Source organism: Bombina bombina, chromosome 5 (assembly GCF_027579735.1).
Source record: "Bombina bombina isolate aBomBom1 chromosome 5, aBomBom1.pri, whole genome shotgun sequence".
NCBI classification, from domain to species: Eukaryota; Metazoa; Chordata; class Amphibia; order Anura; family Bombinatoridae; genus Bombina; species Bombina bombina.
The window spans coordinates 705,464,278-705,536,366 of NC_069503.1; positions in this window are offsets into that span (position 1 = coordinate 705,464,278).

Genomic DNA, 72,089 nt, shown 5'->3' on the forward strand with positions numbered 1-72,089 from the left:
CTGTGGAGTTTGTGTGAGGAGCAGAAGGAGGGAGAGTTGTAGGGAGTGATGATATGTTGCAAGTAAGGAGATTGTGGTCAGAAAGAGGAAAGGGGGAGTTTGTGAAGTTTGAGAGGGTGCATCGATAGCTAAAGATCAGGTCAAGGGAGTGACCATATTTGTGAGTGGGAGAATCAGTCCATTGTGACAAACCAAAAGAGGAAGTGAGTTGCAGAAGTTGTTTTGCAGAGGAGGCAGTGGGATTGTCAAGAGGAATGTTTGAAGTCACCAAGAATGAGGGAAGAGTGTCTGAGGAAAAGAAATAAGGTAGCATGCAGCCAAGTGATCTAGAAATTGAGTTGAGGAGCCCAGAAGGACGGTATATGACTGCGACACGTATAGAAAGAGGAGAGAATAGCGAATCATGTGGGTTTTGAATGAGGAAAATGTGAGGGAAGAGATGGGATGTATTTGTTGAAAGTGCAATGAGAGGAAGTAAAATACCTACATCACCTCCTTGTCTGTTACCAGACTAGGAGTGTGGCTGAAGTGGAGAGCCCCATGTGACAGAGCAGCAGTGGATGCTGTGTCTAGGGTGAGAGAGCCAGGTTTCTGTTAGGGCCAGAAGGTTGAGGGAGTGGGAGATAAAGAGGTCATGTATAGAAGTGAGTTTGTTGCAAACAGAGCGAGAGTTCCAAAGTGCACAAGTGGCTTTTGATGCAAGAGGAATGTGAGTAAGGATGTCAGAGTTTTGTTTTTTGAGTCTGTGGGATGGTATACATGGATGTGCACGGCTAGGCAGTTGTTGGGGACCAGGATTAGGGGAGATGTCACCAGCAGCTAGTAGAAGCAAGAGGGAGAGTGACATAAGATGAGATACAGATTTGCAGTAGTGAGACTGCTTTTGAGACAAGGTGCAGGGGGGAGAGAGAGTGTTTAGGAATAGGTAGAGTTCATGAGTACAAAAGTAATGCAAGTTTAAAGGACCACTGTAAGTAAATATTTTCTATGCCTGTTACTAACTAACTAACCCAAATACGCTTTTTTCAATAGCATTTCATTAACATATCTCTACCGTATATCAGAAATCTTGTCTGCAAATTTAATTGTTTTTCAAACCCACTCTGTGGGTATCCTTTGCTCTGTACCAATCCGTTTACAATACCTAGGTTTCAAAATGGCGCTTTAAACACAAAGTTATTGGTTTAAGTATTTTGAACATGCAGTGCTGAAAATAGTGGGCAGGATAACGTGACATCATCAGGGAATAAAAGATATAACTTTTAGAACGTTATGAAACTTCATTTTGGAGAAAATATAGGTCAGTAGGTTTTAATTAATGTTTATTAACTTTAATATGTTAGTTGTTTAGCTTAAAAATTATAACAGAAAGTAATCCTTTAAGAGAGATGGGCTAATGAACAGTGCAGGTGGAGAGGGAGAAGGAGTAATTGAATAAAGTTGTTTGTTAGAGAGACAAAAGGCAGCAAAAGGAATAAGAAGATATTAGGCATTTTTACAAAAGAGGGAACCAGTTAAACACATAAGACACAGTATTACAGTAGCAATTGAATTTGAAAACAGTAAGGTATATCAAACATAATATTACAAAAGTACTTGCCTTGTGTCTTGCCCCTTGCCCAATCCTTGTATAATTATATTGCTAGTGAATCACTTATAAAATGTTCACTTTGAAAATGTGAACAATGAACATATGTTGTTATAGCAATGCACAGGCCAGACTGGTGTGAAATATATGCAGGGAGGGCAGTCAGCTGAGTCCACTAAATTTAGTTGATTGCTAATCAAAGACAATTGGAAAGGCCAATTGGAAAGTTAGATTCTGGTCTGGTCAGAGTGAGATGTAAAGTAAACAGACAATACAATTTGGGGGAGGTTAATACTATGGAGTAAGACAGCTATACATTTTAGAATAATAGCAAGTATTGATAAGGATTGAACATCACATGGCAATTAAATGAACATTAGAAATAACACATTGGATAACAGTACAACAGATGTAGGACTAAATTAACAAACTAAAATCATTTGCTCTATGTAAATATTCATGTACCAGAAGAGAGTTACAGGAGAGTAAAAAACACCAGAGAGCAGTGAATAGTTCTTTTGGTATAATTTGTTGAAGGAGCAGCAATACACTACTGTTTTTTAACTGAACACACGGGTGAGCCAAAGACAATCTGTATATATATGCAGTCTCCAATAAGCAGCTAGAACCTAGGTTCTTTGCTGCTCCTGACCTTACCTAGATAAACCTTTCAGCAAAGGATAACAAGAGAAGGAAGCAAATTAAATAAGAAGTAAAAAGAAGTAAATCGGAAAGTTGTTTAAAATGGCATGTTCTGTCTAGATCATTTAAGTCTAATTATGACTTTACTGTCCCTTTAAATATGAATATTGCATAAATATGCTTTTACATGTTTTCGTCTACTTGACTGTAAAGGGCTCCAATACACTTGTATATATGTCTACATATATACACATATAAACACTTATGTACACATATAAATATATATACACATATATATATACAGGTAGCCCTCAGTTTACGCCGGGGTTAGGTTCCAGAAGGAATGGTTGTAAATCGAAACCGTTGTAAATTGAAACCCAGTTTATAATGTAAGTCAATGGGGAAGTGAGGGAGTTAGGTTCCAGGGCCCCTCTCAAAATTGTCATAAGTAACACCTAATATATTATTTTTAAAGCTTTGAAATGAAGACTTTAAATGCTAAACAGCATTATAAACCTAATAAAATAATCATACAACACAGAATATATAATTAAACTAAGTTAAATGAACAAAAACATTTGCTAAACAGCATTATAAACTTAATAAAATAATCCACACCAACACAGACTTAACTTGCATTTTTCTGCAAACAGTTTCTTTCTAGGCATTTCCAATCTGGACTGATTTATAGACAGGAAGATCTTGTTCCTTTGCAAAGCTGCTCGATAGCTCAGGTCTGGTTAAACTGATTAATTTCAGTTCGCTTGGCTTGATATCTTTGCTGCAACACAAGCGGACAGCTCCACCTACTGGCTATTTTAATAAATGCACTGCTTCTCAATGCTTTTCAATAGCAGTCCACATGACTGAATAAAAGGTTGTTATTCTGAAACGGTGTAAATTGAACCGTTGTAAAACGAGGGCCACCTGGCATATATATATATATATATATATTATATATATATATATATATAATCTGAATAGGAATAAGCACTCACTGGATTTCAAAACAACAAATATTTATTTGGCAGTGACGTTTCGGGGCATTCACCCCTTCCTCAGACAACCCAAAATGTGAAACAAACAAAGTTAAATAGTAGCTCAAGCCCCTCCCCCATCAATTTTCAGCCAATCAAAATACATCCAATGCAGTCAATAGGGGATGTATGTTAAACAACCACAATTACATTTCTGTACAAAATCAGTAAAGTGTATGCTTGTACAAAGCACATGTGTGATATAACCATATAAAGTGTATTATGTTACAGTGTCAGTGACAGTGAAGTGGACGGCTATGGAGTGTGCCAATAGATAATGAAAATACATCTGCCTTCTTATAATACATTCTATGAACAAAACATAAGGAGTATATTCGACATGCTATTACCAAGAGCCGTAACTTATTTATACCACCTATACACTACTTAGAAACATTTATTCACTTAGCTGTAAGGCAACTTACTGTGTCCCAAACAGCAAATAAGTCATCATAAGAAATGTATACTCCGCCATCGGTTAACACGCTAGCTACCGCATGGTCGGAGGGGGCGTGTCAGCATCCGGGTTAGCATCTTGACCCGCTGCTGAAGATCCAAACACTGAGCGGTGTTATGTGTTGCCATAGCAACCTGTCCTGGCGTCATCAGCCACACCAGACCGAGGCTGTATTGCGTAAGTCTATACCAGGTCACCATGGCAACCATAAACAATGCCATAATTTACACACAGCTGCTGTCATAATAGAATCGCATATCAAAAACATGTTAATGTGACAACTAGATATCTGGTTAGTTATAAACTAGCGCATTGAGGATTGTCAAGTGAAAAAATCTATAATACCAGCGGTGGTGGGGATTGAGGCTCACTGTTGTATAATATATTAAAAGAAATCTCTAAGACTATACTCGGTGTGATCAAATTCTAAGGGGTTCAGGATACACAGTGTACCCACGATTGGGAGAAATAACAGTGAATTCTGCAAAAAATGGTGTGCAGTGCTTAATAAATGTTCCTTGGATCTATTGTTGTTGGTGGTGGAAGAAGTTAGAACCCTTCTTAATAAAACCAAGGAAGAAATTGGGATATTTGATACCATGAAAGGCCCCATCTTGATACAGGACCAGAGTGACAACTGGTTGAATAAACTTACAAACCAGGTTAAAGAATATAAGGACTCCCTGATAACCTTTAAAAACAAGAAATTACAACAAGTAATTGAGGATTACAGGGAGAGACAGGTATACAAGTGGCTCTTGAGCCCTGAGGAGAGGCAGAATTATAGACCTAGGCGACCCCGCCGCCAGAGGGCATATACCAGAAGACAATTGAACACTGTCGATACAAGCTCAGGTTCCGATACAGATACTCCAGGACTACATGAATATGCAAGTCCCTCAACTTCCCAGGTGCATTTTTTAGGGGTGACTACAAGGTCAAGCCACCGAAAAAAGGAAGGAGACCACATCCAAGAAGGAGTGGGACTCACCGGAAGACCACCACGACGTGGACGATCCAGGAGAATATAGTGCTGAATCTATCTGATCGTTTGCTTAATAAAGCAGAATTAACACTCCTCAACAGAGGTTTGACATTTGTCCCTACACAGAGACCAGATGAATTTGAGACATGGTTGGACATCCAGAAGTTTAAAAGAAACCTCAAGCTTAAAGATCATTTCAAAATGATAGAACAGCAAGAAATGGGGACCATCTTCAGAAATAAGAGCACATTTGACCCCCAACATACGGCTGCCAGTATACAAACTTACACCAGATTGGTTCTACAGGAGGCTGCAACAATGCCGAAAGAACTATTCAGACACAACATCTCCAAAGAGGAACGTGTGGCAATTGAAAGTCTGGCCCGGGACCCCAACATCGTGATCCGCAATGCGGACAAAGGTGGGGCCATTGTAGTCCTGAACTATAAGGATTACAAAGAAGAGATACTCTCACAACTAAATGATGAGCAGGTATACTTACCTCTCAAAAGAGACCCTACCAAGCTCTTCCAAGAACGAATTGATAATCTACTGCTTGAAGGGATAGCAGAAGGTTGGATAGTAAAGATACATATGATTGGTTGAGGGTGGCATATCCGATTTGCCCTATTCTTTATACCCTACCCAAAGTGCACAAGAGCCTGGAGAAACCCCCAGGGCGCCGATCGTGTCTGCAAGGGGTTCCTTGTTGAGCCCGCTGGCAAAGTGGATTGATTCATTTCTCCAACCACTGGTGAGACACATGAAATCATATGTTAAAGACTCGAGTGATGTATTGGGTCATCTCTCGCAGGTTCAAGATCTTTCTATAGATGACTACTTGGTGTCTATGGATGTCACAAGCCTATATACCATCATCCCACATCAAGATGGAATGAGGGCAGTCACAAAGGCACTCTCTAGATATCCCTATGTTGGACCTAGTAGCACCTACATCATCAAGATCCTTGAAATATGTTTGACCTTAAACTTCTTCAGGTTTGAATTAAAGTACTTCCAACAGATATGGGGACCGCGATGGGGTCAAATATGGCCCCATCTTATGCGAACTTATATATGGAGGACTATGAATCTAATACCATGAAGGTCTATGGGATCCCTGAAATTATCAAGTACATGAGATACATCGATGATGTGCTACTGGTGTGGAGAGGCACAGAAGAGCATCTACAGAGGTGGATACAAGATCTCAATGACCTGCCACATCCTGTGAAGTTTAAGATGGTGGCCAGCAAAGAAGCCATTGATTTCTTAGACCTAAGAATACTCAAGGAGAATGGGCAATTAGAAACCACCATGTACCACAAACCTACAGACAGGAACTCCCTATTGCTGGCAAGCAGTTGCCACCCTAGATCTCTCATTAGAGCCATTCCACTGGCACAACTCTACCGAGTGGTGAGGCAACTCTATAAGGAACAAAGGCGAAAGACAGCTAGAAGAAATGTCAAACAAATTCCTCAGAGGGGATACTCCTATCCAACCATTCAGAAAGCCCACAAAATAGCTAAGGACACTGAAAGGAGTACCCTGCTAAACTCAGGAAGAAGGAAACCTGTTGAAAAACGGATGACTTGCACTATGACATACTCACCCAATATTGGGATTATAGCACAAGCAGTGAGGGAACACTGGGATCTACTAACCACAGACCAACAATTACCTTTCAAAGAATTCTCCCCACCAAGACTGGGATATAAAAGAGGGCGCAACCTCCAAGATATGTTGATGATCACGGATCCAAGACATGCCTACATCAAGGATACCTGGCTAAAATCTAAGAAACAGGGATGCTTCAAGTGCCTTGGATGCACAACGTGCAACTCGATGATTCAGAGCAAAACCTTCCATCATCCGCACACAAACCAGAGCTTTAAGATTCAACACCATCTAACTTGCTCTACCCCATTCGTAGTTTACCTGTTGAATTGCACATGTGGGATGTATTACGTCGGTAAGACGGATGACGACATTAAGAAGAGGATGGCTAACCATCGGAGTGCCATCAGGATTGCACTTAAAGATGGTACATCAGAACAACCGGTGGCACGCCACTTTCTACAGAAGAACCACACTGTGAAAGACTTGCGCTTCGTACTTATTGATCATGTACCACCTTTGATACGGGGTGGCAACAGAAAGAAGAAACTCCTACAAATTGAGGCCAGTGGATTCATAAACTTGGAACAGTACATCCAGGAGGATTGAACACAAATGTGACTGGCATTGTTTCCTGTAGTACCATCTTAGGGATACTACGGGCAGGATGTCTATAAACATCCCATGTATTAGTGAGAGTCCATGTACCTACCTACTATAAACCATTTATAAGACCATACTCTGGGGAGACACGAAGTTCCACTCTCAGGTAGGACTTTAATAATATATTTCCATACTATCAGACTGTTAACAATGAATGCACCAAGTTAGTTATTTGGCTTGAGACGATTTAGATTATGTTGTGATCTGGATATCTCACTAAACTATAGGCATAGACCCCCACCCAAATACTATAGTTACTACAGGATTCAGAGTATCCCTAATACACTTCATAAATGTCCATTTCGGGGTGATTCTAGACCAGTAATCTTAGACCCAGCCATGATACTGTTGACCAAGTCGATAGATCCAGAACTGGACCTTTTGCTCCCACTGGTTTTATCCATATTCTAGTCTGGGTAACATTAGAATACATGACTCTCTTAGATTTGGGTTAGAGTTTGTTTGACTTATTGATGGCTATAGTTCCCTTAATCTTTGATTCCCTTAGGAAGAAATTGATCACACCGAGTATAGTCTTAGAGATTTCTTTTATATATTATACAACAGTGAGCCTCAATCCCCACCACCGCTGGTATTATAGATTTTTTCACTTGACAATCCTCAATGGCGCTAGTTTATAACTAACCAGATATCTAGTTGTCACATTAACATGTTTTTGATATGCGATTCTATTATGACAGCAGCTGTGTGTAAATTATGGCATTGTTTATGGTTGCCATGGGTGACCTGGTATAGACTTACGCAATACAGCCTCGGTCTGGTGTGGCTGATGACGCCAGGAACAGGTTGCTATGGCAACACATAACACCGCTCAGTGTTTGGATCTTCAGCAGCGGGTCAAGATGCTAACCCGGATGCTGACACGCCCCCTCCGACCATGCGGTAGCTAGCGTGTTAACCGATGGCGGAGTATACATTTCTTATGATGACTTATTTGCTGTTTGGGACACAGTAAGTTGCCTTACAGCTAAGTGAATAAATGTTTCTAAGTAGTGTATAGGTGGTATAAATAAGTTACGGCTCTTGGTAATAGCATGTCTAATATACTCCTTATGTTTTGTTCATAGAATGTATTATAAGAAGGGCAGGATGTATTTTCATTATCTATTGGCACACTCCATAGCCGTACCACTTCACTGTCACTGACACTGTAACATAATACACTTTATATGGTTATATCACACATGTGCTTTGTACAAGCATACACTTTACTGATTTTGTACAGAAATGTAATTGTGGTTGTTTAACATACATCCCCTATTGACTGCATTGGATGTATTTTGATTGGCTGAAAATTGATGGGGGAGGGGCTTGAGCTACTATTTAACTTTGTTTGTTTCACATTTTGGGTTGTCTGAGGAAGGGGTGAATGCCCCGAAACGTCACTGCCAAATAAATATTTTGTTGTTTTGGAAATCCAGTGAGTGCTTATTCCTATTCAGATTGTTCAGTCCCGTTAAGCACCCTGGGTCTGTGTCTGGGTTGGCCAGTGAGAGTGCACTTAATCGAAGCTTCTATATATATAATATATATATATATATATATATATATATATATATACAAATTTAGACATGTATATGTAGTATCTCTATGTTAAAGCCCTTTGTAGCCTTTTTTTCTAACAACATTTTTTTTTTGTTATTATGAGTGTACTTGTACTTTTAAATATATGTTTGATGTGACACTTTTTCTGTTTTACAAAAACAGTTAACCAGAGCTTTGAGGATGCACTATCCCGATGAGCATCAACTTAATTGCGCTCAAGCAATCGCATTTACATTAAACTTGTAATATGAGCGCTGCACCTGACATCCGCAAACAACTACGATAAACCCCTTTTCATTTGCGCACCACTCGTAATCTGGCCATTTACATTTTTCATCTTCTGCTAATATTGCAACAGAAACAATTGTATTATTTATAAAAGCCATGCACATACCTTGAAGTTAAAGTGACATGAAACCCAAATATTTTTCTTTCAGGATTAAGATAAAGCAAAGTATTTTAATTGATTACTATCAAATTTGCTTCATTCCTTTAGTATCTTTTGTTGAAGGAGCAGCAATGCACTAATTGTAGCTAGCTGAATACATTGGGGTGAGCCAAAGCCAAACAGTATATATGTGCAGGCCACCAATCAGCAGCTGGCTTTGAGTAGTGCAATACTGTTCCTGACCCAACCTGGGAATGCTTTTGAACAAAGGATACCAAGAGAACAAGCACATTAAATAATATCAATAAATTGGAAAGTTGTTAACATGTCTCTATCCGAATCATGAAGCTTTAACTTTAACTGTTCCTTTAGTCAGTGCACTCACCGTGGCATACAAGCTAATCAGCTTCTCTATATATTTTAAGAGTAGCTAGGGAAATGATAAAATGCATGTTAAAAATGTAAAAAGTGATGCTGGTCAGCAGCCCTGACCGGTAAATTACAGGTGGGCACAGCCAGATGCAGTATCAGGGCACAGGCAAAGTTCGGCAACAAGTAAGCATTACAAGATGAATAATAAGTCTCACCCAGGAAGCAGGAAAGCTATATTCGGGCATCTGTCTGGAGAACAGGCTGTCTTATTAATCCAGATCAAAGTGTTGGGAAAGTGACCTCAGACGATCTATCAAGCAATCAGCACCTGCAATGTCATTGTGATATGAAGCAAGGTGGCCTCGCCCATACAGGAGTGGATCTCGGAGAGATCAGGGCAACTAAGTGACAATATGTTATTTTTAAACACAAAAATAACCTTTAGAAAATATCCTTCAATGCAAATCTCTGCTACCCTGAAACCCCATAAAAAAACTTTTTGATTCCAGATTTATTTTTTTTCCTTACTATCTATCACTTTTTGGAAAAAATAAGTAAAGTATGTATTTTTTAAAAATCACAAAAATATTATATGAATTACAAAACAAACAAATTTTATTTCTCAATCGGTGGAATTAATACATTTTTACAATCAGTGCTCTAGCTTCAACACAAGTGCTATATGGGGAGAGCGCTGATTGGACAATAATTCAAACCGCTTCCAGAAAAATTGACTTTTGAAGTGGGTGGCAGAGAAGGGAGTTATTTGAATGTCGTATCTATATTAAAAAGTAACTTATAGTGTATATTTGTGTATCTTATAGTGTATCTTCGTGTATCTACAACTGATGGATTATACTCCATCTAAAATATTACTAACATTCTGGATCTGATTTTAAAAAGAGGAGAGTTTACCATCACTTTAAGTACATGAAGGAGACGCATACATTTACAACAGGGCTTATTAAAATTGGAATTTAAAAATATCACACAAAAACATAAAATATTGAAAAAAAAATACCCAATATAAAATTCAATAGAAATTAATTAAATAAAAAAGCTGCATTATAAGAGACCTGAGGTGGGAGAAAGAGGTTTGGCAAGCTCCTTGTGAAAAACTGTGACGCTATCTAAAAAACAACATTATAAGAAAAATGTAGTAAAACTGCATTTGAAAGTTAAATACACAGTGATTTTAAAGATGAAAAAAAAAAACTACAGAGTAAAATGTTTTAGAGGTGTTAATGGACTCTATATATAGTTATATTACATACTAGTCAAATATTTTTTTTTATTTATTGGTCTCCCCTCATATTTTCCTCATTTTCTGTTTTTATTTTCTGTTTATTTAATGTAACCCTATCCTTTTTTGTGTTCTCCATATTTTCCTAAAAATCCATCCCCATACCCCATTTCACTTATCTTATCTTTTTTCCCCTTACTCTCCCTTTCTTATTTTAAAAAAATATTGTTGTTTGCTAGGATTAAAATTATTTTAGTTTAATGTTAAATATAGTGGTAGGGACTGGGCATGATGTGTTTTTTGTGAGAACAGTTTAACGAAAGAGATATGTATATGAATTGATATTTGCTGTCATGTGAAAGGTGAAATATCATTGGAAGTTATGTGCACAGATATCATATTGATTAATTAATTCATATAGGAAGCTATTGGTATCAGCTTCTTTACTCTATGATACAGCATTGTAAACAACACTGAAATGGGTGGTATCGACCCTCCTTCTTGTTGTCAAAGACATTACAAACATGACGTGTCCCAGAGAGCAAACATTTGTCCCAAACTCAAAGGAATTGCATTTAAGGACTTCCTGTCTAAGATGTATAATAAGATTTCCTATCAGATCACCACAGACCCCCCTGTGAAGACAACAGAAATACGGTGTAAAACTGACCTTTGAAGCACCAGTCTTACAGGCAAGTAAGTAATTAGCACTTGTATGATATGCAAGAGAGAATTCCTTTGAAGGTCCAATATGCATATGCTTGTCTAGCAAGACATTTACAGGCCTGTGGTAATACTGTGACTTAAAAACTCATGTGAAATGACTGATATTTTTAAGTCATATAATTAAAATAGATTATGGGGAATGTACAAAGATGTATTGGATCTGGAAAATATGTCTCAGGTTTATATAATTAATTAAATGAACATATGACTGTATTTTATAAATAATAATACATTTTATTTGTTTTTCCAGGAACCTAATAAACCACTTAGAGGAAATGGATGCAAACTAGAATAAGTTTCCCTGTTAATGTATCATAGTTAGGAGTCCATACTTTTAATTATTAAGAAGTGTGCTATGGTGAAATAAATATTAATATTGAGTGATCAATAATTATAATGCTCCATATATATATCTGTCAAGATTAAATTGCTACAGAATTCTATTGCAGGTACATATGATATATAGAAATGTATTAAATGTGGGATATGTTTATGTTAAAATGGAATGAGAATCAACAAATATGTCTATATAATGAATTACTATAGAATTAATAAGTATGCCATGTGTGGTCTTTAATTGTGGATCTCCAGTAGTATTAATAGCCACACATATGTTGACCAGATAAGTTTATTGGGCAAGGTAATATAAGTGTGTTAAATAAACAGTTTAAAATATATGTATTTTCTGTAGCAGCATTTGATAATGAAACTGCATTTCTATGTCTGCTGCCCACTATAGGGCTAAAACTAGTATTACAGCCAGAAGGGTTTGGGCTGTTAAGAGATATGCATTTCCAAGGGCCAATGAGAGACAAGCTCTGATTAAGGGTGTTCCAAATTTCACTGGGTGATTAGAAAAGAGGTGGGTTTTATCACAGAGATAAAAACTCTTGCACAAGAAGTAGAATGATCAATGCTGGTGGATCCTACTTGACTTACTGACTTAAACTGCTGCCTTGGAAATACCCAGAGTTATGTAAATTGGACCTAGCATTTACTTCAAAATGTGTGCATCCTCTCTTATATGACGGTGAAAAGATTTTATCTGGAAAATCTGAAACTCTCAAATATTAGTTGTATGGTAATGCATTAATGGTTATTTTACATTTTTAATAGATTTTAGCAAATAAATTCTTTCTAGCATAGTATAGCTGCAGCTGTGAGTTAAAATGTATCTTATTCATATATTTAATATTGATTAGACTAGGGTAGTAAGTGTACTGGTGTTAAATATTATTATTAAGAAAGGATTTATATATTTTTATGTCATAAGTTAATTGCAGTTATTGTGATATATTTTAGAATTTGTTTTATTGTGGCTAAATAAGAAATTGTTTCATGCTAGATTAATTGGCATATGTTGAATTGGTAGTATTATGTAGCAATCTCTGGGGTTAAGTTAAGTATATTAGATTATATTGGGTTGAAAATAGCTTAATTATATTTCCCTGGAAATTTTATTAGATTTATTAAGATTTGGTAAGATTTGTGTTGAAAGATTTGGTTATATTGTTAACTAAGCATTGTCCAAGTTTGTAATCCATATTTTGGCATTAGGACTAGTGTTGCTGGCTAATTACAAAATTGTTCTGGTATAATTCAGGTGTGATGTTAATAAGAGATTCATTTTGAGTAAGGTTAGTTTTTTTTTTTATAAATTCTTTATTTATATATCCAGCACTGAATTAGGGCAACAAATGATATATACAGAAAATTTGTAAAATATGATGACAATAATTGCAACCAAAGACAGCACTGTATTTTCTTCTATAATCTATTAACATAGCTACTCCAGACATTACTTGTCTTCCCTCACTTCTCATCTAACCTTCTTACATCTAGTTCCCCTATCTGGTAAGGCAACAGATAACAGTATAGCTTGCATAACATATTAGAGCCGATCAAAAGATTTCCAAGAGTCTTTAGTGTTTTGTAGTTCTTTGCAATCGGCAAGTCATTGCAGCTCTATTATGAGTGAGTCCTTCATTCGATGTTGGGTTTCATATATCAACAGCTTAATTTCCCCTCCTCCCCATCCATCTCTGCTTCCTATTTTCTCCTGACTTGACCCAGAGCGCCCCCCCAGGGTTCCATTCCTGTCATCTCATCTTTAGTCTCTCTATTGGTTCGGTACCTTGTTAATTGGAAAGTTTAGAAAATGTTCCATTTGCCTCGTAACTGGGCTTCCAGAATGACCTCTGAGTTTTTGAGTGGGTACAGTATTTGTCGCTGATGTGTTAAGTCTAGGGTGTGAATCAAGGGTTCCCATTTGTTGAGGAAATGTTTGTTCGTTTTATGATGTCACCCTGTGTGTCTACTTGTTCCCGAATCATTTGCTGTTGTAGTTCTAATTTGAGATGTGTTAGTGTTGGCGGATCAGGCTCCATCCACTTCTTGAGGATAAGCTTTCTGGCAAGCAGTATAACATTATGAACAAATGTCATGTGTTTGTTTGTGTCCGATTGTGTGTGGAGGAATATCACCACGTGGATATTTAGGTCTATACTCCCTCCCGTAACTCTCATTGCCCATTTGTGTGCCATGTTCCAGAATCTCGTGAGTTTTGGGCATTGCCAAATCATGTGGAGGATGTTGGGGTTTGGGTGCGTGCATTTTGGGCAAAGTCCCGAAGTCTCAGGACACCATTTTGTGGAACATCTTTGGTGTTATGTAAGCATTATGTAGTAGTTTTGTATGTGATTCCCTGATGTCGTTTGATAGTGATGCCTTCCTCACCTTTAAAACACTTTGTTCGATGATTTGGTCCGTAACTGGGTTTGGAGTCCAGGTGCTCCATTTATGTTGAATTTGATCTCTCGCAGCCTTATTAGTCAATGTTTGGAGTGCTTTGTATGTATGTGAGATTGAGGTCAGTCCTCCCCTTGTCAGAGTCAGTAGCTTGTATATTTCACAGTTGGTGTCCGGCATGTCACCCGTCCCCCAGAATGCTTGAACGTAGTGTCTTGTCTGTAGGAATGCGAAGTGGTGTTTGTAAGGTAGATTAAATTCTAATTGTAATTCGGCAAAACGATTTGACTGATTTTTGGTCTGGCGTCGAGGACTTGTCTGATAGTAGTCAGTCCCCTTGTTTCCCATTGTCTGAAAGGCGATGTGGGTGAAACCCCGCCTGGAAATCTGGGTTACCTCGTAGGGGTAAGTATACTGTATTTTTGCATGTTATTTTCAAGGCCCTGCAGATTTTCCGCCATGCTCTTACAGGTTGGAGGAAGATAGTATTGTGCCCTACTGTTCTTTCTAGCTGTGTGTGAGTCATGTGTGGGAGCATTTTTAGTGACCACGGAGCAATAAGTTTCTGACTCTAGTGTACCATTTGTGAAGACATTTCTGTCCAAAAGCCAATCCATTACATATTTAGCTAAGGCTGCCCAGTTGTAGTACTCTAATATTTGGGAGTGCTAGTCCCCCCATCTCTGGTGTGCACGTCATTTTTTTATGTCCTATTCTATGTCTTTTCCCCTTCCATAAAAAGTGAAGTATGTCTCTATTCAGTGTCTGTAGGTCTTGTTTGTGTAGGAGTTCGGGTAGCATTTGTAGTGCATATAGCAGTTTGGGAAACAGGATCATCTTAATTAGCCCTACTCTTCCCGACAGTGTCAGTGGTAGTGGTGTCCCAATTTAGGAGTGTGCGTCTTAGTTCCTTGATTAGTGGTCTGAAGTTAAGTCCATACCACTCTCTGGGGTCTCTAGAGAGAATAATACCTAGATATTTAAACGAGTTAGTAACAATCTTAAAATTATCTTGTAGTGGTTCTGCTGGTGACTCATTCCTTAACCATAACAGCTCTGACTTATCTTTATTTATGCAGTATCCTGAGATTTGACCGAACTCGGTGATGATGTGCATTAAAATAGGGATATTTCGCCTGGGGTCGCTGGCATATAGGATCATATCATCTGCGAAAAGGGATATGTGGAGAGTTTCTTTGCCTATAGTTAATCCTTCCGTGTTTTTCCTAATTTTGGTTGCTAGTGGTTCAAGGGCCAGGTCAAAAAGGAGCGGGGGATAGTGGACATCCCTGTCTTGTGCCTCTCATTAGCGGGAAAGTGTGTGATGGTTCGCCATTAACTAGAATTGCTGCTCGGGGGTTCGTCATACAGTGCGTAGGTGGCTGTCATAAAGTCGCCCTGAATCCCAAATTTCCCAAGGGTTGTGAAGAGATGGTCCCACAGTATCTTATCAAACGCTTTTTCGGCGTCTACCAGTAATATACAAGCGTCTCCCTCCCTCTGGTCTCCCTCCTGTTTTCCTTCCCCCCAGTAGTGTGACAGAACTAGCTGCAATTTTCTCATGTTTCTTAACTGAGGATCTCCCTCTAACAAACCCTGTCTGGTCTTCGTGTAGCAGGTCCGGTAATATCCCCGTCAGTCTGTTGGCTAGAATTTTGGTGAACAGTTTGTAGTCTGAGTTGAGTAGTGAAATTGGTCTATACGAGGACGTCAGTAGTGGGTCTCTGTCTGGTTTGGGGATGACTGTCACATTCGCTTCCGTGAATCTATTTGATAGGTCTGCCCTTCCTTTCATTATGCCATTGAACAGTAAGGTGAGTGTCTCCGCCACCTCCTCCCTGATCATTTTATAGAACTCCCCCGGTAGGGCCGTCAGGGCCGGGGGTTTTTCTAGGGCAAAGCGTCAATAGCCCTAGTGATCTCTAGGGAGTCCATTGGGCCATTTAAGGTCTGTAACTGTGCCTCAGTTATTTGAGGGAGGGCCAAGTCCCTTCCAAAAGTTTTGTTTCAGTTCCTCATCTACTCTCTGTGGGCTATACAGTTTGGAATAGTAGTCTACGAATGCTTTGTGTATATCCTCTTTTTTTGTTAGTGTTGTTCCCTGTTTCTGTATGGCTTCTATAGTGTTAGGTTTCCTGGTTAGTTTGGTGATTTTTGCTAGTAATTTACCTGTGCGATTACCATAACGATAGAATTTAGCCTGCATTCGAGGTTTGGGCTCTGCCTGCTGGTCTGAATAAGATGAGTGTCTCTGAGGGTCTTGATGTCTTTGTAATGTAATCTGTTTTGGTCTGTCGGGTGTCTAAGGTATTGATTCCTTGCATTTAGGAGTTGGTGGAGAAGTAGTTCACCTCTCTTTCTGCAAATTTTTTTTATTCTAATTGCATAAGTTGTGATCCCCCCTCTTAGCACCGCTTTTGCCGTTTCCCAAAACAGCGAGATGTCGTTTATGTGTTGTTTGTTAAGATCTTTGTAAGCTAACCACTCTCCCACCAAGTGTTTTCGCAAGTTGAGGTCGTGATACAGATGCGTAGGGAATCTCCACCCACACATCTTTCTCTGAGGGGCATCAGTAGTTAACACTAGTGTCACTGGTGAGTGGTCTGAGATGGTTATGGGATCTATCATAATGTCTCCTATCCTAGAGGATAAGTGACTTGAGACTAGGAAATAGTCTATGCGGGAAAGTGTGGTTTTCGATGGATGTGCACATGTGTAATCCCGAGCCTCAGGGTTTCTTTCTCTCCATACATCTATAAGACCTAGACTATTTTTAAAGTTTTTAAGAATCAATGTTTCTCTTATAGATCCTGTCCATGGCTGTTTGGGTTTTGTGTTGCTAGTGGGGTTACGGAATCTGTCTGCAGGTGTCTGAGGCGCTATATTGTAATCCCCACCCACTATAATGGGTAGGTCTGAAAATTGCAAGAGTTTGCTTTGGGAGGTGTATTAGAAATTCTCTCTTCTGTGTCTGGGGGCCATATATACCGCAAAGAATTAGGGATAGTGTGTCAATTTTTAGTTTTATAATCAGATATCTACCCTCAACATCAGAGATCACCTGTGAAATGTCGTAATTCAGTCCCTTTCGAAACAGTATTGCAATCCCTCTCGCTCTTTTGTTTTCATAGGGTGTGAAGAGTACTTCTCCCACCCATCCCTGCTTAAGTTTTTGATGTTCTATTTGCGATAGATGTGTTTCCTCTAGTATGGCTATGTCGGCCTTTTTTGTATTTAACTGTCTCAGGATCGCCTTCCTTTTAATGGGCGATGTTATCCCTCCCACATTCCAGGTGGTGATTTTCATTGTGCTACAGTGGGTGTCTGGTGTGTATGGATGTCACGAATTGTCTAGGTTGTGAGGTGTGAAGTGCTATGTGTGAGTGTTGCAGTATAGGTTAATAGGCGTTACTTACTGTTTTCTGCAGTGTCCAAAATCTGACTATTTTCCCCCTGGGGGAGCGCCCTTAGATCTGATGGAGTCTATCTATCACTATGATAAACAATAAGCAATCAGGTTAGTGAATCTTAACTTTTAAACTTTCAAAACCGTTTCTTGAATTTGTGCAAAAGAGACAAATACATGCAATAAATTTCAACAGTATAACAGACAATAAATAGTAACAGAATTTTCCGTTTCCCATTCCCCCCCCCCCCCCCACTTGTAAAGGATATAGGTTTTCATGTCCTTTAGTTTTTAAGAGGCTTTACTCTATGCTTTCTGAGGCCTTAAGCAGTGTCTCTGTTTTCAAAAGTCATCTGGCTGAACGTAGTGGCCCTGTTGAATTAACAGTTCTTAGTGTTTAAGGTGCTTTATACTTCTTCTTCTATGATCCTGGGCAGCAATTCTCATCTTCCTGAGATAGAGGGACGGTTTTCTTGATCTTGTGGTTGTCGTTGTTCGCTCTCTCTCTGCAAATGTAGCTTGAGCTGCTGTGGTGACTCAAAGAACAGAGGACCATTGGTTGTATGCAGCCGTAGTCTCGCTGGATATAGAAGGGCTGCTGGCCTGCCTTGCTCCATGAGTTGCTTGCAGTAAGGTGTAAATTCTTTTCTTCTGGCTGCTACTGTTGCAGAATAGTCCTGGAACAGATATAGTTTTCTGCCTTCAAATTCCAGCGACGGGGCTTTTCTGTAGGCTTGAAGGATTGCTATTTTTGTTTTAAAGTTGAGATACTTCACCATAACTTGTCTCGACTGTTGGGTATTTTCCTCCTGTTTTCTCGGGTCACCAACTCTGTGGGCCCTCTCTACTGTGCATGGAAGACATGACTGAGGAATGTGCAACATCTTTGGCAGGGTGTTTTCTGCAAAGTCTATGAGTTGTGATCCTGGGAGAGACTCTGGGATTCCTACAATCCTTAAGTTGTTTCTTCTTGACCTGTTCTCCAGGTCGTCGATTTTGGCCCATAGCCTATCATTCTGCTGCTGTAGTGTTTGAATATTGGTCTCAGCTTCTCTATGGCGAGTCTCTCCCTCTGCAACCCTTTGTTCCACTTGAGTTAGTCTGCCATTGAAAGATTTTACTTCTGTTGTAAGTGAATCCATCCCTGTTTGCAACTGTTCAATTTTCGGTAAGAACAGTGCAGAGATCTGTGAGACAATTGGGTGGGTGTCCATAGGAATAGAGTTCGGCATATCCTCTGCCTCTACAGGTGCCTGTGTTGTCTCCACTTGATTCCTTTTCTTATCAGCATTCTTAAGTCTGCTAGCCATTGTTCCTGTCTTTTTGTTATAGGAGTTATAGTATTTTTGCATGCAGCTTTTAAAGTCCCAGCTAATGCTGCCCTATATGGTCTGTTTTTATATTTGTTTCACTACAAATTTGCAGCTTCTGTCTGTTTCCTTTCAGATCATAGATTGATATCAAACTCAAGGCCAGTGATATGCTTGTTAAGCGGTGGGTGAGCGGGGGGGGGGGGCAGGCCCGAGCCCTCTAGCCCTGCATGATGTGTTAGTTACTGTTGATGTTGAAAAAGAGATAATGATTCTAGTGGTTTTAGGTTTTAGCCACCAGGACCCTCAATGTAGCCTTTTCAAAGTGTGCCCTAATTCCGGGCTGTAGTGAGAGCTAGTTTCAAGGGCTAGGTTTTCTTAATGTTTTGGCCTGTCTTTCAATGTCTGAGAGAGCATGCAGCATAAGTGATTATATGCCCTTTTCCTTGTGTGACTGTTCTCGTTCCCCTCTGTGTCTTATTTTTGCGCCCTGTGGTTCTGCAGTCTATGTGAATTTATGTGGGGCTCTCCCCCCTGCTGTGCGAGTGTGGTATGCAGAGAGTGAATGTCGGCACTGTTCACAGCAGTTTTTTCGCCGTTAATCTAGTTCTCACTCTTCACTCTCGGGTAAGCTGTGGCCTTTATTGTGCTGCGTATCTAATAGTGGAGGTCCGGCAGCAGATTGGCAAAATGGCGGCGTTCCCGCCGTTATCTGGACCTTCCCTCCCGGCCCCTCGGATGCTTTAAAAATTTGTTCAGGGCTCTTACCGGGTACTTGAAGTCTTGGCACTTGTGCCCTGCTTGGTGTTTGGGGGTCGTGTGGAGTCTGTCTTTGTCAGGTAACTTCGCGGCTGCAGCCGCAGCTTGTCCCTACTTCTTCTATCTGGCGGCTTTTGCGGCGGGGGAATCCGATGACTGATTCCTTGCTGAAGTGTCTCCGGGCAGTTGTGGTTTTCCCCTGCCAAGGATTTCAGCGTGTTTTAGGGGCACTTGTGAGGTTTTCCACCAAGTTAGGGGCTGTAGGCAGCGGAGCTCCTTTCCCTGCTTCCACCCTCTGTGCCCTCCCACCGGAAGTTCCGAGTAAGGTTAGTTTATAGAAATATTTCTTTTATAGCTTGCTTGGTATAGAAAATTGTAACATAGACATATAGAATTGATTCATAATCTATTTTCTAAATAAATATATACAATGTGTATATAAAGCTTAACTGATCAGAACTAAGGAATAAATATATATGTTTAAAAAAATATATAGTTACGTAAATATATAATACGTTTGGAGGTTACTACTAAGGTATTATTAAATAATATTGTAACCTAGGGTATATCTAACATTGCCATCAAATATGTATGTCTTGTCTTTACTGTTCAAATTTCTTTTTTTCTGAACCAGAAGAAGAGAAGGAGGTGGATGATAAGGAGGAATAGCAGGAGATTAACTCTGACACAAAAAAAAATCACAAGATACGTTTTCGAGCTCAGAGTGGTCTCTCTTGACATTTTGGAATAGAATATTCAGAGAGAATATTCACCTATTGTTCAAATACATTTTCAAATTTTTAATTTTATGAAAGCTTTCAAATGAAAATAGATATAAAAAGTAATATCCCCGGTGAAATCAACATGTCAACATGAATAATGCTTAGCAACCTCTACCAAGATGTGTCAAAACTTTTTAAAAACGACAGAGTTGCTGAACATTAAAGGGATACTAAACCAAAATTTTTTTATTCAATGATTCAGATAGAGCATGCAATGATAAACATCTTTCCAATTTACTTCTATTAACAAATTTGCTTTGTTTTGCTGGTATCCTTTGTTGAAGAATAAACATAGGTAGGCTCAGGAACAGCAAAGCACTACTGGGTGCTAACTGAACACATCAGAGGAGCCAATGACAGAAGACATATGTGAGTGGCCACCAATCGCCAGCTAGCTCACAGTAGTTCATTGCTGTTTCTAAGCCTACCTAGGTTTACTTTTCAATAAAAGATACCAAAAGAACAAAGTAAATTTGATACTAGAAATAAATTTGAAAGTTGTTTAAAATTGTATCCTCCATCTGAATCATAAGTTTAATTTTCACTTTACTGCCCCTTACAAATTACAAGCTGTAACAAATTAGCGCATGCAATTTTAAGATTATTTTGGCTTTGCAGCTCACAGGAAAAACCAACGTTAGAAACTTGGCCTATTTCTTTTTGCCATATGAAAAAGCATGACGACATATTGTAATTGAAGGAGATCTCTCTTCTGGCTACATTCAATAGCTGCAAATGCTGCTAAAGGAAATCATTTTAGTTTAAATGAAGAGAGGGAGAAGAAGAAGGAGAGAGATCCATAGATTTAAAGAGGTTCTAATTTCTAATATCGTGCATTTACAATATTCCAGTTGAATGTTTATTTTCAGAATATACCCATGATCTGCATATAAGCTCTAAAACTGGAAATAGGAAGTAGGCCAGAAAGACATTACAAGGGAAAGGTATGAGTATATTTGTCGAAATAACGAAACAAAAGTTTTTGCATTTCATCACTCTTGAAAATGGTAAAATATGTATAACAGGCATGTCAAAATTCTAAGATGATTTTGATATCAGATTTCAAGTACAATATATGTGCTCATATACCTTTGATAAAATCAGTGTATGGAGACAGATTTTAGGCTGCATATTCCTTAATGTTGTTTGTGTGTTGTGTTGATTTCCCTAAAGATTCAATATATGTTCCTCTCTTCTGTCACACACTCTGTATTTTCACTAAAAATGCATATGATTTGCATTACATGATTCTGCTGTCTGTATCTAACACTCTGAGAAATGCTATCAATTTATCTCAGTCTCTCTGAGACTGCTTATCACTCTCTCCCTGCCAGCCCCCGGCTGGTTTCCACATCAAGAAAGATTTTTGTTCTCTGAGAAAAAGGTGAATTTGCATTAAGACTTTTTTGCATTGAGATGTACAAACCAACAAAACCAAATACATTTTAGAAATATATTATCTTCATTCAATAACATAAAAGTTTTTCTTAATGTCAAGTTCTTATTAACTAAAGTAAAAATCCAGTGCATTCATGGGGTTACGTTCACAGTTAAAGGGACAGTATACACCAATTTTCATATAACTTCATGTAATAGACACTACTATAAAGAATAATATGCACAGATACTGGTCTAAAAATCCAGTATAAAATCGTTTAAAAACTTACTTAGAGGGGGGGCGGAGCTAGCCTGTGTGGAGAGAGGACGTGCTGTGTGTGAGCTCCTGAGCAAATTTTATTAATTTCACCATTTAAAAGTGACTTTCAATGAACTTTGGAGTGATCTTTATGCTTTTTTGAGAGGTGCTTGACTTAAGGAGACAGAAGATCGAGAGACATTCACACCACTCCCTCTGTGTCAGAAAATATCGGAGACGATCCTGCAGAGGCATCACAGCCTGACCGGAGCCTACAGAAACCTTCACCCGACTGATCGGGATACACAGAGGAGGTATTTGCACATTGAGGAGTGGGTGAGTCGGAGGGTTATTAAGAACCGCATCCCTTGACAGATAAGCCCACCGGTAACACAGATATAAAAAGGCGCGAAAGCACGCCATTACTATACAGTGAAACCCGGAAGAGAAGGGGGGAGGCGGCCCCGGAGCGGGACATTGTACAATAAACGGGGGCTTTATCTCTACAACTAAAAAGGCAATAAAAATTAAATCCATATACTCCGGCCACCTACCCTTAGGGTATAACTGAGCAGAGCGGGGAGGATTTCAAAAGCAACACATCCAATCTAACTTTTTTGGTTTGCTGCACACGGAGGGGTGTATTAATACTGCTGCTGCTCCGGAGCTGGGCTATACATAGAAGAGTGCAACAGTACAGCGTAAGGGGAGAGGAGAGTGTATACTAATTCAACTAAACATAAGTCAAGGCACTAAAAATAAGCAAGAATTAACACCATTAAAAGAACAGAAGCACACGAATATTGGATATTGGTAATAGACCCTACAAACTAGAGCTTGACTGACACCCTAACAACAATTGATCCTTTTGTACCTACGCACTCCATAATATAAAGAGGATTCCTCTCAACACCCTCTCCCCCTCCCTTTCCCGCCAGCCCTGAGTGGTGGCGGGTTCATACCCCCTAATACCCTTTCCCAAGATCATCCTGTGAGGATAACTGCCCTGGGGAGAGGGTAACCACTGATTTACTCCACAACAAAAGCTACCTCTGAAACCACACTGCAGAATAGTCATTTGTGATATAAGAACCACAACACTGTCTGGGCAATACACATTGCAGCTTATACCTGCTAATAGTTGACCTATAGCCATTCCCTAGGAGTTACATCCAACCAAAAAAGCGGGGACCACCTGGGGAATAAAATGTAAACAACACCCTGATTACTATAGGGGGAACAGGAAATTAAATATCATAATGCTTACAACATCAATGTGAGTCTCAATATGCAATGAGAAGAAAAAGCATACCTCTTGTCCACCCGAATGCACTGCCTGCCTAACTATACAATATATAAACAAGTCTGAATGGTCAATCCTTTTGAATAGGGTCACAGTTTATACCCCTGGTTGCCCAATAAGAAATAGCAACTCCAACTGCCAGCAATATAGACCCTCCTCCTGCATTGTATATTTATCTCAATTATCTCTACTCTGCAGCACCATGGCCTCTAAAAGACCCACTAAAGGGGATAAAACAATAAAATCTACATCTGTATCCACTTTCTTTAAAAATTCTCAAACAAATAAACAACAAACAGACACAGAAATGGAAGAAGAATCTGACATTGATTCTCAACTACTACCTCAAGATAAAAGCCCACTAACAAATGCTGATCTCAGAAATTTAGTATCCAAGAAGGACATTGCAGACAATTTTGAAAAATTGTGGGAGAAAATTGATTCAATACACTCATCTGTCACCAATAGCCTCTCTGACATCAAATCCGACTTAATGGAGATGGGTAACAGGATTGAGACACTGGAAGACCAAAAAGACGCCATGGTAGATCAAATGGATGAAATGTCTCAAACCATGTCCTCTCAACAACAATTGCTGGAAGAATTTCAAGACAAATTGGAGGATATGGAAAACAGGAGCAGAAGGAACAATATTCGCCTCAAAGGTGTTCCAGAGGAAGTGAGTCCTGCAGAAATTCCAGCTTATCTCGCCCAACTTTTCATGCAGATTACAAACTCCACAGCTGACTATATCTTCCATATAGAGAGAGCACACAGGGCCTTAAAAGCCAAATCCAAAATAGGTCTTCCCCCCGAGAGACATCATAATCAAACTAACCTTCTTCCCAGATAAAGAAAAAATTCTACAAGCAGCAAGGAAACAGCCCACGTATAAACATCAAGGCAACGTGATACAGTTTTATCAGGATCTCAGTGTCAGGACATTACAAAGGAGAAGTGCCCTGCGTCCTCTCACTACTCTACTTAGGAAACACCAGATATCATACAGATGGGGATTCCCGTTTGCTTTACACATCACAAAAGACTCTAAAACAATTACGCTTAAAGATCCAGAAGATATACCTGAAATCTGCAAGATTTTGGATTTAGAGACACCTATAATCACGACTACAGCGATGAACCCAGAGAAGAATAAAAGACCCAGGCAGACAACCAGATTCATCTAAATGGCAGACTATCAACCACAAAAAAACAAAAAACTAAAGAAACAAGAGGGAAAATATCCTAGATGACAGCAGATTCGTCTTGAAGAAATTAATAAATGGAATCCATTTCTTTTGGAGTCTGAGACTTGTGGAAGCTGATTGAAGGAACACTGCACAAAGATAACTCCAGATCACCTTTAAAACATCTGGAATTACAGTTTTATGTTTCCTTTCCTGGAGGCATGGTCCTCTTCACTGACACTTCTTCTCAGAGACTCTTACCAATCTATCAATATAGACGTTTATAGATGTTGTGGGGACCTTTAGTTTCCCCCAGAGTATAATAATATAATATAACTTAATTTTTTTTTCTAATTTGTTCTTATGATATTTCAAAGTTCATTCTCCAGGGGTCCTACTGTTGGGGACCCTAAATTGCTGCTTATAATGTTATTAACACTGTATTTCTTTTCTAGCTCCCTCCCCTTTCCCAGTGACGACACGACACAGTTCACCAATCATAATCCCGAGCATCTACAATCTATATACCACTAGGTTTTCGATCCAGGGACCCACAGGTAACAAATTTTCTGTTGCACCAGTCCACAACAGACACACTATCATGATCCCTAGAATAAAGATATTATCCCATAATGTAAGGGGACTAAATACTGACGTAAAAAGACGCATGGCAATGACACAATACACCTCCCTGCATGCCAACATTTTATTTCTTCAAGAGACTCATCTACTTAAAGATAGAATCCCAAAGTATTGGGCGAAATACTTCAATACCCATTATCACTCCACAGCAACAGCTAAAAAAAGGGGCACATCTATTCTCATACACTCCTCGCTTAATTTCACACAAGAAGAGGTAATTGCAGACACTGAAGGGAGATATATAATAGTAAAAGGGAGAATATTAGACTCGGAAATTACTCTTTGCACGTCTATGCACCAAATGAAAATCAAACATAACTTCTTTCAACATATTTCATACCTACTCACACAATGGTCCCACACTAAAATATTTATGGCAGGAGACTTCAATTTAACATGTTGCCTATTGAATCCAAGGCACCTAGACCCTTAACCAACAAACAAACCAGACATATATCCACCTGCCCCCCACAGCATGCCAAAACTGTTAGTCCAAGTAACAATTCTAGAAATTCTAGTAGAAAAATTCTTCGTGCAATGAGCACAAATGCTCGCAGCTTAGGAAATAAATTACCTGAACTCATTTCAATAATGACTAGGGACAACTTGGATTTAGTAGCTATAACAGAAACATGGTACAATGATTTGCATGACTGGGACATAGTCATACCTGGATACAGGTTATTTAAAAAGAACAGAGTAGGAAAGAAAGGTGGAGGAGTTGCTTTGTATGTAAATGAAAATATAAAAGGTTACTGAAATTGTAGGAACAAATGATGAGGTGGAAAGTATTTGGGTGACTTTGAAAAATTGGAGATAAAAAATGTTTTAAGAATAGGGGTTGTATATAGGCCCTCCATTGCAGGATGAAAAACTGGACAATCTGTTATTAGATGAAATAACCCAAAATGACCATGAAGGGTAAGGTTATAGTACTGGGGGACTTTAATTTGCCAGATATAGACTGGAAGATTCCTTCTGCTAGATCGGCTAGAAGCAGGTATATTCTTGAATCTCTGCTAGGGGAATCACTTGAACAATTAGTCAAGGAACCAACTCATAAGGAAGCTATATTAGATCTAATACTTACAAACAGTGATACAGTTTCAGATGTGTCTGTAGGTGAGAACTTAGGATCCAGTGATCATCAATCTGTTTGGTTTAGTATTCATGTTCAGGAACTGTCCACCCATATTAAACAAAAGTTTTAGACTTTAGGACGGCAGATTTTTCATTAATGGGAGAATACCTAAAAAACTATTTAAAGGGGAAAACTCTTATTACAGGGGTTCAAGAACAGTGGGAATTTGTGAAAGGTGCCATTTTAGATGCAACCGCACACTGTATTAGACATGTCTGTAAAAGTAAAAGAAAGCGGAAACCAATTTGGTTTTCCAAAGAAGTAGCACATGCTGTAAAGACAAAAAAGATAGCTTATAAAAATTACAGACACACACAAGCAGATGATGATATGAAAATATGGAGACTCCAACAAAAAAAGACTAAGCAGTTAATTAGGAAGGTTAAAGCTCATGCAGAAGAGAAGATAGCACAGTCAGTAAAACATGGGGACAAAACATTCTTTAGATATATCAGTGAAAGAAGAAAAAAATAAGGTAGGAATAGTAAAATTGAAATCAGTTGATGGTAGAATAATAAAGGAGATAAGCAGATTGCAGACTGTCTCAATGATTACTTCTGTTCTGTTTTCACTAAAGTTTGTGAAGATACAATGTCTACATTAAGGGATGCTACGCAAAATAGAAACAAGCTTAACAGTAATCTTTTTACAGAGGATGAGGTTTTGTTAGCATTATCAAAAATAAATGTTACAAAGGCAGTGGGTCCTGATAATATTCATCCAAGGGTTTTAAAAGAACTTCGATCAGTGCTAACTGTCCCATTAACTGATCTGTTTAATCAGTCACTATTAACAGGAGCTGTCCCAGATGATTGGAGAATAGCAAATGTAATACCTCTTCATAAAAAGGGCAGTAGAGAAGAATCTGGCAACTACAGGCCAGTTAGTTTAACTTCAGTAGTAGGGAAATTAATGGAAAGCCTCTTAAAAGAAAGAATTATGACTTACATAAAGACAAACAATTTAGAGGACCAAAATCAGCATGGTTTTACTTCAGGGAGATCATGTCAGGACTAATCTAATTGACTTCTTTGATTATGTAACAAAAGTATTAGACAAGGGAGGAGCAGTTGATGTAGCATATCTAGATTTCAGCAAAGCATTTGACACCGTCCCACACAATAAACTTATTCACAAACTATATCTCCTTGGTCTAGATTCAAAAATTGTGAACTGGGTGGAATGCTGGCTTAAGGACAGAAAACAAAGTGTCTTAGTAAATGGAGTTCATTCAGCAGAGGGGGCTGTTACTAGTGGTGTTCCTCAGGGGTCAGTTCTGGGGCCTGTTTTGTTTAACATATTTATCTGCGATATCAGCAAAGGGCTACAGGGGAAAGTATGTCTCTTTGCAGATGATACAAAAAATTTGCAACAGAGTGGATGTTCCAGGGGGGGGTAGACAAAATGAGAAGTGATATACAACAATTGGAGGATTGGACAAACGACTGGGATCTAAAGTTTAACACAGCAAAGTGGTAAAATAATGCATTTAGGGAAGAAAAATCCAAATGTTAATTACAGACTCAATGACACTTTACTGACTGTTACAGACGAGGAACAGGACTTGGGAATTATTATTTCAGATGATTTAAAACTTAGTAAACAATGTAGTAATGCAGCGAGTAAGGCTAGCAGAATGCTTGGATGTATTGGTAGAGGTATTTGCAGCAGAAATAGTAAGGTTCTTATGCCACTTTATAGATCATTAGTTAGGCCTCATCTTGAGTATTGTGTACAGTTCTGGAGGCCATATCTTCAGAAGATATTAACAAACTTGAATCTGTGCAAAGGAGGGCTACCAAAATGGTACAATGGTCTAAAAAATAAAACTTACCAGGATAGGCTCAATGACCTAAATATGTATAGCTTAGAGGAGAGAAGGGAAAGAGGTGATATGATAGCAACTTTCAAGTACATTAAAGGTTTAGTAAAACTGAGGCTGTGGGTATTTTACATAAAATGGAAATTCAAGAACAAGGGGTCATGAGCTCAAGCTAAAGGGTAGTAGATTCAGGAGTAATTTGAGGAAGCACTTCTTTACAGAAAGAGTGATTGATTTATGGAATAAACTTCCTCAAGAGGTAGTAGCAACAAACACTGTGGGGGACTTTAAAAATGCATGGGACAAGCATAGGGCTATCCTACGAACTAGATAAGTTTATACTGTTAGGTAAGGTCGGGCAGACTTGCTGGGCCTATGGCTCTTATCTGCCGTCAATATCTATGTTTCTATGTTTCTATAATCGCATAGTCAAAGCAATACAGGAAACCTTACTACCTCACTCCCTGATAGATACATGGGCCACACTATATGGTATGACTAATGACACTACATTTTATTCAGCACCACATAAATCCTACATCAGATTAGATTATATATATATAAGTCAGATAGTACAGCCCCTGTTACACAGCTCACAGATTCATGCCTGTGTGTGGTCTGACCACTCGATCATCACTTTACAGATGGGGGGGCTGTGTGACCCCCACAGAAGTAAGACATGGACCTTTGATAGGTTGTGCATCAGAAACCCCCAGACACATGACAATATACTTAAGCTTCTTACTGAATATTGGAATATTAATACTGACACAGCAACTAACCCAGGGATCACGTGGGTGGCCCACAAAGCAGTATTAAGGGGGATACTTATTAAAGAAAAAGCAATACAGACCAGGAGATACAGACAACAATTAAAACAACTCCACACAGAAATCGAAGATTTAGAAAAAAAAACATAAACTTACTAAAACAGCGGTCATTCAGAAAACTCTCCAATCTAAAAAATCAGCACTAGCCACTCTCCTTCAATCACGAGCCATTAGAGCCAGTCAGAATCAACAAGCACAGTACTTTTTATTCGCAAATAAACCAGATAGATACATGGCACATAAAATCCAGGAACGTTGTAGGGCCTCAGTAATCTCCTCAATCGAGACATCCACTAACTCAATGACCTCACACCCCCAGGAAATAGTAGGACACTTTTGCAGCTTACTATGGTGACATATGACGGGAGAAAGGTTTTGCCATGATACAAAGACAGAGACGCTTACCTCAACTTTTTTTAATCAAGACCTACTGCAAACTCTTTCAGAGGATCAAAAGGGAAACCCCTGAATGCACCCATATCCTCTGTGGAGGCGCTTGGGGCCATCAAAGACCTCAAACCAGAGAAGGCGGCGGGACCGGACGGCTTTCCCGGCGAATACTATAAGCTTTTTTAAAACCACGTTAATCCCACATCTGATTAAATTCTGTAACTATATTATGGAAGGGGGGGTTTGTCCCACCTGAGCTGCTGGCTGCAAAAATAGTAGTAATCCCTAAGCCGGTTGAAGGACCACAAAAAATGCCAAAATTATCGCCCGATATCCCCTAATTAACCAAGACCTTAAAATTTTTACTAAAATAATAGCGAACCGACTTAAACATATTATACCCCAACTAGTACACCCAGATCAGGTGGGTTTTATCGAAGGTAGGGAAGCCCCAGACAATATACGCAAAGTAACTAATCTAGTTCAGACCCTGACAGACTCAAAAACGCCTTCTCTGCTCCTATCGTTGGATGCGGAGAAGGCGTTTTGATCGCATTGGACTGGGAATATAAGTTCTTGGTGTTACATAAAAATGGAGTTTGAGGGAAGCCATTGTGAGAGCATTGAGGACTAATATATTCCAAACCGGGAGCTCAGGTCTCATCAGCGGGATATAAATCTCAACCCTTCCCAATTCGTAACGGGGACCAGGCCAGGGGTGCCCTCTGTCTCCGTTGCTTTTTGCTATATGTATAGAGCCTCTAGCCGCTAAAATTCGCTCACATACAGATATCACAGGAGTTAAGACGACTAAAATGGAATATAAAATGGCCTTGTTTGCGGACAATATACTTCTGACTCTGACGAACCCCCTAATATCATTGCCCAACCTTCACCAAACATTAGAGACATTTTCTACTATTCGGGATTAAAGATAAATGCAGAGGAAATGTGAGGCTCTCCCATAGCGATCCCCCGACAGACACAGGAAGTGTTAGAGTCAAACTTTCACTTTAATGGATGAAGCATACCTTAAAATACCTAGGAGTCCATCTCCCCTCCTCCCCCTCGCTACTATACAAAGTTAACTATCCCCCACTATTCCAAACAGATTAGGGAAAGACATATCAAAATGGAAAAGCTACAAATTCTCATGGCTGGGTAGGGTGGCCTCGGTCAAGATGAACATCTTGCCGAGGATAACTATATCTATTTAGAAACCCTACCTGTTAAAATGGTGGAAAACAGATCTAGAGACAATACAAAAGGACATACTAGTGTATATCAGGGGAGACAAAACAAACAGAATAGCAAAATCAGTCTTATATAGGCATAAAAACCTAGGAGGCATCGGGGTCCCTAACCTATTAGAATACTATAATGCTGCCAGATTGGCACAGGACAGCCTCTTATTAAAGAGGAACAGAGAGATCATATGGCCTACATTAGAAGCGACTCTGGGAGGATAGGGCGAGACTGATGCTATACTTTGGGATCAAGAGAGAACACAATCCCTCAGGGAGACGGATAGACCTTACACCACAACCCTTATAGTAGCCACCTGGAAAAAAGCAAGAACTAAATTCAACCTATTGCCACAATATTCCTTATACGTCCCGATAAGATATATCTTGCCTGATGAACTCAGGGCCCAACTACAGAAGTGGGAAAATAAGGGTTTATATAGAGTAGCAGACTTTATGGAAGGCGGAGCTATGCTTTCATTCAATCAACTGCAGACAAAATTGAGCCCCTTTAAACTACACTGGTATTTATACTTACAGATACAGTCCGCAATACAATCATATATAAGAAACCCTAGAGATAACCACACAACACCACTAGAAACCATGTGTACAATCAGAGGACCGCACTAGACATACTATATCTATTCTATATGTGCCATACAGCTCGCAGATCATGACCAAAACCTCTACTATGTTGGCATGGGAGAGGGAACTACTTATTATTAAAGACATCAAAGAATGGGAATCAATATTCAAAGATGCAGACAAAGGACTTCTCAGTGTAGACCTAAAGGAAAATATCAACTAAGACTATACACCGATGGTATCTGACACGCCATTAGAACGGCTCATATGCATACGCAGGGAACCCCACTGTGTATAGAGGGTGTGGAGGAAATAGGAACATATAGACATATGTGGTGGGACTGTAGAGAAATATCAGGCATATGGAAATATTTGTCCTCCTTCCTCAACCGACTCTTGAACAATAAGCGTGGATCTAACAATCCACAGGCTTTATTACACATACCCATCAATAGACTCAATAAAACATATCAATACATTTATAAGGATAATATGTACAGTCACCCGGACATGCATAGCCAGATACTGGAAGACAGCGATCCGACATGGACAGAGATTTACAATAAAATCCAGGACACATACAATATGTACGACCTAGCATCCAACACCGTAAGATAATAAGGAAGTAGTCCAGGCGATATGGTACTATTGGATAGCGGCAATGAACGGTAGGCACATAAAATCAATGGAGAGGTAGCCTTAGGTGACCAATATGAACCACCAATATCTATATCTACTGCAGTACATACACCAAACAATGAAATAAGATGTGTCGTCACTTCCCACCCCCGTCCCCTCCCCTCCTGACCTCCTCTAACCTATCTTACTTCACCTTACCTTCCTTTAGGGTTGTATTCTCTAAAAAGTTCAGTTGTATATAGATAGAGTGGTTTGTTCAGATTCATTAAAAAATCTTTGGTAGGCTCAGCAGATGGCGAGTTTTCCATCAGACCACAAGAACTGTATTATATTTTACAATGATCGCCTGATAGTTGGAAGACACAGACGAAATCAAATATCATCGGTAACAAAACCCTCTGGACACACGTCTCTGATCTCTAACTGCTGACCCTACATAGTTATATAAATGTCAATAGAAATGACTGAGATGTTATAAAGAATATTAATTGTATCATTTGTTATTTAGAAATGTGTCTGTGCAGATCTATACTCTGGAATCCATAATGATGGAGATCGATGCAGAGGAAGGTATCTCTGTAAATGTTTATTATTTCTGATAAATAAAAATTATTCAAACATAAAAACTTACTTAGAAGCTCCCAATGTAGCACTGTTGAAAAAGTTAACTGGAACACTCACTGAAAGTGGTTGTATAGCAAAACAAAAAGGCGCAGCTGGAGTAGGTATACGTCGGTATTCTCCTAAAACTTTGGGGCTTGGTAAGGAGTCTGAAAATCAGCGCAATGTTATTTAAAAATAACCAAAAAACTATACAGTTTTTTAAAAAACCTGTATAGGCTATATAAATGGATCATATACAAAACATTTAAGTAGACATGGAAGTCAAAATCAATCTTTCTGATTCATTCAAAAACCACAATTCAAACAAAGCAAAATTATTTATGTTACAAAAAGTACCTTTTTTTGTCTTAGTATCATTGTTAAAGCTTAGGTTTCAATGAGAGCATATATAGGTAGGCTCAAGAGAGTTAACTTTCTTCCTCTTACTATTATTAGAATTTTTATTATTTATTTATAAAGTGCTGCCATGGAGCATGTTCCAATTTCTTTAATACTGTATGGACTTTTTTTTTCTTTTTCTTTTGGTGGGTGTATTACCCTTGCTTAAAGGGATACTAAACCCAATTTTTTTCGTTCATGATTCAGATAGAGCATACAATTTTAAGCAACTTTCAAATTTACTCCTATTATCATTTGTTATTCTTTCTCTTGTTATCTTTATTTGAAAAGCAAAAATGTAAACTTAAGAGCCAGACCATTTTTGGTTCAGCACATGGGTTGCACTTGCTGATTGGTGGCTAAAGGTACCCACCAATCAGCAAGCACTATCCAAGGTGCTGAACCGAAAATGGGCCAGCTCCTCATCTTAGATTCCTGCTTTTTTAAATAAAGATACTTAGAGAACGAAGATCAATTGATAATAGGGGTAAATTAAAAAGTTGCTTAAAATTGCATACTCTATCTGAATCATGAAAGAAAAAATTAGGTTTAGTATCCCTTTAAATCTTGATATGATGCAAATGGTGTCCTGAACTTGACCTTAGTTTAGAGAACTGCATTCTCTCAACCCCTGGCTATAACAGTTTAGCCTTTAAAATAATATGGACAAATAGCAGTCATCTAGGTAGGGATATAGAACAAATTTAGAATAGTTTCTAAAACTGTATACAACAATTATTGTTATAGGAAATATATATGGATAGAGAAGCTAGATTTTTAGTAGAATGGAGATTTCATTTTTCTTAGATCGCTTAAAGGCACACTGAACCCAAATTTTTATTTTGTGATTCAGATAGAGCATGACATTTCAAGCAACTTCCTAATTTACTCCTATTATCAAATTTTCTTCATTCTCTTGGTATCTTTATTTGAAATGCAAGAATGTAAGTTTAGATGCCGGCCCATTTTTGGTGAACAACCTGGGTTGTTCTTACTAATTGGTGGATAAATTCATCCACCAATAAAAAAGTGCTGTCCAGAGTTCTAAACCCTCAAAAAAGCTTAGATTCATTTTCTTCAAATAAAGATAGCAAGAGAACGAAGAAAAATTGATAATAGGCATACATTAGAAAGTTGATTAAAATTGCATACTCTATCTGAATCACAAAAGAAAAAAATTGGGTTTAGTGTCCCTTTAAGGTATACTTACAATCTGAGTACCAAGGAGGGGTATGCTAGTTTCATGTTTATATACATGTTAGTAATATACAATATAAGTTAGGAGAAGCAGTAGGGGCAGAAAAAAGCAATGGAGATTGGAACACATTGTGGCCCAGTCCTATTGTTAAAAAAAATTGGTTTAGAAGATTTTAAATTTCTTGTGAAGCAATGACATTCTGAATCTAAAAAAAATAATATGTTGATGAGAGTCCACTAATCATTGCTCTTGGGAATTACTCTTCCCTGCCACTAGGAGGAGGCAAAGATTACGACACCTGAGCCGAAACGCATCAGCAGGGTTAGCAGAGCTTGGCTATCTGTTCCACGTGTTGCTGCTTGGATGATAAGGATCGTTTTTACCCTGTGAATATCCTAAATAAAAGTTATGTTTTAACCTACCGATTTCGAATGCTCCTCATCTTTTTAAAGATTTTAAAGATTCCAAAACCCCAAAAGGCCTACACCCCCCCACACACCTCACTAGTAACTCAGTCTGACGTATAACCAAGCAAAAGATGTAGTAAAAAAAATAAGAGCAAAGGGGGGGGCGGAGCTGACTGCCGAAGCGGTTGTATGCATCTTGAGGAGGCTCCTGATTCTAGCATAATTATAGGGGTTATTTTATATATTTCCACAAAATCAACCTTCTCCTTTGCCAGCTATTATACCTTATAACACATTTGTGGAGTCTGAGAGAACTCCCCAGGACCGCGGAACCTTCCTATGCGCTTGGGCAAAACCACAAGGGCAAAGACCTACAGAAGCAGAAAGCCTGTATATACATAAATGGAAGTAAAAAAAAATGCTGGTTTAGGCTGCCACCCATTACCCCCCAAGATAACTGGGTTATTGGGCAGTGTTGAAAACCTGCCACAGACCTTTAAACAGATGTACTTATACTAACTGATATAACAGAACTCACTAAACTGCAGGACAAGCTATTTTAACTGCGACATCAAACAAGCTCTTATTTACACGCACACCTATTGTATTGTAAGTATTGAGGCTACTACCATTTTTTTTAACTGAACTCCCAATTAGGGTTGCCACCCATCCCTTAAAATACACTTATAAGATACACATGCTGCAGGGTGTGCAGGGAGGAATAGGAATAGTGCTGTCCAGAAACACAATACATGTTCCTCCCTGCACACCCTGCAGCATGTGTAACTCATAAGTGTCCAGGAAAACATGGCTGAGGTGGCAACCCTACTCACAATTATTATGGAGGTGCATCACAATGCTCTCATAGAAGCAATAAGAGAGGATTTGAACCCTTTCCATGCTGCCTCACAGACCAGCGACGCTGCAGAGAACAACACCACTACTCTAGGTGGGGATGGCTGGGGCTCCTGGGCCCAGGCTCCCATCATTCCATTCGCAACTCCAAAGTCTATCCCTCAAGAGTGCTGGTGGTCCCGCAAGGAGGCAAACCTAGGATTGAATCGTGACACCAAAACAGACAAGGTGACCGCTGGTGAGCCTATACCCAATTTGGGCATTTTACTAGCCGCAGGTGAGGTGGCACTTCCCAACTATTTCGCCCACAAAATGAAGTTCACTTATTCCACCTAGCTCCCCTGATGAGTATAAATAAAACCGGCTGTGTGTCAATACAACGTCCTTACCCACCAAAGTTCAGTAGTAAGCACTGTAGCCAGGGCTGAGGCTTATATTTGTTGGTAGATTTAAAGATAACTTTATGTACATAACTTAGCCTCTCTGCTTTATTTTATTTTTTATAATAATATTTTATTAAAGTTTTACATGACACAACATCACAATGAAAAAATATACAACAGAAAGTAACATGACACATGTCTAAGTGCAATACACTACATGGATAATTAGATACATTTCTATTTGTTAATTATCCTGCTTACAGATATTATAAATCTCTTGGTTAGACGTTGGAGTTATACAACTACAGAAAACTATAAGGTTATATGTAATTATAGTACAAGTGGGTAGGATGTTCTTTCCTCCCAGTCATTTATATTAAATTCTCTAGGTAGTAGACCTTCGTTTGGCTTCTGAATACATAATCCATGGTTCCCAGAGTTCTAGGAAGCGATCCTTAGACGATAATAGATCAGCAGCAGAGCTACTTATTTGGTAGATGTAATTAATTTTTTCTTCTATCACCGTGAAACTAGGGGGTTCTGTTTTCCAGTATCTTGCAATGCAAGATCTGGTTGACGTGCATATCAAGGCTATAATTTGTTATCGGGAATTTGTATCGGGAAGTGCAGCAGTGCATGTTCTGGGTGAATGGCCACCTCTCTCTCGAATATTGTACTCAGAAGTCTAGATGTCTTTTCCCAGATATCCTGTATTTTACTACAATACCACCAAGTATGTAAATAAGTTCCCTCCGCCCCGCAGTTCCTAAAGCATAATCTGTTAGATGTGCCCCCTGTTTTGTATATTCGTGTTGGGTGTAAATACCATATGAATGCGGTTTTCATGTAATTCTCTTGGTTGTGTTACAGGTGAATGCTATGCCATGTTGTAATGTTGTGACACAAGTGTGTAGGGGCCATTTTTCCCTAGTTCTACTTCCCTTTTTCACGTGAGGATTTTTTTTGTCCATATCTGGCAGATAAAAAGAAGGGTACCTATCGAGCCTTTCCTTCTGATTTTCATAAGACAAAAAGATTCCAGTGGTGTAGTTGTAACTGTCAACATAAGTGTAGGGCCTAGTACTTCTCGTACTCTGGAGCGTAACCTGATGTAGTAGAACCATGTATGGTGGTCAGTGGGGTCTAATTAGTTATATTGCTGGTTTGTCATAAATTTCCCATATATAAGAGTGTCTGCAATTCTATAAAGGCCTTTGTTTGCCCACTTGTCCTGTACTATTCTATCAATTGAGGAAGTGTGAGTTACCAGTGGTATAAGTTTAGATTTGGAGTTGGTGAGTGAGTATTTAGATAGTGTCTTGTCCCATATGTATAGCGTGTTTGCAACATAACTTTTTTCTTGAGAGGATCTGCAAGATTTAGGTGTCCAAAGGAGTTGAAATATCTTGTCTGTTTTTGTGATATCAGTCTCTAAATTCACCCATTGAATGTCACTGGACAAGTTATACCAAAGGAAAGTCTGAGCTAATATGGCTTTATAGTAATATGAGATTAGATTAGGGAGGCCTAGTCCTCTTCCTCTTTTATGTCTCATCATAATGTGTTTACTGATCCTTGCTTTTTTGTTATTCCATACAAAATTTAGGATATCTCTCTGCAACTTGGCCAGATCCGGAATGGGTACAGATATAGGCAGGGATCTAAATAAGTAAAAGATCTTGGGGAGAATTGTCATTTTTGTTACAACTAGTCTCCCTAAAAATTATATTTTATATTTATTCCATTTAGTAATTAGTTACCTTAGCTGGGCTAGTAGGGGTTTATAGTTATGTTGACATAGTGTATGGATGTCGCTGGATACATTTATTGCTAAATATTTAATAGTTTTCTTTGCCCAACTAAATCAGAAGTTTATTTCTAGTAGTGTTTTGGTAATGAAAGGCAGGTGAGTGCTTATTGCCTCACATTTGTCCTTGTTGATGTAATGTTTGGTATAAGGGGGCATTGATATAAGTGGTCTTGTTAGTGTTAAAATTACATCATCTGCAAATAAAGCCAGTTTATAATGTTTTTTCGCTACTTGAATCCCAAAGATTTCCGGATTGTCTCTAATTTTGATAGCGAGGGGTTTGATGCATAGGGCAAATAACAATGGGGACAGTTGGCACCCCTGCCTTGTTCCGTTTCCGATTGGGATGCTTTGTGATTGATATCCTGCTAGTTTAATGTGTACTATTTTGTGCACATTGTCTGGGGCTTCTTGGGGCTTTACAAAGCTGACCCAGTCTAAATGGATAAGATTCAGCAAGGGTATATCAAATCTATTGGCCATAATTTTGGTGAGCAGTTTAATATCCTGATTTATAAGGGATATGGGCCTGTAGTTTTGGCATAATTGTTTGTTTTTCCCTGGTTTGGGTGTTACTGAGATCTTAGCTAATAGTATTTCATGTGGGATCTTGCTTCCTTGAATAATAGAGTTAAAAATCGATACTAATTGTGGAGCTAAGACTTCAGCAAATGTTTTATAAAATAGACCCAAATATCAGGTCCCAAGGCTTTATTTATTTTAAGGTCCTTAATAGCTAAAAGGACTTCTTGGATTGAGATCGGCCTGTTTAGCTTGTCTACTTCAGTTTGTGATAGTGTAGGTAGGGAACTGTTATCTAAAAATGTTTGTAATTCCTCTGATTTACTAGTTCCTATTGTCTACTTTGGCAAGTTGTATAGGTTATGATAGAATTTGGTGAAAGTGTTAGCTTTTTCTAGGGGGTCCTTAGTCTGCTTACCATCAGATAGTTGAATTTGGGGTACTGCCGAAGCTCTGGTCATTACTTTTGGTTTGTTAGCTAACGTTCTATCCAGCTTATTAGCTTATATAAAATACTATGTATCTAATAACTTTATGGACCTAGTAGCGTCTTCGGTTAATAGTTTATCTAGCTCCTCATTTCTTTTTATTTAGGAGTTGGGCTGTTGTGTGACTTGGGTGATGGATTAGTTGTTTTCTTAAGCTTGTTATGTCTCCTTTGAGAGTCTCAACCCTTACCCTCCTAGCTTTGTTCTGTTTGTTTGATTCGGTTATGAGGAGGCCTCTAATGTAAGCTTTCAGAGCTCCCCACATATAAAGGGGGTCAGATGCTGTTCCCTCATTAGTGTCAATTAATTGCTTAATTTCCATTGTTAGTGTTTGAGTTATAATTGGGGTTTTTAGTATTCTAGGGTTTATAACCTAGGAACAGGTTCTATTGGTGTTAGTAATTCCTTTAATAGTGACTTCAACTATAGCATGGTCAGACCATGCACAGTTTATAATGTTTGCCTTTATTATGAGAGGTAGTAATATCTGGCTCAATAAGACATAGGGACATATTTATCAAGCTCAGAATGGAGCTTAATGCCCCGTGTTTCTGGCGAGCCTGCAGGCTTGCCAGAAACAGCAGTTATGAAGCAGCGGTCACAAAGACCGCTGCTCCATAACCTGTCTGCATGCTCTGAGCAGGCGGACAGACATCGCCGGAAATCAACCCGATAGAGTACGATTGGATTGATTGACACCCCCCTGCTGGCGGCCCATTGGCCGCGAGTCTGCAGGGGGCGGCGTTGCATCAGCAGCTCTTGTAAGCTGCTGGTGCAATGCTAAATACGGCGAGCATATTGCTCGCCATATTCAGCAAGGTCTGTCGGACCTGATCCGCACTGTCGGATCAGCTTCGACAGACCTTGATAAATAGAGGCCATAGTCAATTCTGGAAAAGGTATTATGTACCACTGAATAAGTGTAGTCTCTCTTTCCTTCTGGTTCAGTGTTCTCTACCTATCTATAAAGTTGTGGTCTAATAGGAAGTCTTTAAGAATCTTTTGGGTTATGTCATGGCGCTGCCCAGTATTTCCTATCTTCTTTGACCTACAGTTTCTATAGTGTCATCTAAAGTAAAATTAAAGTCTCCTCCTATAATCATGCGATATTTCTTTCATTGTGTCAACTGTTGACTTTGTCTAGAGATGAAGGATTGATGTCCCTCATTTGGTGCATATACATTTGTTATTAGTACTGGGGTGTTGTTAATCAGACCTCTGATTATGAGGTATCTGCCATCTTTATCTAAGATGACCTCTTCTTCTGTGCAATTGAATGAGGTGTGTATTAGTATAGAGACTGCAAAGTGTTTTTTCTTGCTCTTGGCATGATATTGCTGTGGGTATGCTATATCCCAATATGTGGGTGTACATGATTTAGTGAAATGTTTCTCCTGAAGTAGCAGGACAATATGGGCATTATGGGATATGTATTCTATTAATGCTTTTTGCCATTTTAGAATGTAGTCCATTTACATTATGAGAGATTATCTAAATACCATTTTGTGTGTTATTCAGTACTGGCTCATGATTGCAGCTAGGTTCCGTGTAGAGAAGTAATAGTAGGGGAAATTGTTGTCTTGTTAGTTTGCTGAGGCCCTTGGGTCTGTCTTATGGGGTTGTGATTAAATGTTCTGTTATCTAGCCCTATTTTTAGGGTAATTGTCTTTTTTCTATCTTTGATTTTTTTTTGTAGCAGTTGTAAAACGTGTGTGTATGTAGCCAAACTCTCGCCTAGATTTAGAGTTCTGCGTTAGCCGTCAAAACCAGCGTTAGGGGGTCCTAACGCTGGTTTTTACCGCCCGCTGGTATTTAGAGTCAGTCAGGAAAGGGACTAACGCTCACTTTCCAGCCGCGACTTTTCCATACCGCAGATCCCCTTACACCAATTGCGTATCCTATCTTATCAATGGGATCTTTCTAACGCCGGTATATAGAGTCTTGGCTGAAGTGAGTGTTAGAAATCTAACGACAAGACTCCAGCCGCAGAGAAAAGCCAGGAGTTAAGAGCTTTCTGGGCTAACGCCGGTTCATAAAGCTCTTAACTACTGTGCTCTAAAGTACACTAACACCCATAAATTACCTATGTACCCCTAAACCGAGGCCCCCCCACAACGCCGCCACTCTATTACATTTTTTAACCCCTAATCTGCCGACCGCACACCGCCGCCACCTACATTATCCCTATGTACCCCTAATCTGCTGCACCTAACATCGCCGACCCCTACATAATATTTATTAACCCCTAATCTGCCCCCCAACGTCGCCGCTACCTACCTACAATTATTAACTCCTAATCTGCCGACCAAACCTCACCGCTACTATAATAAAGTTATTAACCCCTAATCCGCCTCACTCCCGCCTCAAAAACCCTATAATAAATAGTATTAACCCCTAATCTGCCCTCCCTAACATCGCCGACACCTAACTTCAAGTATTAACCCCTAATCTGCCGAACGGACCTCGCCCCTACTCTAATAAATGTATTAACCCCTAAAGCTAAATCTAACCCTAACACTAACACCCCCCTAAATTAAATATAATTTTAATCTAACGAAATAAATTAAATCTTATTAACTAATGTATTCCTATTTAAAGCTAAATACTTACCTGTGAAATAACCCCTATTATAGCTACAATATAACTAATAATTATATTGTAGATATTTTAGGATTAATATTTATTTTACAGGCAACTTTGTATTTTAACTAGGTACAATAGCTATTAAATAGTTAAGAACTATTTAATAGCTACCTAGTTAAAATAATTACAAAATTACCTGTAAAATAAAGCCTAACCTAAGTTACAATTAAACCTAACACTACACTATCAATAAATAAATTTAATAAACTATCTACAATTATCTACAATTATATCAACTAAACTAAATTACAAAAACAAACACTAAATTAAAAAAAAAAAAACCACAAAATTACAAAGAATAAAAAAGATTACAAGAATTTTAAACTAATTACACCTACTCTAAGCCCCCTAAAAAAATAACAAAACCCCCCAAAATAAAAAAATGCCCTACCCTATTCTAAAATAAAAATTGTAAAGCTCTTTTACCTTACCAGCCCTTAAAAGGGCCTTTTGCGGGGCATGCCCCAAAGAATTCTGCTCTTTTGCCTGTAAAAAAAAATATACAATACCCCCCCAACATCACAACCCACCACCCCACATACCCCTAATCTAACCCAAACCCCCCTTAAATAAACCTAACACTAAGCCCCTGAAGATCTTCCTACCTTGTCTTCACCACGCCGGGTATCACCGATCCGTCCAGAAGAGGGTCCAAAGTCTTCCTCCTATCCGGCAAGAAGAGCTCCTCAAGAGGGTCCAAAGTCTTCATCCTATCCGGGCAGAAGAGGACATCCGGACCAGCAGACATCTTCATCCAAGCGGCATCTTCTATCTTCTTCCGACCGGCGCGGAGCAGGACCATCTTCAAGCAGCAGACGCAGAGCCATCCTTCTTCCAAGATGGCGTCCCTCGAATTCTGATTGGCTGATAGGATTCTATCAGCCAATCGGAATAAAGGTAGGAAAAATCTGATTGGCTGATTGAATCGATCAGCCAATAGAATGCGAGCTCAATCTGATTGGCTGATCCAATCAGCCAATCGGATTGAACTTGAATCTGATTGACTGATTCAATCAGCCAATCAGATTTTTCCTACCTTAATTCCGATTGGCTGATAGAATCCTATCAGCCAATCGGAATTCGAGGGACGGCATCTTGGATGAAGTCCCTTAAAGGAACCTTCATTCGTCGTTAGTTTATAATGTTTTTTCGCTACTTGAATCCCAAAGATTTCCGGATTGTCTCTAATTTTGATAGCGAGGGGTTTGATGCATAGGGCAAATAACAATGGGGACAGTTGGCACCCCTGCCTTGTTCCGTTTCCGATTGGGATGCTTTGTGATTGATATCCTGCTAGTTTAATGTGTACTATTTTGTGCACATTGTCTGGGGCTTCTTGGGGCTTTACAAAGCTGACCCAGTCTAAATGGATAAGATTCAGCAGGGGTATATCAAATCTATTGGCCATAATTTTGGTGAGCAGTTTAATATCCTGATTTATAAGGGATATGGGCCTGTAGTTTTGGCATAATTGTTTGTTTTTCCTGGTTTGGGTGTTACTGAGATCTTAGCTAATAGTATTTCATGTGGGATCTTGCTTCCTTGAATAATAGAGTTAAAAATCGATACTAATTGTGGAGCTAAGACTTCAGCAAATGTTTTATAAAATAGACCCAAATATCAGGTCCCGGGGCTTTATTTATTTTAAGGTCCTTAATAGCTAAAAGGACTTCTTGGATTGAGATCGGCCTGTTTAGCTTGTCTACTTCAGTTTGTGATAGTGTAGGTAGGGAACTGTTATCTAAAAATGCTTGTAATTCCTCTGATTTACTAGTTCCTATTGTCTACTTTGGCAAGTTGTATAGGTTATGATAGAATTTGGTGAAAGTGTTAGCTTTTTCTAGGGGTTCCTTAGTCTGCTTACCATCAGATAGTTGAATTTGGGGTACTGCCGAAGCTCTGGTCATTACTTTTGGTTTGTTAGCTAACGTTCTATCCAGCTTATTAGCTTATATAAAATACTATGTATCTAATAACTTTATGGACCTAGTAGCGTCTTCGGTTAATAGTTTATCTAGCTCCTCATTTCTTTTTATTTAGGAGTTGGGCTGTTGTGCGACTTGGGTGATGGATTAGTTGTTTTCTTAAGCTTGTTATGTCTCCTTTGAGAGTCTCAACCCTTACCCTCCTAGCTTTGTTCTGTTTGTTTGATTCGGTTATGAGGAGGCCTCTAATGTAAGCTTTCAGAGCTCCCCACATATAAAGGGGGTCAGATGCTGTTCCCTCATTAGTGTCAATTAATTGCTTAATTTCCATTGTTAGTGTTTGAGTTATAATTGGGGTTTTTAGTATTCTAGGGTTTATAACCTAGGAACAGGTTCTATTGGTGTTAGTAATTCCTTTAATAGTGACTTCAACTATAGCATGGTCAGACCATGCACAGTTTATAATGTTTGCCTTTATTATGAGAGGTAGTAATATCTGGCTCAATAAGACATAGGGACATATTTATCAAGCTCAGAATGGAGCTTAATGCCCCGTGTTTCTGGCGAGCCTGCAGGCTTGCCAGAAACAGCAGTTATGAAGCAGCGGTCACAAAGACCGCTGCTCCATAACCTGTCTGCATGCTCTGAGCAGGCGGACAGACATCGCCGGAAATCAACCCGATAGAGTACGATCGGGTTGATTGACACCCCCCTGCTGGCGGCCCATTGGCCGCGAGTCTGCAGGGGGCGGCGTTGCATCAGCAGCTCTTGTAAGCTGCTGGTGCAATGCTAAATACGGCGAGCATATTGCTCGCCATATTCAGCAAGGTCTGTCGGACCTGATCCGCACTGTCGGATCAGCTTCGACAGACCTTGATAAATAGAGGCCATAGTCAATTCTGGAAAAGGTATTATGTACCACTGAATAAGTGTAGTCTCTCTTTCCTTCTGGTTCAGTGTTCTCTACCTATCTATAAAGTTGTGGTCTAATAGGAAGTCTTTAAGAATCTTTTGGGTTGTGTCATGGCGCTGCCCAGTATTTCCTATCTTCTTTGACCTACAGTTTCTATAGTGTCATCTAAAGTAAAATTAAAGTCTCCTCCTATAATCATGCGATATTTCTTTCATTGTGTCAACTGTTGACTTTGTCTAGAGATGAAGGATTGATGTCCCTCATTTGGTGCATATACATTTGTTATTAGTACTGGGGTGTTGTTAATCAGACCTCTGATTATGAGGTATCTGCCATCTTTATCTAAGATGACCTCTTCTTCTGTGCAATTGAATGAGGTGTGTATTAGTATAGAGACTGCAAAGTGTTTTTTCTTGCTCTTGGCATGATATTGCTGTGGGTATGCTATATCCCAATATGTGGGTGTACATGATTTAGTGAAATGTTTCTCCTGAAGTAGCAGGACAATATGGGCATTATGGGATATGTATTCTGTTAATGCTTTTTGCCATTTTAGAATGTAGTCCCTTTACATTATGAGAGATTATCTAAATACCATTTTGTGTGTTATTCAGTACTGGCTCATGATTGCAGCTAGGTTCCGTGTAGAGAAGTAATAGTAGGGGAAATTGTTGTCTTGTTAGTTTGCTGAGGCCCTTGGGTCTGTCTTATGGGGTTGTGATTAAATGTTCTGTTATCTAGCCCTATTTTTAGGGTAATTGTCTTTTTTCTATCTTTGATTTTTTTTTGTAGCAGTTGTAAAACGTGTGTGTATGTAGCCAAACTCTCGCCTAGATTTAGAGTTCTGCGTTAGCCGTCAAAACCAGCGTTAGGGGGTCCTAACGCTGGTTTTTACCGCCCGCTGGTATTTAGAGTCAGTCAGGAAAGGGACTAACGCTCACTTTCCAGCCGCGACTTTTCCATACCGCAGATCCCCTTACACCAATTGCGTATCCTATCTTATCAATGGGATCTTTCTAACGCCGGTATATAGAGTCTTGGCTGAAGTGAGTGTTAGAAATCTAACGACAAGACTCCAGCCGCAGAGAAAAGCCAGGAGTTAAGAGCTTTCTGGGCTAACGCCGGTTCATAAAGCTCTTAACTACTGTGCTCTAAAGTACACTAACACCCATAAATTACCTATGTACCCCTAATCCGAGGCCCCCCCACAACGCCGCCACTCTATTACATTTTTTAACCCCTAATCTGCCGACCGCACACCGCCGCCACCTACATTATCCCTATGTACCCCTAATCTGCTGCACCTAACATCGCCGACCCCTACATAATATTTATTAACCCCTAATCTGCCCCCCAACGTCGCCGCTACCTACCTACAATTATTAACTCCTAATCTGCCGACCAAACCTCACCGCTACTATAATAAAGTTATTAACCCCTAATCCGCCTCACTCCCGCCTCAAAAACCCTATAATAAATAGTATTAACCCCTAATCTGCCCTCCCTAACATCGCCGACACCTAACTTCAAGTATTAACCCCTAATCTGCCGACCGGACCTCGCCCCTACTCTAATAAATGTATTAACCCCTAAAGCTAAATCTAACCCTAACACTAACACCCCCCTAAATTAAATATAATTTTAATCTAACAAAATAAATTAAATCTTATTAACTAATGTATTCCTATTTAAAGCTAAATACTTACCTGTGAAATAACCCCTATTATAGCTACAATATAACTAATAATTATATTGTAGATATTTTAGGATTAATATTTATTTTCCAGGCAACTTTGTATTTTAACTAGGTACAATAGCTATTAAATAGTTAAGAACTATTTAATAGCTACCTAGTTAAAATAATTACAAAATTACCTGTAAAATAAATCCTAACCTAAGTTACAATTAAACCTAACACTACACTATCAATAAATAAATTTAATAAACTATCTACAATTATCTACAATTATATCAACTAAACTAAATTACAAAAACAAACACTAAATTACAAAAAAAAACCCACAAAATTACAAAGAATAAAAAAAGATTACAAGAATTTTAAACTAATTACACCTACTCTAAGCCCCCTAAAAAAATAACAAAACCCCCCAAAATAAAAAAATGCCCTACCCTATTCTAAAATAAAAATTGTAAAGCTCTTTTACCTTACCAGCCCTTAAAAGGGCCTTTTGCGGGGCATGCCCCAAAGAATTCTGCTCTTTTGCCTGTAAAAAAAAATATACAATACCCCCCCAACATCACAACCCACCACCCACATACCCCTAATCTAACCCAAACCCCCCTTAAATAAACCTAACACTAAGCCCCTGAAGATCTTCCTACCTTGTCTTCACCACGCCGGGTATCACCGATCCGTCCAGAAGAGGGTCCAAAGTCTTCCTCCTATCCGGCAAGAAGAGCTCCTCAAGAGGGTCTAAAGTCTTCATCCTATCCGGGCAGAAGAGGACATCCGGACCAGCAGACATCTTCATCCAAGCGGCATCTTCTATCTTCTTCCGACCGGCGCGGAGCAGGACCATCTTCAAGCAGCAGACGCAGAGCCATCCTTCTTCCAAGATGGCGTCCCTCGAATTCTGATTGGCTGATAGGATTCTATCAGCCAATCGGAATAAAGGTAGGAAAAATCTGATTGGCTGATTGAATCGATCAGCCAATAGAATGCGAGCTCAATCTGATTGGCTGATCCAATCAGCCAATCGGATTGAACTTGAATCTGATTGACTGATTCAATCAGCCAATCAGATTTTTCCTACCTTAATTCCGATTGGCTGATAGAATCCTATCAGCCAATCGGAATTCGAGGGACGGCATCTTGGATGAAGTCCCTTAAAGGAACCTTTATTCGTCGTTAGTCCGTCGGTGAAGAAGGATGGCTCCGCGTCTGCTGCTTGAAGATGGTCCCGCTCCGCGCCGGATGGAAGAAGATAGAAGATGCCGCTTGGATGAAGATGTCTGCCGGTCCGGATGTCCTCTTCTGCCCGGATAGGATGAAGACTTTGGACCCTCTGGAGGAGCTCTTCTTGCCGGATAAGAGGAAGACTTCGGACCTTCTTCTGAACGGATCGGTGATACCCGGCGTGGTGAAGACAAGGTAGGAAGATCTTCAGGGGCTTAGTGTTAGGTTTATTTAAGGGGGGTTTGGGTTAGATTAGTGGTATGTGGGTGGTGGGTTGTAATGTTGGGGGGGGGTATTGTATGTTTTTTTTACAGGCAAAAGAGCAGAATTCTTTGGGGCATGCCCCACAAAAGGCCCTTTTAAGGGCTGGTAAGGTAAAAGAGCTTTACAATTTTTACTTTAGAATAGGGTAGGGCATTTTTTTATTTTGGTGGGCTTTGTTATTTTTTTAGGGGGCTTAGAGTAGGTATAATTAGTTTAAAATTCTTGTAATCTTTTTTTATTTTTTGTAATTTAGTGTTTGTTTTTTGTAATTTAGTGTTTGTTTGTTTTTTTAATTTAGTTTAGTTGATATAATTGTAGGTAATTGTAGGTAGTTTATTTAATTTATTTATTGATAGTGTAGTGTTAGGTTTAATTGTAACTTAGGTTAGGATTTATTTTACAGGTAATTTTGTAATTATTTTATCTAGGTAGCTATTAAATAGTTCTTAACTATTTAATAGCTATTGTACCTGGTTAAAATAAATACAAAGTTGCCTGTAAAATAAATATTAATCCTAAAATATCTACAATATAATTATTATTTATATTGTAGCTATATTAGGGTTTATTTTACAGGTAAGTATTTAGCTTTAAATAGGAATAATTTATTTAATAAGAAATAATTTATTTCGTTAGATTTAAATTATATTTAACTTAGGGGGGTGTTAGTGTTAGGGTTAGACGTAGCTTTAGGGGTTAATACATTTATTAGAGTAGCGACGAGGTCCGGTCAGCAGATTAGGGGTTAATACTTGAAGTTAGGTGTTGGCGATGTTATGGAGGGCAGATTAGGGGTTAATACTATTTATTATAGGGGTTTTGAGGCGGGAGTGAGGCGGATTAGGGGTTAATAACTTTATTATAGTAGCGGTGAGGTCCAGTCGGCAGATTAGGGGTTAATAATTGTAGGTAGGTGGCGGCGACGTTGGGGGCGGCAGATTAGGGGTTAATAAATATAATATAGGGGTCGGCGGGGGTTAGGGGCAGCAGATTAGGGGTACATAGGGATAACGTAGGTTGCGGCGGTGTACGAAGCGGCAGATTAGGGGTTAAAAATAATATGCAGGGGTCAGCGATAGCAGGGGCGGCAGATTAGGGGTTAATACGTGTAAGGTTAGGGGTGTTTAGACTCGGGGTACATGTTAGGGTGTTAGGTGCAGACTTAGGAAGTGTTTTCCCATAGGAAACAATGGGGCTGCGTTAGGAGCTGAACGCTGCTTTTTTGCAGATGTTAGGGTTTTTTTCAGCCCAAACTGCCCCATTGTTTCCTATGGGGGAATCGTGCACAAGCACGTTTTTGAAGCTGGCTACGTCCGTAAGCACTGCTGGTATTTAGAGTTGCAGTGGCGGTAAATTATGCTCTACGCTCCCTTTTTAGAGCCTAACGCAGCCCTTCTGTGAACTCTAAATACCAGCGGTATTTAAAAGGTGCGGGGGGAAAATACACGCGTAGCTAACGCACCCCTTTGGCCGCAGAACTCTAAATCTAGCTGTATATAAACACAATGGTCGTAGGTAAAACAATTCAATACATATAACAAAACATTCAAAATAAATACTTCTCTATAACATGAAAACATGTATATAGTAACCAGTTTGCAGCAACTCTGCAATATTATCTGAATATGAACTGGAGGAGGGAGGGGCATGGGGGAGGTAGGGGGTTGAGGGTTGTAATTTTTATAACACATATATAGGTCAAGTGACCAAACTATAAGATAATATATGGTCTGACCCATCTTCATTTTGAGAGTCTCTAGTCTTAGTTAATTCAACTGCATCGTATGTTATTCAAGTCCTAATGTAATGTAAGCTTAATTAAGTAACTTAGGCAATAATTGACCAATACTAAAAGGTGTAAATAGTGATAGAAAAAGTAAATCTGATACTCATGTTAAGTAGGCTGGACCTTGTCTTCTATTGGTTGTCCAATCCAAGCCAATCCAAGCTTTTGGAGCCATACCTTTCCTTTCTAGGCTTCTTGAGCACCAACTGGTGTCCATTCCTTTTGGAATGGTTTCCTTTGTGGCTTTGGTGGTGACGTTGGTGGAACATCAATTTTTATTAGGTGTAGTCTTCTTAGCAGGGCTTTTAGCGAGGGGCAGGAGTAGGTATTATTTTGATACTTGAAGGTGAGTTTAAATGGAAAGTTCCATCTGTATTTTATTTGTGCAGACGTTCACGTGGTCAGGATGGGTTTCAATGCTCTTCTTTTGCGGAGCGTTATGGGTGCTAAATCAGAGTATATCTGGATTTGTTGGCCCTCAAATCGTAGTGGCATTGTCATTCTCGCTGCTTTTAGCAATTTTTCCTTTATTTGAAATGAGTGTAGTTTCACTATTATGTCCCTATGTTGGGAATTTTGTGGGGGCAGTGTGTCTGGGAGATTAGTGTAGGTCACCGGCAAGTTGCAAAAGTTAGAATTTCTGAACCTGTTTTCAAGATCCTCAAGATTATCCTCTAGTTTCCTTATTTGGGAGGCTTGGTCTTGTAAAGCAGATTGTATATTTGGTATTTCCTCCACTACTTCGTTTAACTTTTCTTCAATTTCAGTGGTGCGCCCACTTATTTCTAAGATGTCATGTCGAATTTCTGTCAGTGCCATTTTAAATTCCTCTTGGAACAAGGCTTTTATCTGAAGGAGCAGTTCCTGGTTAGAAGTTGTAGTTATTTGTGATTCAGCTTGACTGTCAGGGGTTGCTGGGGTTTTTGGCCCTGGGGAAGGTGGCGTTTCTTGCACTTTATTTTTTAACTATAAGCGAGATAAACAGTCCTTTACTGTTTTAGTTTTCATTCTGGTGATAGATTGTGCGGTGGTTGCAATCTTTTGTAGGACTCTTCCAGTGATAGCTTAAGTATTACACAATCAGTCGATTCATAGGGATGGGATGAGGAGGGGAAGGGGTGGAATGATTTAAGAATATATAAGCTTTTGCTGCTAACTCCTGTGCTTTCTGATCAATGCATTTTGAGTTGCAAAGTGAAGCTTAGTATATTGTTTAACACTGGTTGAACATAATTTTATTTGCTGCTAACCCTCCTGCTTTTCTGTAAATTATACAATATATCTAGTTTGTGGGTGAAGTTAGTAGGATGGCGTATGAAGAAATATGTCTCAAGTATTGGAAGTGCGTAGTGGGAGTGAGGCCTTGGTTAGGATAATGGCGGTCTTCCTGCTCTCAGCTATCCACCATTCACAGTAGTGGTTTGGGTCTTAGTGTGTTAGACTTTGAGGAATCTTAGGGATATATAAGATAAACACAAAATTACAGATCTTTCTCCTGTCGGATGTTATGTACTCCCTGGGTCCTTGTCTGTAATGCTGTAACCAGCCTTGTAATCGCTGCCCCTGCTGGATTACAGTATTTTCAAGGTTGGCTATTTGATTCCTGTTTGGTGCTTTGTACTGCTGTGCTCAGCTTCCCTGCTTTGATTTTTAATTTTTTGGGTCTTCGTTTCTTCGTTTGCGCAGGTTTGATGAAGCGCCTTGTTTGAGCTAGGTCGCACTCGCAGCAGTCCCTCCCTGCTGAGACGATTGGTCTTATGGTGTTTTCTGTACCTGTCTCACTCAGTAGGTTCCTTACATTATGTAAGTTGTTTGGGGCTAATGGTTGCCTGTTAACCCCTCTGTGCATAGAGGTTTTTTAATGAGCTCTCTGAAGATGCGACTGCTCTGTTCAGCGATTAGCTCCGCCCCCCCCTCTCCACTTTATTTTGAAGGTGTAACAAAACAGAGTCCCAGAGCTTGTTTTATTGTTTCAGAGTGCTTGGTATTATTTAAGATAAATGTTTATAAGGGGTTTAACCCCTTAATGACCGCAGCACTTTTCCATTTTCTGTCCGTTTGGGACCAAGGCTATTTTTACATTTCTGCAGTGTTTGTGTTTAGCTGTAATTTTCCTCTAACTCATTTACTGTACCCACACATATTATATACCGTTTTTCTCGCCATTAAATGGACTTTCTAAAGATACCATTATTTTCATCATATCTTATAATTTACTATAAAAAATTTTATAAAATATGAGGAAAAAATTGAAAAAAACACACTTTTTCTAACTTTGACCCTCAAAATCTCCTACACTTCAACAACTACCAAAAAACTCCCATGCTAAATAGTTTCTAAATTTTGTCCTGAGTTTAGAAATACTCAATGTTTACATGTTCTTTGCTTTTTTCGCAAGTTATAGGGCAATAAGTACAAGTAGCACTTTGCTATTTCCAAAAATATTTTTAAAAAATTAGCGATAGTTACATTGGAACACTGATATCTGTCAGGAATCCCTGATTAACCCTTCACATATATATATTTTTTAAAAGAACACAACCTAAGGTATTAAACATGGGGTATTTTGACTCTTTCCATGCAACTATTTTACCACCAATCTATGCCAAAGTTTGAAAAAAAAAAAAAAAGTGGTGATTTTTTGACAAAATAGCAATTCAAGAATACATTTACTGAGAACGTTAAGGGTTACTGCCAAATAACACCCCAATATGTCTTCAGCAGCATCTCCTGAGTACAGTGATACCACCCATGTATAGGTCTGTTGGGTTCTCTGGGGGCTAAAAGGCCTTATTTGTAGGGGGCGCATTCCAGTTTTTTAATTTGGAATTTTCACATTTGTCGTCATGCACCCATGTCCTATTTGGGACATTTCTGAAGCCGGACAATGCAAATTACCCCCATCAAACCATATATTTTTAAAAAGTAGACACCCTAGGGTATTTCAAATGCTGGTATTTTAACACTTTGCATGCACTAATTCAACCACCAGTCTTTGTCAAACTTTTGGGTAGTCATTTTGGTGTGTTATTTTTCACACGCATTGTACTTTAGGCATGGATTCTCAGTTCCTGTTATATGTTACTGACCAAAAACACCTCAATATGTGTTCAACAACAACTTCTGAGTACAGTGATACCCCCCATGTATAGGTGTGTCGGGTTCTCTGGGGGCTAAAAGGCCTTAATTTTAGGGGGCGCATTCCAGTTTTTCAACTTGGAATTTTCACATCTGTCATCATGCACCAATGTCCTATTTGGGACATTTCTGAAGCCGGCCAATGTAAATTACCCCCATAAAACCATATATTTTTGAAAAGTAGACACCCTAGGGTATTTCAAATGCTGGTATTTTAACACTTTCCATGCACTAATTCAACCACTAGTCTTTGTCAAACTTTTAGGTAGTCATGTTTTTGCATTATTTTTCACACACATTGTACTTTAGGCATATATTCTCAGTCCCTGTTATGTGTTACTGCCAAAAAAAAACCTCAATATGTATTCAAAAACATCTCCTGAGTACAGTGATACCCCCCATGTATAGGTGTGTCGGGTTCTCTGGGGGCTAAAAGGCCTTAATTTTAGGGGGCGCATTCCAGTTTTTCAACTTGGAATTTTCACATCTGTCATCATGCACCCATGTCCTATTTGGGACATTTCTGAAGCCGGGCAATGTAAATTACCCCCATCAAACCATATATTTTTGAAAAGTAGACACCCTAGGGTATTTCAAATGCTGGTATTTTAACACTTTCCATGCACTAATTCAACCACTAGTCTTTGTCAAACTTTTAGGTAGTCATTTTTTTGCATTATTTTTCACACACATTGTACTTTAGGCATATATTCTCAGTCCCTGTTATGTGTTACTGCCAAAAAAACCTCAATATGTATTCAACAACATCTCCTGAGTACAGTGATACCCCCCATGTATAGGTGTGTCGGGTTCTCTGGGGGCTAAAAGGCCTTAATTTTAGGGGGCGCATTCCAGTTTTTCAACTTGGAATTTTCACATCTGTCATCATGCACCTATGTCCTATTTGGGACATTTCTGAAGCCGGCCAATGTAAATTACCCCCATCAAACCATATATTTTTGAAAAGTAGACACCCTAGGGTATTTCAAATGCTGGTATTTTAACACTTTCCATGCACTAATTCAACCACTAGTCTTTGTCAAACTTTTAGGTAGTCATTTTTTTGCATTATTTTTCACACACATTGTACTTTAGGCATATATTCTCAGTCCCTGTTATGTGTTACTGCCAAAAAAAAACCTCAATATGTATTCAACAACATCTCCTGAGTACAGTGATACCCCCCATGTATAGGTGTGTCGGGTTCTCTGGGGGCTAAAAGGCCTTAATTTTAGGGGGCGCATTCCAGTTTTTCAACTTGGAATTTTCACATCTGTCATCATGCACCTATGTCCTATTTGGGACATTTCTGAAGCCGGCCAATGTAAATTACCCCCATCAAACCATATATTTTTGAAAAGTAGACACCCTAGGGTATTTCAAATGCTGGTATTTTAACACTTTCCATGCACTAATTCAACCACTAGTCTTTGTCAAACTTTTAGGTAGTCATTTTTTTGCATTATTTTTCACACACATTGTACTTTAGGCATATATTCTCAGTCCCTGTTATGTGTTTCTGCCAAAAAAAACCTCAATATGTATTCAACAACATCTCCTGAGTACAGTGATACCACCCATGTATAGGTGTGTCGGGTTCTCTGGGGGCTAAAAGGCCTTAATTTTAGGGGGCGCATTCCAGTTTTTCAACTTGGAATTTTCACATCTGTCATCATGCACCCATGTCCTATTTGGGACATTTCTGAAGCCGGCCAATTTAAATTACCCCCATCAAACCATATATTTTTGAAAAGTAGACACCCTAGGGTATTTCAAATGCTGGTATTTTAACACTTTCCATGCACTAATTCAACCACTAGTCTTTGTCAAACTTTTAGGTAGTCATTTTTTTGCATTATTTTTTCACACACATTGTACTTTAGGCATATATTCTCAGTCCCTGTTATGTGTTACTGCCAAAAAAAACATCAATATGTATTCAACAACATCTCCTGAGTACAGTGATACCCCCCATGTATAGGTGTGTCGGGTTCTCTGGGGGCTAAAAGGCCTTAATTTTAGGGGGCGCATTCCAGTTTTTCAACTTGGAATTTTCACATCTGTCATCATGCACCCATGTCCTATTTGGGACATTTCTGAAGCCGGACAATGCAAATTACCCCCATCAAACTGTATATTTTTAAAAAGTAGACACCCTAGGGTATTTCAAATGCTGGTATTTTAACACTTTGCATGCACTAATTCAACCACCAGTCTTTGTCAAACTTTTGGGTAGTCATTTTGGTGTGTTATTTTTCACACGCATTGTACTTTAGGCATGGATTCTCAGTCCTTGTTGTGTGTTACTGCCAAAAAAAACCTCAATATGTATTCAACAACATCTCCTGAGTACAGTGATACCCCCATGTATAGGTGTGTCGGGTTCTCTGGGGGCTAAAAGGCCTTAATTTTAGGGGGCGCATTCCAGTTTTTCAACTTTGAATTTTCACATCTGTCATCATGCACCCATGTCCTATTTGGGACATTTCTGAAGCCGGCCAATGTAAATTACCCCCATCAAACCATATATTTTTGAAAAGTAGACACCCTAGGGTATTTCAAATGCTGGTATTTTAACACTTTCCATGCACTAATTCAACCACTAGTCTTTGTCAAACTTTTAGGTAGTCATTTTTTTGCATTATTTTTCACACACATTGTACTTTAGGCATATATTCTCAGTCCCTGTTATGTGTTACTGCCAAAAAAAACCTCAATATGTATTCAACAACATCTCCTGAGTACAGTGATACCCCCCATGTATAGGTGTGTCGGGTTCTCTGGGGGCTAAAAGGCCTTAATTTTAGGGGGCGCATTCCAGTTTTTCAACTTGGAATTTTCACATCTGTCATCATGCACCCATATCCTATTTGGGACATTTCTGAAGCCGGCCAATGTAAATTACCCCCATCAAACCATATATTTTTGAAAAGTAGACACCCTAGGGTATTTCAAATGCTGGTATTTTAACACTTTCCATGCACTAATTCAACCACTAGTCTTTGTCAAACTTTTAGGTAGTCATTTTTTTGCATTATTTTTCACACACATTGTACTTTAGGCATATATTCTCAGTCCCTGTTATGTGTTACTGCCAAAAAAAAACCTCAATATGTATTCAACAACATCTCCTGAGTACAGTGATACCCCCCATGTATAGGTGTGTCGGGTTCTCTGGGGGCTAAAAGGCCTTAATTTTAGGGGGCGCATTCCAGTTTTTCAACTTGGAATTTTCACATCTGTCATCATGCACCCATGTCCTATTTGGGACATTTCTGAAGCCGGCCAATGTAAATTACCCCCATCAAACCATATATTTTTGAAAAGTAGACACCCTAGGGTATTTCAAATGCTGGTATTTTAACACTTTCCATGCACTAATTCAACCACTAGTCTTTGTCAAACTTTTAGGTAGTCATTTTTTTGCATTATTTTTCACACACATTGTAGTTTAGGCATATATTCTCAGTCCCTGTTATGTGTTACTGCCAAAAAAAACCTCAATATGTATTCAACAACATCTCCTGAGTACAGTGATACCCCCCATGTATAGGTGTGTCGGGTTCTCTGGGGGCTAAAAGGCCTTAATTTTAGGGGGCGCATTCCAGTTTTTCAACTTGGAATTTTCACATCTGTCATCATGCACCCATGTCCTATTTGGGACATTTCTGAAGCAGGCCAATGTAAATTACCCCCATCAAACCATATATTTTTGAAAAGTAGACACCCTAGGGTATTTCAAATGCTGGTATTTTAACACTTTCCATGCACTAATTCAACCACTAGTCTTTGTCAAACTTTTAGGTAGTCATTTTTTTGCATTATTTTTCACACACATTGTACTTTAGGCATATATTCTCAGTCCCTGTTATGTGTTACTGCCAAAAAAAACCTCAATATGTATTCAACAACATCTCCTGAGTACAGTGATACCCCCCATGTATAGGTGTGTCGGGTTCTCTGGGGGCTAAAAGGCCTTAATTTTAGGGGGGCATTCCAGTTTTTCAACTTGGAATTTTCACATCTGTCATCATGCACCCATGTCCTATTTGGGACATTTCTGAAGCCGGCCAATGTAAATTACCCCCATCAAACCATATATTTTTGAAAAGTAGACACCCTAGGGTATTTCAAATGCTGGTATTTTAACACTTTCCATGCACTAATTCAACCACTAGTCTTTGTCAAACTTTTAGGTAGTCATTTTTTTGCATTATTTTTCACACACATTGTACTTTAGGCATATATTCTCAGTCCCTGTTATGTGTTACTGCCAAAAAAAACCTCAATATGTATTCAACAACATCTCCTGAGTACAGTGATACCCCCCATGTATAGGTGTGTCGGGTTCTCTGGGGGATAAAAGGCCTTAATTTTAGGGGGCGCATTCCAGTTTTTCAACTTGGAATTTTCACATCTGTCATCATGCACCCATATCCTATTTGGGACATTTCTGAAGCCGGCCAATGTAAATTACCCCCATCAAACCATATATTTTTGAAAAGTAGACACCCTAGGGTATTTCAAATGCTGGTATTTTAACACTTTCCATGCACTAATTCAACCACTAGTCTTTGTCAAACTTTTAGGTAGTCATTTTTTTGCATTATTTTTCACACACATTGTACTTTAGGCATATATTCTCAGTCCCTGTTATGTGTTACTGCCAAAAAAAAACCTCAATATGTATTCAACAACATCTCCTGAGTACAGTGATACCCCCCATGTATAGGTGTGTCGGGTTCTCTGGGGGCTAAAAGGCCTTAATTTTAGGGGGCGCATTCCAGTTTTTCAACTTGGAATTTTCACATCTGTCATCATGCACCCATGTCCTATTTGGGACATTTCTGAAGCCGGCCAATGTAAATTACCCCCATCAAACCATATATTTTTGAAAAGTAGACACCCTAGGGTATTTCAAATGCTGGTATTTTAACACTTTCCATGCACTAATTCAACCACTAGTCTTTGTCAAACTTTTAGGTAGTCATTTTTTTGCATTATTTTTCACACACATTGTAGTTTAGGCATATATTCTCAGTCCCTGTTATGTGTTACTGCCAAAAAAAACCTCAATATGTATTCAACAACATCTCCTGAGTACAGTGATACCCCCCATGTATAGGTGTGTCGGGTTCTCTGGGGGCTAAAAGGCCTTAATTTTAGGGGGCGCATTCCAGTTTTTCAACTTGGAATTTTCACATCTGTCATCATGCACCCATGTCCTATTTGGGACATTTCTGAAGCAGGCCAATGTAAATTACCCCCATCAAACCATATATTTTTGAAAAGTAGACACCCTAGGGTATTTCAAATGCTGGTATTTTAACACTTTCCATGCACTAATTCAACCACTAGTCTTTGTCAAACTTTTAGGTAGTCATTTTTTTTGCATTATTTTTCACACACATTGTACTTTAGGCATATATTCTCAGTCCCTGTTATGTGTTACTGCCAAAAAAAACCTCAATATGTATTCAACAACATCTCCTGAGTACAGTGATACCCCCCATGTATAGGTGTGTCGGGTTCTCTGGGGGATAAAAGGCCTTAATTTTAGGGGCGCATTCCAGTTTTTCAACTTGGAATTTTCACATCTGTCATCATGCACCCATGTCCTATTTGGGACATTTCTGAAGCCGGCCAATGTAAATTACCCCCATCAAACCATATATTTTTGAAAAGTAGACACCCTAGGGTATTTCAAATGCTGGTATTTTAACACTTTCCATGCACTAATTCAACCACTAGTCTTTGTCAAACTTTTAGGTAGTCATTTTTTTGCATTATTTTTCACACACATTGTACTTTAGGCATATATTCTCAGTCCCTGTTATGTGTTACTGCCAAAAAAAACCTCAATATGTATTCAACAACATCTCCTGAGTACAGTGATACCCCCCATGTATAGGTGTGTCGGGTTCTCTGGGGGATAAAAGGCCTTAATTTTAGGGGGCGCATTCCAGTTTTTCAACTTGGAATTTTCACATCTGTCATCATGCACCCATGTCCTATTTGGGACATTTCTGAAGCCGGCCAATGTAAATTACCCCCATCAAACCATATATTTTTGAAAAGTAGACACCCTAGGGTATTTCAAATGCTGGTATTTTAACACTTTCCATGCACTAATTCAACCACTAGTCTTTGTCAAACTTTTAGGTAGTCATTTTTTTGCATTATTTTTCACACACATTGTACTTTAGGCATATATTCTCAGTCCCTGTTATGTGTTACTGCCAAAAAAAACCTCAATATGTATTCAACAACATCTCCTGAGTACAGTGATACCCCCCATGTATAGGTGTGTCGGGTTCTCTGGGGGCTAAAAGGCCTTAATTTTAGGGGGCGCATTCCAGTTTTTCAACTTGGAATTTTCACATCTGTCATCATGCACCCATGTCCTATTTGGGACATTTCTGAAGCCGGCCAATGTAAATTACCCCCATCAAACCATATATTTTTGAAAAGTAGACACCCTAGGGTATTTCAAATGCTGGTATTTTAACACTTTCCATGCACTAATTCAACCACTAGTCTTTGTCAAACTTTTAGGTAGTCATTTTTTTGCATTATTTTTCACACACATTGTACTTTAGGCATATATTCTCAGTCCCTGTTATGTGTTACTGCCAAAAAAAACCTCAATATGTATTCAACAACATCTCCTGAGTACAGTGATACCCCCCATGTATAGGTGTGTCGGGTTCTCTGGGGGCTAAAAGGCCTTAATTTTAGGGGGCGCATTCCAGTTTTTCAACTTGGAATTTTCACATCTGTCATCATGCACCCATGTCCTATTTGGGACATTTCTGAAGCCGGCCAATGTAAATTACCCCCATCAAACCATATATTTTTGAAAAGTAGACACCCTAGGGTATTTCAAATGCTGGTATTTTAACACTTTCCATGCACTAATTCAACCACTAGTCTTTGTCAAACTTTTAGGTAGTCATTTTTTTGCATTATTTTTCACACACGTTGTACTTTAGGCATATATTCTCAGTCCCTATTATGTGTTACTGCCAAAAGAAACCTCAATATGTATTCAAAAACATCTCCTGAGTACAGTGATACCACCCATGTATAGGTGTGTCGGGTTCTCTGGGGGCTAAAAGGCCTTAATTTTAGGGGGCGCATTCCAGTTTTTCAACTTGGAATTTTCACATCTGTCATCTTGCACCCATGTCCTATTTGGGACATTTCTGAAGCCGGCCAATGTAAATTACCCCCATCAAACCATATATTTTTGAAAAGTAGACACCCTAGGGTATTTGAAATGCTGGTATTTTAACACTTTCCATGCACTAATTCAACCACTAGTCTTTGTCAAACTTTTAGGTAGTCATTTTTTTGCATTATTTTTCACACACATTGTACATTAGGCATATATTCTCAGTCCCTGTTATGTGTTACTGCCAAAAAAAAACCTCAATATGTATTCAACAACATCTCCTGAGTACAGTGATACCCCCCATGTATAGGTGTGTCGGGTTCTCTGGGGGCTAAAAGGCCTTAATTTTAGGGGGCGCATTCCAGTTTTTCAACTTGGAATTTTCACATCTGTCATCATGCACCCATGTCCTATTTGGGACATTTCTGAAGCCGGCCAATGTAAATTACCCCCATCAAACCATATATTTTTGAAAAGTAGACACCCTAGGGTATTTCAAATGCTGGTATTTTAACACTTTCCATGCACTAATTCAACCACTAGTCTTTGTCAAACTTTTAGGTAGTCATTTTTTTGCATTATTTTTCACACACATTGTAGTTTAGGCATATATTCTCAGTCCCTGTTATGTGTTACTGCCAAAAAAAACCTCAATATGTATTCAACAACATCTCCTGAGTACAGTGATACCCCCCATGTATAGGTGTGTCGGGTTCTCTGGGGGCTAAAAGGCCTTAATTTTAGGGGGCGCATTCCAGTTTTTCAACTTGGAATTTTCACATCTGTCATCATGCACCCATGTCCTATTTGGGACATTTCTGAAGCAGGCCAATGTAAATTACCCCCATCAAACCATATATTTTTGAAAAGTAGACACCCTAGGGTATTTCAAATGCTGGTATTTTAACACTTTCCATGCACTAATTCAACCACTAGTCTTTGTCAAACTTTTAGGTAGTCATTTTTTTGCATTATTTTTCACACACATTGTACTTTAGGCATATATTCTCAGTCCCTGTTATGTGTTACTGCCAAAAAAAACCTCAATATGTATTCAACAACATCTCCTGAGTACAGTGATACCCCCCATGTATAGGTGTGTCGGGTTCTCTGGGGGCTAAAAGGCCTTAATTTTAGGGGGGCATTCCAGTTTTTCAACTTGGAATTTTCACATCTGTCATCATGCACCCATGTCCTATTTGGGACATTTCTGAAGCCGGCCAATGTAAATTACCCCCATCAAACCATATATTTTTGAAAAGTAGACACCCTAGGGTATTTCAAATGCTGGTATTTTAACACTTTCCATGCACTAATTCAACCACTAGTCTTTGTCAAACTTTTAGGTAGTCATTTTTTTGCATTATTTTTCACACACATTGTACTTTAGGCATATATTCTCAGTCCCTGTTATGTGTTACTGCCAAAAAAAACCTCAATATGTATTCAACAACATCTCCTGAGTACAGTGATACCCCCCATGTATAGGTGTGTCGGGTTCTCTGGGGGATAAAAGGCCTTAATTTTAGGGGGCGCATTCCAGTTTTTCAACTTGGAATTTTCACATCTGTCATCATGCACCCATGTCCTATTTGGGACATTTCTGAAGCCGGCCAATGTAAATTACCCCCATCAAACCATATATTTTTGAAAAGTAGACACCCTAGGGTATTTCAAATGCTGGTATTTTAACACTTTCCATGCACTAATTCAACCACTAGTCTTTGTCAAACTTTTAGGTAGTCATTTTTTTGCATTATTTTTCACACACATTGTACTTTAGGCATATATTCTCAGTCCCTGTTATGTGTTACTGCCAAAAAAAACCTCAATATGTATTCAACAACATCTCCTGAGTACAGTGATACCCCCCATGTATAGGTGTGTCGGGTTCTCTGGGGGCTAAAAGGCCTTAATTTTAGGGGGCGCATTCCAGTTTTTCAACTTGGAATTTTCACATCTGTCATCATGCACCCATGTCCTATTTGGGACATTTCTGAAGCCGGCCAATGTAAATTACCCCCATCAAACCATATATTTTTGAAAAGTAGACACCCTAGGGTATTTCAAATGCTGGTATTTTAACACTTTCCATGCACTAATTCAACCACTAGTCTTTGTCAAACTTTTAGGTAGTCATTTTTTTGCATTATTTTTCACACACATTGTAGTTTAGGCATATATTCTCAGTCCCTGTTATGTGTTACTGCCAAAAAAAACCTCAATATGTATTCAACAACATCTCCTGAGTACAGTGATACCCCCCATGTATAGGTGTGTCGGGTTCTCTGGGGGCTAAAAGGCCTTAATTTTAGGGGGCGCATTCCAGTTTTTCAACTTGGAATTTTCACATCTGTCATCATGCACCCATGTCCTATTTGGGACATTTCTGAAGCTGGCCAATGTAAATTACCCCCATCAAACCATATATTTTTGAAAAGTAGACACCCTAGGGTATTTCAAATGCTGGTATTTTAACACTTTCCATGCACTAATTCAACCACTAGTCTTTGTCAAACTTTTAGGTAGTCATTCTTTTGCATTATTTTTCACACACATTGTACTTTAGGCATATATTCTCAGTCCCTGTTATGTGTTACTGCCAAAAAAAACCTCAATATGTATTCAACAACATCTCCTGAGTACAGTGATACCCCCCATGTATAGGTGTGTCGGGTTCTCTGGGGGATAAAAGGCCTTAATTTTAGGGGGCGCATTCCAGTTTTTCAACTTGGAATTTTCACATCTGTCATCATGCACCCATGTCCTATTTGGGACATTTCTGAAGCCGGCCAATGTAAATTACCCCCATCAAACCATATATTTTTGAAAAGTAGACACGCTAGGGTATTTCAAATGCTGGTATTTTAACACTTTCCATGCACTAATTCAACCACTAGTCTTTGTCAAACTTTTAGGTAGTCATTTTTTTGCATTATTTTTCACACACATTGTACTTTAGGCATATATTCTCAGTCCCTGTTATGTGTTACTGCCAAAAAAAACCTCAATATGTATTCAACAACATCTCCTGAGTACAGTGATACCCCCCATGTATAGGTGTGTCGGGTTCTCTGGGGGCTAAAAGGCCTTAATTTTAGGGGGCGCATTCCAGTTTTTCAACTTGGAATTTTCACATCTGTCATCATGCACCCATGTCCTATTTGGGACATTTCTGAAGCCGGCCAATGTAAATTACCCCCATCAAACCATATATTTTTGAAAAGTAGACACCCTAGGGTATTTCAAATGCTGGTATTTTAACACTTTCCATGCACTAATTCAACCACTAGTCTTTGTCAAACTTTTAGGTAGTCATTTTTTTGCATTATTTTTCACACACATTGTACTTTAGGCATATATTCTCAGTCCCTGTTATGTGTTACTGCCAAAAAAAACCTCAATATGTATTCAACAACATCTCCTGAGTACAGTGATACCCCCCATGTATAGGTGTGTCGGGTTCTCTGGGGGCTAAAAGGCCTTAATTTTAGGGGGCGCATTCCAGTTTTTCAACTTGGAATTTTCACATCTGTCATCATGCACCCATGTCCTATTTGGGACATTTCTGAAGCCGGCCAATGTAAATTACCCCCATCAAACCATATATTTTTGAAAAGTAGACACCCTAGGGTATTTCAAATGCTGGTATTTTAACACTTTCCATGCACTAATTCAACCACTAGTCTTTGTCAAACTTTTAGGTAGTCATTTTTTTGCATTATTTTTCACACACATTGTACTTTAGGCATATATTCTCAGTCCCTGTTATGTGTTACTGCCAAAAAAAAACCTCAATATGTATTCAACAACATCTCCTGAGTACAGTGATACCCCCCATGTATAGGTGTGTCGGGTTCTCTGGGGGCTAAAAGGCCTTAATTTTAGGGGGCGCATTCCAGTTTTTCAACTTGGAATTTTCACATCTGTCATCATGCACCCATGTCCTATTTGGGACATTTCTGAAGCCGGCCAATGTAAATTACCCCCATCAAACCATATATTTTTGAAAAGTAGACACCCTAGGGTATTTCAAATGCTGGTATTTTAACACTTTCCATGCACTAATTCAACCACTAGTCTTTGTCAAACTTTTAGGTAGTCATTTTTTTGCATTATTTTTCACACACGTTGTACTTTAGGCATATATTCTCAGTCCCTATTATGTGTTACTGCCAAAAGAAACCTCAATATGTATTCAAAAACATCTCCTGAGTACAGTGATACCACCCATGTATAGGTGTGTCGGGTTCTCTGGGGGCTAAAAGGCCTTAATTTTAGGGGGCGCATTCCAGTTTTTCAACTTGGAATTTTCACATCTGTCATCTTGCACCCATGTCCTATTTGGGACATTTCTGAAGCCGGCCAATGTAAATTACCCCCATCAAACCATATATTTTTGAAAAGTAGACACCCTAGGGTATTTGAAATGCTGGTATTTTAACACTTTCCATGCACTAATTCAACCACTAGTCTTTGTCAAACTTTTAGGTAGTCATTTTTTTGCATTATTTTTCACACACATTGTACTTTAGGCATATATTCTCAGTCCCTGTTATGTGTTACTGCCAAAAAAAACCTCAATATGTATTCAACAACATCTCCTGAGTACAGTGATACCCCCCATGTATAGGTGTGTCGGGTTCTCTGGGGGCTAAAAGGCCTTATTTTTAGGGGGTGCATTCCAGTTTTTCAACTTGGAATTTTCATATCTGTCATCATGCACCCATGTCCTTTTTGGGACATTTCTGAAGCCGGGCAATGTAAATTACCCCCATCAAACCATATATTTTTGAAAAGTAGACACCCTAGGGTATTTCAAATGCTGGTATTTTAACACTTTCCATGCACTATTTCAACCACTAGTCTTTGTCAAATTTTGGGTAGTCATTTTTTTTGTGTTATTTTTCACACACGTTGTTCTTTAGGCATATATTCTCAGTCCCTGTTATCTGTTACTGCCAAAAAAACCCTCAATATGTATTCAACAACATCTCCTGAGTACAGTGATACCACCCATGTATAGGTGTGTTGGGATCTCTGGGGGCTAAAAGGCCTTATTTTTAGGGGGCGCATTCCAGTTTTTCAACTTGGAATTTTCATATCTGTCATCATGCACCCATGTCCTATTTGGGACATTTCTGAAGCCGGGCAATGTAAATTACCCCCATCAAACCGTATATTTTTGAAAAGTAGACACCCTAGGGTATTTCAAATGCTGGTATTTTAACACTTTCCATGCACTAATTCAACCACTAGTCTTTGTCAAACTTTTAGGTAGTCATTTTTTTGCATTATTTTTCACACACATTGTACTTTAGGCATATATTCTCAGTCCCTGTTATGTGTTACTGCCAAAAAAAACCTCAATATGTATTCAACAACATCTCCTGAGTACAGTGATACCACCCATGTATAGGTGTGTCGGTTTCTCTGGGGGCTAAAAGGCCTTATTTTTAGGGGGTGCATTCCAGTTTTTCAACTTGGAATTTTCATATCTGTCATCATGCACCCATGTCCTATTTGGGACATTTCTGAAGCCGGCCAATTTAAATTACCCCCATCAAACCATATATTTTTGAAAAGTAGACACCCTAGGGTATTTCAAATGCTGGTATTTTAACACTTTCCATGCACTAATTCAACCACTAGTCTTTGTCAAACTTTTAGGTAGTCATTTTTTTGCATTATTTTTTCACACACATTGTACTTTAGGCATATATTCTCAGTCCCTGTTATGTGTTACTGCCAAAAAAAACATCAATATGTATTCAACAACATCTCCTGAGTACAGTGATACCCCCCATGTATAGGTGTGTCGGGTTCTCTGGGGGCTAAAAGGCCTTAATTTTAGGGGGCGCATTCCAGTTTTTCAACTTGGAATTTTCACATCTGTCATCATGCACCCATGTCCTATTTGGGACATTTCTGAAGCCGGACAATGCAAATTACCCCCATCAAACTGTATATTTTTAAAAAGTAGACACCCTAGGGTATTTCAAATGCTGGTATTTTAACACTTTGCATGCACTAATTCAACCACCAGTCTTTGTCAAACTTTTGGGTAGTCATTTTGGTGTGTTATTTTTCACACGCATTGTACTTTAGGCATGGATTCTCAGTCCTTGTTGTGTGTTACTGCCAAAAAAAAACCTCAATATGTATTCAACAACATCTCCTGAGTACAGTGATACCCCCATGTATAGGTGTGTCGGGTTCTCTGGGGGCTAAAAGGCCTTAATTTTAGGGGGCGCATTCCAGTTTTTCAACTTTGAATTTTCACATCTGTCATCATGCACCCATGTCCTATTTGGGACATTTCTGAAGCCGGCCAATGTAAATTACCCCCATCAAACCATATATTTTTGAAAAGTAGACACCCTAGGGTATTTCAAATGCTGGTATTTTAACACTTTCCATGCACTAATTCAACCACTAGTCTTTGTCAAACTTTTAGGTAGTCATTTTTTTGCATTATTTTTCACACACATTGTACTTTAGGCATATATTCTCAGTCCCTGTTATGTGTTACTGCCAAAAAAAACCTCAATATGTATTCAACAACATCTCCTGAGTACAGTGATACCCCCCATGTATAGGTGTGTCGGGTTCTCTGGGGGCTAAAAGGCCTTAATTTTAGGGGGCGCATTCCAGTTTTTCAACTTGGAATTTTCACATCTGTCATCATGCACCCATGTCCTATTTGGGACATTTCTGAAGCCGGCCAATGTAAATTACCCCCATCAAACCATATATTTTTGAAAAGTAGACACCCTAGGGTATTTCAAATGCTGGTATTTTAACACTTTCCATGCACTAATTCAACCACTAGTCTTTGTCAAACTTTTAGGTAGTCATTTTTTTGCATTATTTTTCACACACATTGTACTTTAGGCATATATTCTCAGTCCCTGTTATGTGTTACTGCCAAAAAAAAACCTCAATATGTATTCAACAACATCTCCTGAGTACAGTGATACCCCCCATGTATAGGTGTGTCGGGTTCTCTGGGGGCTAAAAGGCCTTAATTTTAGGGGGCGCATTCCAGTTTTTCAACTTGGAATTTTCACATCTGTCATCATGCACCCATGTCCTATTTGGGACATTTCTGAAGCCGGCCAATGTAAATTACCCCCATCAAACCATATATTTTTGAAAAGTAGACACCCTAGGGTATTTCAAATGCTGGTATTTTAACACTTTCCATGCACTAATTCAACCACTAGTCTTTGTCAAACTTTTAGGTAGTCATTTTTTTGCATTATTTTTCACACACATTGTAGTTTAGGCATATATTCTCAGTCCCTGTTATGTGTTACTGCCAAAAAAAAACCTCAATATGTATTCAACAACATCTCCTGAGTACAGTGATACCCCCCATGTATAGGTGTGTCGGGTTCTCTGGGGGCTAAAAGGCCTTAATTTTAGGGGGCGCATTCCAGTTTTTCAACTTGGAATTTTCACATCTGTCATCATGCACCCATGTCCTATTTGGGACATTTCTGAAGCAGGCCAATGTAAATTACCCCCATCAAACCATATATTTTTGAAAAGTAGACACCCTAGGGTATTTCAAATGCTGGTATTTTAACACTTTCCATGCACTAATTCAACCACTAGTCTTTGTCAAACTTTTAGGTAGTCATTTTTTTGCATTATTTTTCACACACATTGTACTTTAGGCATATATTCTCAGTCCCTGTTATGTGTTACTGCCAAAAAAAACCTCAATATGTATTCAACAACATCTCCTGAGTACAGTGATACCCCCCATGTATAGGTGTGTCGGGTTCTCTGGGGGCTAAAAGGCCTTAATTTTAGGGGGGCATTCCAGTTTTTCAACTTGGAATTTTCACATCTGTCATCATGCACCCATGTCCTATTTGGGACATTTCTGAAGCCGGCCAATGTAAATTACCCCCATCAAACCATATATTTTTGAAAAGTAGACACCCTAGGGTATTTCAAATGCTGGTATTTTAACACTTTCCATGCACTAATTCAACCACTAGTCTTTGTCAAACTTTTAGGTAGTCATTTTTTTGCATTATTTTTCACACACATTGTACTTTAGGCATATATTCTCAGTCCCTGTTATGTGTTACTGCCAAAAAAAACCTCAATATGTATTCAACAACATCTCCTGAGTACAGTGATACCCCCCATGTATAGGTGTGTCGGGTTCTCTGGGGGATAAAAGGCCTTAATTTTAGGGGGCGCATTCCAGTTTTTCAACTTGGAATTTTCACATCTGTCATCATGCACCCATGTCCTATTTGGGACATTTCTGAAGCCGGCCAATGTAAATTACCCCCATCAAACCATATATTTTTGAAAAGTAGACACCCTAGGGTATTTCAAATGCTGGTATTTTAACACTTTCCATGCACTAATTCAACCACTAGTCTTTGTCAAACTTTTAGGTAGTCATTTTTTTGCATTATTTTTCACACACATTGTACTTTAGGCATATATTCTCAGTCCCTGTTATGTGTTACTGCCAAAAAAAACCTCAATATGTATTCAACAACATCTCCTGAGTACAGTGATACCCCCCATGTATAGGTGTGTCGGGTTCTCTGGGGGCTAAAAGGCCTTAATTTTAGGGGGCGCATTCCAGTTTTTCAACTTGGAATTTTCACATCTGTCATCATGCACCCATGTCCTATTTGGGACATTTCTGAAGCCGGCCAATGTAAATTACCCCCATCAAACCATATATTTTTGAAAAGTAGACACCCTAGGGTATTTCAAATGCTGGTATTTTAACACTTTCCATGCACTAATTCAACCACTAGTCTTTGTCAAACTTTTAGGTAGTCATTTTTTTGCATTATTTTTCACACACATTGTAGTTTAGGCATATATTCTCAGTCCCTGTTATGTGTTACTGCCAAAAAAAACCTCAATATGTATTCAACAACATCTCCTGAGTACAGTGATACCCCCCATGTATAGGTGTGTCGGGTTCTCTGGGGGCTAAAAGGCCTTAATTTTAGGGGGCGCATTCCAGTTTTTCAACTTGGAATTTTCACATCTGTCATCATGCACCCATGTCCTATTTGGGACATTTCTGAAGCTGGCCAATGTAAATTACCCCCATCAAACCATATATTTTTGAAAAGTAGACACCCTAGGGTATTTCAAATGCTGGTATTTTAACACTTTCCATGCACTAATTCAACCACTAGTCTTTGTCAAACTTTTAGGTAGTCATTCTTTTGCATTATTTTTCACACACATTGTACTTTAGGCATATATTCTCAGTCCCTGTTATGTGTTACTGCCAAAAAAAACCTCAATATGTATTCAACAACATCTCCTGAGTACAGTGATACCCCCCATGTATAGGTGTGTCGGGTTCTCTGGGGGATAAAAGGCCTTAATTTTAGGGGGCGCATTCCAGTTTTTCAACTTGGAATTTTCACATCTGTCATCATGCACCCATGTCCTATTTGGGACATTTCTGAAGCCGGCCAATGTAAATTACCCCCATCAAACCATATATTTTTGAAAAGTAGACACGCTAGGGTATTTCAAATGCTGGTATTTTAACACTTTCCATGCACTAATTCAACCACTAGTCTTTGTCAAACTTTTAGGTAGTCATTTTTTTGCATTATTTTTCACACACATTGTACTTTAGGCATATATTCTCAGTCCCTGTTATGTGTTACTGCCAAAAAAAACCTCAATATGTATTCAACAACATCTCCTGAGTACAGTGATACCCCCCATGTATAGGTGTGTCGGGTTCTCTGGGGGCTAAAAGGCCTTAATTTTAGGGGGCGCATTCCAGTTTTTCAACTTGGAATTTTCACATCTGTCATCATGCACCCATGTCCTATTTGGGACATTTCTGAAGCCGGCCAATGTAAATTACCCCCATCAAACCATATATTTTTGAAAAGTAGACACCCTAGGGTATTTCAAATGCTGGTATTTTAACACTTTCCATGCACTAATTCAACCACTAGTCTTTGTCAAACTTTTAGGTAGTCATTTTTTTGCATTATTTTTCACACACATTGTACTTTAGGCATATATTCTCAGTCCCTGTTATGTGTTACTGCCAAAAAAAACCTCAATATGTATTCAACAACATCTCCTGAGTACAGTGATACCCCCCATGTATAGGTGTGTCGGGTTCTCTGGGGGCTAAAAGGCCTTAATTTTAGGGGGCGCATTCCAGTTTTTCAACTTGGAATTTTCACATCTGTCATCATGCACCCATGTCCTATTTGGGACATTTCTGAAGCCGGCCAATGTAAATTACCCCCATCAAACCATATATTTTTGAAAAGTAGACACCCTAGGGTATTTCAAATGCTGGTATTTTAACACTTTCCATGCACTAATTCAACCACTAGTCTTTGTCAAACTTTTAGGTAGTCATTTTTTTGCATTATTTTTCACACACATTGTACTTTAGGCATATATTCTCAGTCCCTGTTATGTGTTACTGCCAAAAAAAACCTCAATATGTATTCAACAACATCTCCTGAGTACAGTGATACCCCCCATGTATAGGTGTGTCGGGTTCTCTGGGGGCTAAAAGGCCTTAATTTTAGGGGGCGCATTCCAGTTTTTCAACTTGGAATTTTCACATCTGTCATCATGCACCCATGTCCTATTTGGGACATTTCTGAAGCCGGCCAATGTAAATTACCCCCATCAAACCATATATTTTTGAAAAGTAGACACCCTAGGGTATTTCAAATGCTGGTATTTTAACACTTTCCATGCACTAATTCAACCACTAGTCTTTGTCAAACTTTTAGGTAGTCATTTTTTTGCATTATTTTTCACACACATTGTACTTTAGGCATATATTCTCAGTCCCTGTTATGTGTTACTGCCAAAAAAAACCTCAATATGTATTCAACAACATCTCCTGAGTACAGTGATACCCCCCATGTATAGGTGTGTCGGGTTCTCTGGGGGCTAAAAGGCCTTAATTTTAGGGGGCGCATTCCAGTTTTTCAACTTGGAATTTTCACATCTGTCATCATGCACCCATGTCCTATTTGGGACATTTCTGAAGCCGGCCAATGTAAATTACCCCCATCAAACCATATATTTTTGAAAAGTAGACACCCTAGGGTATTTCAAATGCTGGTATTTTAACACTTTCCATGCACTAATTCAACCACTAGTCTTTGTCAAACTTTTAGGTAGTCATTTTTTTGCATTATTTTTCACACACGTTGTACTTTAGGCATATATTCTCAGTCCCTATTATGTGTTACTGCCAAAAGAAACCTCAATATGTATTCAAAAACATCTCCTGAGTACAGTGATACCACCCATGTATAGGTGTGTCGGGTTCTCTGGGGGCTAAAAGGCCTTAATTTTAGGGGGCGCATTCCAGTTTTTCAACTTGGAATTTTCACATCTGTCATCTTGCACCCATGTCCTATTTGGGACATTTCTGAAGCCGGCCAATGTAAATTACCCCCATCAAACCATATATTTTTGAAAAGTAGACACCCTAGGGTATTTCAAATGCTGGTATTTTAACACTTTCCATGCACTAATTCAACCACTAGTCTTTGTCAAACTTTTAGGTAGTCATTTTTTTGCATTATTTTTCACACACATTGTACTTTAGGCATATATTCTCAGTCCCTGTTATGTGTTACTGCCAAAAAAAACCTCAATATGTATTCAACAACATCTCCTGAGTACAGTGATACCCCCCATGTATAGGTGTGTCGGGTTCTCTGGGGGCTAAAAGGCCTTATTTTTAGGGGGTGCATTCCAGTTTTTCAACTTGGAATTTTCATATCTGTCATCATGCACCCATGTCCTTTTTGGGACATTTCTGAAGCCGGGCAATGTAAATTACCCCCATCAAACCATATATTTTTGAAAAGTAGACACCCTAGGGTATTTCAAATGCTGGTATTTTAACACTTTCCATGCACTATTTCAACCACTAGTCTTTGTCAAATTTTGGGTAGTCATTTTTTTTGTGTTATTTTTCACACACGTTGTTCTTTAGGCATATATTCTCAGTCCCTGTTATCTGTTACTGCCAAAAAAACCCTCAATATGTATTCAACAACATCTCCTGAGTACAGTGATACCACCCATGTATAGGTGTGTTGGGATCTCTGGGGGCTAAAAGGCCTTATTTTTAGGGGGCGCATTCCAGTTTTTCAACTTGGAATTTTCATATCTGTCATCATGCACCCATGTCCTATTTGGGACATTTCTGAAGCCGGGCAATGTAAATTACCCCCATCAAACCATATATTTTTGAAAAGTAGACACCCTAGGGTATTTCAAATGCTGGTATTTTAACACTTTCCATGCACTAATTCAACCACTAGTCTTTGTCAAACTTTTAGGTAGTCATTTTTTTGCATTATTTTTCACACACATTGTACTTTAGGCATATATTCTCAGTCCCTGTTATGTGTTACTGCCAAAAAAAACCTCAATATGTATTCAACAACATCTCCTGAGTACAGTGATACCACCCATGTATAGGTGTGTCGGTTTCTCTGGGGGCTAAAAGGCCTTATTTTTAGGGGGTGCATTCCAGTTTTTCAACTTGGAATTTTCATATCTGTCATCATGCACCCATGTCCTATTTGGGACATTTCTGAAGCCGGGCAATGTAAATTACCCCCATCAAACCATATATTTTTGAAAAGTAGACACCCTAGGGTATTTCAAATGCTGGTATTTTAACACTTTCCATGCACTATTTCAACCACTAGTCTTTGTCAAACATTTGGGTAGTCATTTTTTTTGTGTTATTTTTCACACACGTTGTTCTTTAGGCATATATTCTCAGTCCCTGTTATCTGTTACTGCCAAAAAAACCCTCAATATGTATTCAACAACATCTCCTGAGTACAGTGATACCACCCATGTATAGGTGTGTTGGGATCTCTGGGGGCTAAAAGGCCTTATTTTTAGGGGGCGCATTCCAGTTTTTC